At 54.3% G+C, this 71,116-nt stretch overlaps 2 long non-coding RNA genes across 2 annotated transcripts; one reads left to right on the top strand and one right to left on the bottom strand.

The window, feature by feature from the left end:
- The first annotated feature begins 46,166 nt into the window (after positions 1-46,166).
- LOC138837690 (uncharacterized) lies at positions 46,167-56,796 on the top strand. The gene is made up of 3 exons (XR_011375409.1): positions 46,167-46,352; positions 51,943-52,310; positions 56,576-56,796. It is a non-coding gene; the product is annotated as an uncharacterized lncRNA (long non-coding RNA).
- An 8,799-nt stretch (positions 56,797-65,595) lies between these two features.
- LOC138837689 (uncharacterized) lies at positions 65,596-69,534 on the bottom strand. The gene is made up of 3 exons (XR_011375408.1): positions 69,295-69,534; positions 68,660-68,914; positions 65,596-65,780 (listed from the first exon to the last, which is right to left on the bottom strand). It is a non-coding gene; the product is annotated as an uncharacterized lncRNA (long non-coding RNA).
- Positions 69,535-71,116: the final 1,582 nt, after the last annotated feature.

Here is a 71,116-nt window from a genome sequence, read left to right as displayed (position 1 = left end):
GAGGTCAACTTAGGCATCTTCCCCTGTCCCTTGAGTCTCCAGTGGGCCACGTGACTCATTCAGGCCGGTGGGATGTGGCAGGCATGTGTGACTTTGTGCTCATGGCCCAGTGAGACGTGATTAACAGTCCTTGCTGCCCAAGCAGCCGTACCCCAGATTGGCTCCCCTCCCATTTGACCAACTCCACACCTCGTCACACTCAAATTCCAGTTGTGATGGAGGACGTTCAATCTGAATCCACCTGCAATGATCTAGAGAAGAGCTAGATCACCTCGAGATCAGATCAACAAGAAGGGGTCTTGGACCTCACTCACTAGGCCAGCATATCTCTAATTTTCTTCTGGTGTTGGCTGATGCTCCGGGACCCAGAGGGAGGGTGATGGAGAAGAGGCCCTGCCCCTGCCTGGGAGAACACCAGCCCCGAGGGAGAGAGCGCCCTGGCCGGTGTTAAGCCACGGAGACGGAGCGATCACTCATTGCTGCGGCCTGATCTGGCCGCTCCTGAATCCCACTCCACCCGAGGGGAGAAGGAAGGCTCCCACCCCCACTCCACAGTGGGCACGGAGAGGTCGACAACTCCACCAGCATCCACGTCTCACACCAGCAAGCGTGTGGAGCGGGGTGCACACGCATCTCGGTCAGACTCCGAAGTCTATCACCAAGGGTCATTTGTTTGCACCGAGGCAGAGATATGGACCTACCAGGAGGACTTCAAATAACACGGAGGATGCACAGACAGCACAGGCTGCCCCAAGACTTGCCTAGGAAATGGCCATCTTCTCCTGAGAGCTGGAGACGGGGCACTGAAGACACCCTGGTACCCAAGACAGACTGGTAACTCTGCTGCGGCAGAATGGCTGCGTGTGGCATCCGGAACTGAGGCTCCGGAACCTGACTGCGGCTTGTCAGAGACCTCATCCCACAAGCTGGGGTCAGGGCCAGGGAGAGGAGGAAGAGGCCAAGCTCCTTCTCAAATACGGCACCCTAGCCGCCTCTTTCTCCCCTGAGTCCCGGGTGAAGGGGTTTCCTTGGCTAAAAGAGCCAGCTCTACCCAGCTCAGGGCAGACCGGAAGTTCCAGGGGGCTGAAGAGGACTGGCATGGTTCTCGATTGTTGGCAAATGGCAGATAGAGAACATTCTACACACTCCTGCTGCCTGACCCGCACTGAACGCTGGGTCTCCCGCCTCTCTCTTCCCAGTAGGCCCTAGCCCAGCTGTGGCTGAAGCAAAGACACAGCAAGCAGTTAAATTTCAAATAAGCAAGGAATAATATATTGGCAGAACCCAGAAAAACCCATGTGTAATACTTGAACTAAAAACTCAGGTTTGCTGGGCATGGTGGCTCACGCCTATAATCCCAGCTACTCAGGAGGCTGAGATCTGAGGATCACCATTCAAAGCCAGCCCAGGCAGGAAAGTCGGTGAGATTCGTATCTCCAATGAACCACCAAGAAGCCAGAAGTGGAGCTGTGGCTCGAGTGGTAGAACACTAACCTTGAGTGAAAAAGTTCAGGGACAGTGCCAGTCCTTGAGTTTAAGCTCCAGTACTGATGCATGCACACAAACACAACACACACACAACACACACACACACACACACACAACACACACACACACACACACACACACACACACACACACACACACACTCGTGTTTTGTTCATTGAAAATTCTTTCTGGTAAATAGAAGGCATCCCCTATTGCTTAAAAACTTAATCTTTTTCACGTCCTGTCCCCTTCTAAGCGTGATCTAGAGTCCCACCTGATAAAAGCATCTAGCATCAGGTTCCAGTGGCTTCTGGAAAACCTAGGCTCTGACTCAGCTGTCATAGTGCTAGGGGTAGAGATTGGGGAGCGCCACGCATCAAAAGCTCATCAGGAGTCATCCGTCTCCCACATAATGCAACACACACCAGGGACAAAAACCAAAGCCAGGCGCGCAGAAGAGCGCCAAGCGGAAACATCTCTTCCTGCAGAGCAAGAACGAAAACCCTGCCTGAAAAACTGGCAAAGAACTGGGGTCAGTCTTCCTCTAGACAACAAACACGGACGAGGAGCTGTTCAACATCAGAGGAGTGCACAGACCTCGGAACCTGAGCATAGTTTTAAAAAAAGAGAGAGATAAAAGCAGGAAATGACAACTATCAGCCAGGAGGTGGTGGGCGTGGAGCCCCGGTCCCAGGCCGCAAGGTTGAGCCACACAGCACCATTCTACCTTATACATAAAAGATGGAGTCTCTTCCAAGTTAATGGCGGAGGTACTGTGTCACTCAGAAATCCACCTGCAGGTATTTATCCCAGAGAACTTGAAAGCGGGACCTAGAAGAGACCTCCACTGAAGTGCTACTCGCCACAGCCAAGAGGTGGATGACGAGGGTTTTTTTAACGTGGTAGAGCCACAGAATGAAATATCGATCCGTCCACGTGAGGGGGGAAGGAAGTCCCGCCCTGGGTAGCCACACCAGTGGGCCTAGAGGACACAAGGCGACGAGAAACGAGCCAGCCCGGGAAGGCCAAACGCACCGTGAGCTCACTAATGAGCCCTTTAAAAGTCAAACTCGGGAGGGCGGAGGCTGTGGCTCAGCGGTGGAGGCCTGGCCTGGCACACACAGGCATCGGGTTCTGACCCAGCCTGTCAGAGTGTAAGCGTTCCGTGTCCCAGACAGAAACCGAGGGGCTGGAGGCCTGGATCCGTTGGTAGAGCACCCAGCGGGTGAAAGTGTCAGGTACTGAGTTCAAGTCCCAGTCTAGGACCAAAAAAGACAGAAATCGACAACAGTGCCCCAGAATGTGCCAAAGGAGTGAAAATAACTTCATCCATCGCTGTGACTCGGAGCCATGTGCCTTGGACTGCGCCCCACGGCGGAGCAGAGGTGACCTCCGTCCATCTGGGGGGCTTCGCGGGGCCTCCCGGTCCCCTAGCCGCCTGGAGCACCTCAGCTCAGGACATCTGACCCACAACCCTCGTACCTTCCCCAGCATTTCCCCAAATCCCTCACTAATCTCCTTGTGGGTGATGTAGCTGGGGTCTCTTATCCATCCCCCGCTCCGGTGAAAGCCCAGCGGACAGGTCTCTCTTCTCCACATCTCTGTAAGCATTTCCAACCTGTCCATCAGATCCTCATCCAAATACACTGGAACTAAGTAGGGTTTTTTGTTGTTGTTGTTCAGTTTTCCTTTAAATCCATCTTGATATACATATATATATATATATATATATATATATATATATATATATATATATATATATCCTTGTTGCTACCAGCCCACGGCTCTATAATGGCAGCGTAAGCCTACCAACTGCTAATGGCTTTTGATTTTTGATTTTTTGTTCTTTACCCAAATCACATCTTGCTTGGCTAGTTTATTTCCTTGATTCATAGGTCCTTAATGAAAGCAAAATTCAACCCTCCCTTGGTCTTGTATGAATTAGGGACCGTGTAAACAGTACTTAACAGTTCTAATTGAAGGTCAGTAAATCCCCAAGAAATTAAATGAATCCTGCAGGGAGCCATGTAAATCTCCCCCCGCCCTTTTTAGTGTAGACCAGCCAAGCCCCCGGCCTGCCGCGTTCGGGGCCTAATAAACATGGTATGCCTCTAATCAAATCCATTTTGCACCGAAAGGGGTAAGGAGTGTAAATCACCGTGTCCTTGGCACTAAACCCCGGGCCCAGAGAGGCCGGAGCTGGCCAAACACCAGCAGAAGTGAACTTGGAAGACTTCGTTAGCTGTCTGGAAGAACTTCCCAGGTCTGAGCTCCCAGCCAGACCCTCAGTGGGGGAATCCAGATGAGGGCCTAAAATCCCAAAGGGAAGGTCATCTGCTGGTCCTTTGCTTCTTTTTGGAAACACTGGCTTGATCAAAAAGAAATGACAGATGCATAGGTGTCAATGCCTCTATCTGCCCTTGAAGTTCCAGGAATATTTTACATTAATACCTGGATACCCACCATCTTGAAGGGGGATAATAGAAAGAGAAAACGAAAGGAAAGGAAAGGAAAGGAAGAAAGAGAGAGAAAAAGAAAGAAAGAGAGAAGGAAGGAAGGAAGGAAGGAAGGAAGGAAGGAAGGAAGGAAGGAAGGAAGGAAAGAAAGAAGGAAGCAAGCAAGTCAAGTACCTGGCTGGGGAAAAGGAAAAAACAAAACCAAAAACAAACAAATCATGATGTGAAAAGAAAAATTCACCTCCTGTCAAGGACAGTACCTGAGCCTCCATCTTTCCTGTTGAGCTCTAAGTCAAGGACTTGGCCATCCTCCATCACAGCTGTCCATATACAGGGCCAAGCATTCTGAGCTAGGCACCAGTGGCTCACGCCTGTCATCCTAGCTATTCAGGAGGCTGAGATCCGAGGATCACAGTTCAAAGCCAGACCGGGCAGGAAAGTCCGTGAGACCCTCATCTCCAATGAACCACCAGAAAACCAGAAGTGGTGCTGTGGCTCAAGTGGTAGAGCGCTCGCCTTGAGCTGAAGAGCTGAGGGACAGCACCCAGGCCCAGAGTTCAAGCCCCATGACCAACAAAAAAAAAAAAAAGACATTCTGAGATCTTGGGGTGAGAGGAATTTGTCGAGATTTCTTTTTGGCCCCTCTCCTAGATCTGTTGAAATCCATTCAGCCTCTCGCCTTAGCCATCAGTAGACCTGATCTTCTTCATTTCTCACCTGGGGAAACTGAGTCCCAGGAAAAGAAAACCCATGTCTCTGAGTCACCCTGCTCTGGCTCAGTGAATGGGTGAGGACCTGTCTGGAATCTAGGGTTTGCTTTCACAACAGAGAAGATTCCAATCTCCATCTTCCCGCCTTGCTTCTTAAGAGAAGCAGCACAAGGCACCAACCCAGTCCATCTCCAGAGAGACGCACCCCAAAGGGGGAGGATACCCGATGGGCCGAGGCACCGCTCTTCAAAAGCAGAGGGTGGTAGCCAGCAAGAAAGTTCTGGAACCAAAATAAGGAACTCAGAGGTGTCCACCAAGCAGGGGCCTTCATTCCCAACTTGGCCCCGTGGCTCCGTCCTGGATGTCTAAGGTGTTGCTAGACAGAGCTGGTTTTCGGGGGCCACAAGCGGTCCTGTGTCTCCCTTGAACAAGCTCTCTGGAGAGACCCCGGGGCTCACAGGCCCTGCCGGCTTCCAGGCCCACACTTCCCTTCCCCCTCCCTCCCTCCCTCCTTCCTCCTGCACTTCTAGGGTGTTATGTCTGTAGATCTTTCCAGGGTGCAGGAGTGGAATGTTCTAGATTACAGAAAGTGAACATGTTCTCCGGTCAACTGAAGGACACCAGGGTTCGTTATAAAGTGAATGGAAACCTTAAGGTTTCCCGACAGAAATCTCCGCCAGGGGAAGGGGTTCGCCCAGGAACGGGTGCGTGAACCGGAAGGTCCCATCTGACAGGCAGGCGGGGAGGGCTCCATTCGGGGTTTTGCCGTGGGAATACCCAGTGCTTCTTTCTGGGTCTCCACGGCCCAACATGGCGGTGGCACAGGAGCAGAGCCAGCCATCCTGAGGATGAAGCCATGCAGGGGCGATCCACTTCCACCCACACGGACGCCATGTTATCCCGAGTGGACCCACCCACCGCAAAAGCCCCTTGCAGGATGTGAAGATCAGCGGGGGACGCGGGCCCCACCCTCCACCCCCTCCTCTCTGGCCACCTGCCGTGCCCCTCCCCTCCCCTCCCACCCCCCAGGTCTCTCAAACTCAGCTCGCGATGAGCAACAGGCCACACCGTCCGACCAGCCTACCACGGGATCTCCATGGGGTCCGGGGATTCGTGTACATCAGAGACAGCCAGGGGCACCCCGGGCTCACTCCTGAGTGAGAACCCACCGATGTGGCCTGGCTGCATCGCACACCAGACAAGGGGTCCATACTCTTCCACTCGCCTCGGGAGGCTCAGCCCCGGCCGTGGGTCTAGATTCGGACCAGCGGAAAGTCAGAACAAGAAAAAAACCAAAATCCACCGCTGTTCAAGTAAAAGAAGGAGTACTAGGGAAAGGAAAGGAGAGGAGACGGGCCGGGAGATCAGAGAGCAAGGCGTGTGCGCAGCTGGGGCTCCCTTGGGGACGGATTTGTGGCCCGGCGGTGGAGGGGTGTCTGTGGGAGACACAGGAAGGGGGCGTGGGGGGCGGAGGGAGACATTGGGCAGCAAGGCAGTTGTGATGCGGAGCTGGTGAGCTAGCACAGCCCAGCAGAGCGGTTCATCATCAGGGTTGGGGGTGGAGTCCCTGGACACCCACGTCACAAGATGCACCGCCTCCCTGCCCCGGGCAGGACCCACGGACGGACGCAGCTGCAAGCCAGGAAGAAGATGGCCCGTCCTCACGCCCGCCCTTCGGAACTGTGAAGACGGCATGTATTCACACCACAAACACTCGGGGTGCACCCGCTCTGTGCTGGAGAACACGCTTCTTCTCCCGCCTGGCCCTGCTTCTGTCCCCTCTTACACACGCACACGCACGTGCACACACACACACATCCTTCCTGGCCCTGCTTCTGTCCCCTCTTACACATACAGATGCACAGATACGCACACATGCACACGCACACACATATACACACATGCACATGCAAACACACATACATGCACACACATCTGTCCCTTCCTACACACAGACATGCAGACATTCACACATATACACATACACCCACACGTATGCCCATGTATACACATATACATACATGCGTGCACATGCACACATGTATACTCCCATGCATATACATGCACATGTGTACACACACATGTATACGCACACACCCCGTGGTGTGCCCGGAGCCAGAGCTTCTGGGACAGGCTGGCACCTTAATTGCTTCTCCCTGCCTGTGACATGGATTGGAGGTGACATGCCCTGGGCCCGGTGCGGCTTCCCCCTGTCACAGGCCATCACCGAAGCTGTCACCAGGAGAAAGCTGGAAGCCACTGGCGGGGCAGGGCCCGGGCTGGCGGGTCCGATTGGGCAAAGTGGGTTCCAGAGGCGCCCTGGCCGGCTCCTCTCTGCCCGGGGACCTGACGTTGGGTGGGGGGTGCCCGGCGGGGCTCTGCCAACGCAGGCCTCTCACCCAGACGCAGGGAAGGGGCTGGGTTCTGGGCGGCGAGCCAGGCCTGGGGGGAGAAAACGGGGTGTTGGGAACCAGGGCTGCTGGGGAGCCGAGCGGAGACGCTGAGTGTGGCCTGGCTCCCAGCGGCAAAGAGACTTTGATTTAGCTGTCCTGAAGATCTGCCTCAGTTTCCTCAGCTGGGAAGCGGGGAGGGGGCTATCCTCCCCAGAGGGCGAAGGGGAAGAGTGAATGTGAGATCGCATTGCCAGTCTACCCAGCCACCCTTGTGCCCTGCCTGGATAGCCTCCCTGGGCTCCCAACTGGGCATGGGCGTCTGCTCCCACCCCGTCCCACCCTGGGGGGACCTGGCAGCCAAGAACACCCTTCCAGAACTTTCATATCTATGTCGTTGTTCATGGAGACAAGACAAGGCTTCGGCCTTCCAGCTTTGTCTTCTCCCCTGGCCACAGTCCCTTCGCACGTTTAACGTCAGCTGGATTTTATTATTAATAATAAAAAGTGGCCTATGATTTATGGGGCACCGTGGAGCCCGGGCTGACTTGTGGGCTTAAGCTCTGCTACCGGAAACCTGAAATTCAGAAGAGAGGAAGGAAGGAAGAAAGCGCGGCATCGGCCGTGCGGGTCCTCGGGGTTTTCTCCCGTCCCTGGGTCCCATCCGGGGATCCCATCCCTGTCCACCGGGCCAGCAGGTCTCCCCACCATAGCCCCTGCCCTCCTCTTCCGGCCCTCCCATGCTTGCCGAGAACAGTTCTCACTCTGGAACCCCGGCTGTTCCCGGGCAGGGTAGGATCAGACGACCAACAAGATTAGAGCTCACTTTTGGCCTGTAGGATTGCTTTGTTTGGCTCCTACCAGGCTTGTAAGAAATCTGAATCAATCTCAGACATTCAAAAATCAGATTTCACATTAAAACATGCACACACACACACACGCACACACACACATCTCCATTTCTCTCTTCCCTTGAAAAATCAAGACACTGTGGCCACATAAGGCCAAGAGTTCCTGTCTGGCAACAATTTGCATGAGCTGAGTGATGGCAGTGCCCTTTAGAGGGGCCGCCCCTCCCTCTCCTGCCTGCCCTCCCTCCCCAGTTGATCCATCTCTCCATAGAGTGTTTCCCCAGCCCGCCCTACACTGATTTGCATAAACCTAGCGGCCTATCACCACCTCTCCACTCCACGTGGGAGACTCCAAGGAAAGCTGGGTTCGTGGAGAACACTCACACGGGAGTGACAGACCCAGGCCTCGAACCCAGGTTTCCTGGTCTGCCATCCAGGCCTCTTTCTTCTCAAGGGTACCTGCCACGAGGCACGAAAGTCTGCTGAATGTATCTCCCAGCCAACCACGACGAACCCATCGGCTTCTAATGGTTCTGCCCCAAATCAAGGTGTCTACAGGGTGCTGACCCCTTGGGAGGCCTAGAGAGCGACCTTCCTGCCTCTGCCCGCTCCTGAGGCTTCTGGGATTTCTTGGGCTATGGCAGCACCGCTCGGGTCTCTATGATCCTAGGGCCTTCCCCTCTGCATCTCAGGGTGGCCTTGCTTCTGTCTGCCCTGCTGCCCCCTGCCTGTGGACACTCTTGTCCAGGGCCCACCCCTGTGTCAGAGTCCAGTGACCTGTGGACATTCTCCGTTCATAAATATAAAGGCTTTTCCCACATTCTCATCAATAATAATCCTACCTGTCAATGGCTTTAGCTCCCTTATCTATCTATCTACCTATCTATTTTAGTTCTCCAATTTAAAGGTACAGACTGGCCGAAAAGACTGTAAAACAAGGTCCAACTATTTGCTATCTATCAAAAAAAAAAAAATTCACATTACAAGCAAAGATACCGAGGCTGAAAACTATATTCCAGGAAAACAGAATCCAAGAGCAAGCGGGATTAGTTATACTCACTATCTGACAAAGCAGAGTTCACTGCAAAATTAGTCAGCAGGGATATAGTCATAAAGACATAGCAATGGTAAGTATCTAGGTGATAAAGGTTGAGCCAGCTTCATAACCACAAACACCACTGGACAGAAAAAGACATCGGTCGCCATGCAGAAATAGTAGATGACTTCAATATCCCACCCTCACCAAGACAAGGAAAATGTCAGAAAATTTCAGAATGAAACAGTACCACAGACCAAATGGGCTTCACCCTCCACCCAGCAGCTGAGAATACACATTCTTCCCAGCAGCTCATGGGACTTTCTTCAAAACCAATCACAATTCCTTGGTTCCTACCAGGCCACCAGAGAACATAACTAGAAATCAGTAGCAACAGGAACTACAGAAGCTACACACACACACATACACACACACACACACACACACACACACACACACACACACACACACACACGTGTGAGGATCTGGCTCTCAATGAAGAACTTGGGGGAAGGAGAGCCAGAGGGGATTTAAAAATCCCTAGAACCAAATGGAAATGAAAACACAACTAACTGGAGAGTTTACGGCAATGAGTGTCTATGCGATCAGAAATTGATAAACCAGTGCTGCGCTTCCTGGCAGTGTATGGAGAGAAATAACAAAGACTAGGGCGAAAATGAATGAAATTGCGACGAAAAGACTGATATAAAAGAAGGGGAGAGGGAATGTTACGGGAGACATTTTCGGTTATCCAAACTGGCAGGGAGGAGGTATTGCTGATCAAGGGGGTTTACGCCAGGGATGTAGCTCAGCGTCCCGATCATGAGCTGGGCATGGGGTACACGCTCAGTCCTCAGGAGGCTGAGGGAGGAAAACAGTCTGAGGTCAACCTGGTAAAGTCAGAGCCTGTCTATAAACATGACCACTAACAACAAAACCCCCACGATACCTGGCCCAGCACAGCCTCCGACAACAAACAACTGTTGCCACAAAATTTCTGGCCACAAAACAGCAAGGCACCAAAGCAGAGAAACTCTGTGAGAGCGCCGGGATCCAGAAAGTTCCTTGAAGGAGATCTGTACTCTCCCTCCGAGCTGCATCCCCAGCCCTGATGAACCGCCTCTGTAGTCCCTCCCAGGGGAGATCCCCCCGCCCCTGGGCTGACCCCCTCAGCTGCCTCACGGTTCAGCTTGCTGCACACACATGTACGCTGGCCTTTCCACGTGAACAAGCCACTTCCAAGTCCTGGCGTTCTCTGGTGCTGGACATGTTTATAAGAGACTTCCTTTGCAAAGAAAGGTCCTGCAGGGAACGCAGAACCAGATTTCTTTTCTTGCTCTGGCTCGCTTCCATTGGGCTTCTGAGAGAGTCGCTAACACCTCAGTCATGGGGAGGAACAGCAAAGAGGAAAGAGGAGATGGGAAATAAGGTCAAACCATTGGAAGACTGCACTGAGTAGAAGCCCCGGCTGTGGACGGAGGGAGAGGGGGTGAAAAGTGAGAAAGGGAGGGAGGGAAAAGGACAGATGAGTGGGAAGGTGGCTGGACAGGTGTGTGGATAAGGTGATGGGTTGGTGTGTAGAGGAACAAATGAATGATGGTAAGAATGGATAGATGAATGCATGGGAGGGTGGTTGGGGAGGGAGAAGGAGAGATGGAAGGATGGATAGATGGGTAAATGGATGGATGGAAGAATGGATGGATTCGCTGGGTGGGTGGATGGATGGATGGATGGATCGGTGGGTGGGTGGGTGGATGGATGGGTGGATGGATGCATGGATGGTTGGATGGGTGGGTGGGTGGATGGATGAATGGATGGATGGATGGATGGATGGATGGGTAGGTGGGTAGATGGATGGGTGGGTGGATGGAGGGGTGGATGGGTGAATGGATGGGTGGGTGGGTGAGTGGATGGGGAGATGGATGGGTGGATGGATGCATGCATGGGTGTGTGTGTGTGGGTGGGTGGGTGGATGGGTGGATGGGTGGGTGGGTGGGTGGGTGGGTGGGTGGGTGGGTGGGTGGGTGGGTGGATGGGTGGATGGATCCATGGATGGATAGATGGATGGATGATTGGAAGAACAGATGGATGGGAGAGTGGCTAAGGAGGGAGAGGGAGAGATGGAGGGAAGAGATAAATAGATGAATGAGTGGGTGGATGGATGGATGAAGGGATACATGAACAGAATGGGAAGTAAGAAGGTGGTTAGATGATGTGCGGACAGGCACTGGGTGGGTATATTGATTCATCTCCATCAACACTGCATCTTTGCGTACAACTGCAAATCAGCGATGGCCAAGCTGGCCCGCATGCTCTCTCTGACCCCCTCACGGCCTCTAAGCACGGCCTCTTGATCATCTCATGGCTGTCCACCAACACCTCCTGTGGACCTTCTGAGAGTCCTGCTTTGCCAGCGCCATCCTCCATACTAGCTCGTGCTGTGGTGTTTAAATCCCAGCATGATCCCAATAGCAGTCAAGCTTGCAGACTGGTGTATGCTGGTGAGACCAGGAAAGCAGGCCCCGTCCTGTGTGGACAGAACTCACCGCTGCTCCTTGCTCCCCCCTGCCCACCCCTGGGCCTTCACTGGGCCTCGGGAGTGTTGGAATGTGTAGCCACAAGATTGGATGCCAGACCTCCTAGGCCAACTGGCTTAGCTGCTCTGGGGCTGCTTCTCCACCTGAAAACCACAGGTCAGGCGTGGATGGGAAGGCAAATACTTTGTAGAGTTTCCCCAGGAGCCAACAATGTAACATGCTTCATGTCATAAGTACCAGCCACTCTCAGCTACCGTGATTGTGATCCAGGATGTTAGTATAGTAACTCTCAGTCTGTAGATGTGGGAGATGATCACATGCCCTGTGCCGCATCATTCCAAATGGTTTACATCCTATACGTCTAAGCTAGTGGAATCCTTGTAAAAATCTGTGTGCCCTGGACACAGATTTTCAGATGAGGAAGCCGAGGGTCAGCCAGGGCTGAGGCCCCTGTGTAATGACTACAGCTGGGCCTCGGATGTCAGGGTATTGTTTTCCTATGCCCACTGATGGCTACTCTTCAGTACACCCACCACCATCACCGGGAACTCATCCTGTCCACGTCTCATCTACCCACACAGGACAGACACAACACTACACCAAAGATATGCTCTGCATCCAGACACCATCCATCCATCCACCATCCACCCATCCACCATCCACCCATCCACCATCCACCATCCACCCATCCACCATCCACCCATCCACCATCCATCCATCCACCATCCACCCATCCACCATCCACCATCCACCCGTCCACCATCCACCCATCCACCATCCACCATCCACCATCCATCCATCCACCATCCACCCATCCACCATCCACCCATCCACCATCCACCCATCCACCATCCACCCATCCACCATCCATCCATCCACCCATCCACCATCCACCCATCCACCATCCACCCATCCACCATCCACCATCCACCATCCACCATCCACCCATCCACCATCTACCCATCCACCATCCATCCATGTACAACCTATTCATCTACCATCCATCCATTAGCCATCCATCAATCTATCTGCCATCCATCCATCCACCATCCATCAATCCATCTACCATTCATCCTCCCGCTATCCATCAGTCCACCCACCATCCATCCATCATCCATCCACCTATCCATCTGTCACACACTCCTGCCTCCTCAGGTGCTGTGTCCAGCCAACCATCTCCTCCTGAACAGCACCACCGGCATAGCATCAGCACCAGCACCTGCCTGACTCCGCATCCAGCACCTCCGCTAGTGGCTGGAGGCCCCGCCCTGGCTTCCAGTCGATCCACTCAGAGAGAGGAGAGAAAAAGGAAGAGACTGCCAGCCCTGATCCAAGTCCTCACTCGTCCATCTACCAGCTACACAACCTGAGGGTAGAAGATTTCTCTGCACCCCGATTCCTTCTGTCTCCAGATTCGCATCAGAGTTGCAAAACAAGAACCTCGAAGTTAGCAGGCAGCCGAGAACTGGGTGTTTCTGCCATTATAATTATTGACCTTAGTGGTATTACAATGCCATCATATTTCCATCTCAACCTTTATTGCCAGCAAAGGAGCCATGTGTAATTCAAAGCCCCGAGAAGAGACAGGTTTGGAGGAGGGCCCGTCTAGAGCCCATTCTACTGACGGGCAAGGGTGATCTTGGAGAAACGTCTTGATTTTACAAATTTCGTAGTAATAAGGACCATGAGCACCACTTTCTCCGAGGTACCCCCTTGGGGCCTCAGAGGGGTCTCTTGCAAATGTGGGGTACGCCACATGGTGCTAAGAAGGGTCAGGCAATGAGGGGGGCATGTATGTTATCAGGCGTGGATGCACAGGTCACAGTGAAACCCCTTTGGTCACACACCTATGCATAGGGGGGAAAATGATTGCTTTCTAAAGGATGCATGTACTTTGTCACACCTCTGCTTCTGACCCAGATAGATTTGGGAGTGAGACAGGGGTACTGCAGCATAGAGAGAGAAGAGAGCCCTGCTTCTATCCTTCTCCTTTAGTAATGCTTTCTTAAACTCCCACGGTGGGGGTGGGGGGGGTCTCACCTGTCGGCTTTTCTCTGATGTCTGTCTGCCAGGAAAGCCGCCCTGCCGCCACCACCTCCTCCTCCTCCTCCTCCTCCTCCCCCTCCCCATCCTCCTCCTCCCCCTCCTCCCCTCCCACCCCAGCCATTCCCAGAGACTTGGCTGGCTCCGAAGACTCCAGACAAGAGAAGCTAAACACGTTAGCCGACAGACTAGTGAGACACAAAAGGCGGCGGGAATCAAATAAAAGGAACGCGTGGTGGCCACAGGTCAGTCCTGTATAAATATTTATGCTGGAGGAGAAGTTGGTGGCTGAGAGATAATGGGCGTCTCTAGAACATGCCGCCAGAAAGAGAAGCATCGGAGGCGGGGAGGTTGTAAATCTTCATGCCAAGCCAGGCCCCTGCTGACCTTTGGCCCTCCCCCCAGGGCCCCCTCCCCTCCCCGCCTCTCCCCCCCTCCACACACACACCCATCCCCTCCGCCAGCTTGGCTCCACACCAGCCCCTCCCGTCACTGCAGCCCTGGATCCCCAGCCAGGCTGGTCCGATACAGGCCAGTCCCTGTTACCCTGACGATGGAATGATGCTGTCCCTTGCTTTGTTACTTTTTTCTTTTGGTTCAGTTTGAGCTTTGAGACAGGATAGCTGGCTCTGTAGCCTTGGCAGGTCTTTGTCTAACGATTCCACTGCCTCAGCCTCCAGGATGCTGGGATCCCAGGCGTGTGCTGCTACACCAAGCTTGATCTCATCTTTTCTTTTTTCTTGTCAGTCAGTTGTGGGGCTTGAACTCACAGCTCAGGGCTCTGTCCTGAGTTTTTGCGCCCCAGGCTAGCGCTCTACCAATTGAGCCACACCGCCACGCACTTCCGGTATTCTGGTGGTTCATTGGGGAGTGGAACAGGGACTTTTCTGCCCGGGCTGTCTTCGGACCGCGATCCTCAGATCTCAGCCTCCTGAGTAGCTAGGACAACAGGCGTGAGCTACAGCGCCCGGCTGGATGCTGTCTTTCAATGCGTTGGGGTCTTTGGGACTCTTTTGCAGCCCAGCCACCCCATGATGCAGCAGCCAGGGTGGGGGGTCTCTTCGGCTTCACGTCTGTGGGGACCCCTCCCTCCTGACAGAATCCCCACAGCAGCTCCTTCACATACAGGAGCCTTTGGGGTCCGGCCATTCCCTTTCCAGATTCCTCTCCCACTTCCCACTCTTTTCCTTCCCCGGAGCCAGGACCCTCTTTTCTGCCTCTTTCGGGCTCTCATCCTGGCTGCTGCTTCACCTACCCATCAAAGACTTCCTCCTCCAGGAAGCCCTGCCGGCTTTGGCTTGCCCTTCTCTCTAGGAGCTTGTGTCTTCCAGCTCCTTCCTTCACTGCATCTTGCTTTGGAATGCGCATGCTCTGTGAGAGCCATCGCCAGCACACCTTTCCCTTATGCATCCTCCTCCGTCCGGCTCACGCTGACCCAGGGAGCCAGCTAGCTGATGGGCCTGCTGCACCCTGCAGTCTATCTGATGTGCTGGAGATGACCAGCCTTGGCGTGGCCGGACAACAGAGCCAGAAGCAGCTGGTGTGTCCCAAAGGCCGGCCGCGCACCCACGCAGGAGCCTCGAGTCCTTCCCTAGAGAAGGCTGGAGAGATGAGGGAGACGCTCGCTCTACACCCTCAATTCATAGCACGGCTCCCAAGAAAACACACACGCCTGTCATCCCAGCTACTCAGGAGGCTGAGAGCGGAGGATCGAGGTTCAAAGCCAGCCCGGGCAGGAACATGTAAGAGACTCTGATCTCCAATCAACCACCAGACTGGAAGTGGCGCTGTGGCTCAAGTGGTAGAGCGCTCGCCTTGAGCTGAAGAGCTGAGGCTGAGTTCAAGCCCCACAACCGACCACAAAAAAAAAAAAAAAAGAAAAGAAAAGAAAATACACACCAACACACCATTCATATGATGGACTATTATTCAGCCTTCAAAAGGAAGAGAAGTCTGCAGGACCGGCATGGTAGTGCATACCTATCATCCTGTCTACTCAGGAAGTGAAGACGGGAGGCTCCTGGTCAGAGGCCAGCCCGGGCAAAAGCACAAGACCCTGTGTGAAAATGAACAGAAAGCAAAAGTACTGGGGGGGGGGGGAAGGGGGCGGGAGGCCCCGGGACCTCCAAAACACAAACAAAAACAGAAGAGAAGTCTCAGGCACACCACGCTGTAGATGGATCCCGAAGAGCGTGTGTGTGTGAAGGGAAAGAAGCCAGCCGCGAGAGGCCCGATCTGGTAGGACTCTATTCTGGAGACAGAACAGAATGGTTTCTGGGGCCTGCAGGGGGATGGGTGGGACGGGGGGTGGGGGGAGGAGGAGAAGCTGTAGGAGAGTTAATGCAGACAGAGGTGCATTATGGGAGACAAAGTCCCAGAGACGGGGCAGGGGGCTCGAATGCTCGGGAAAGCTTCCCATGATCAACAGTCTGCTGTGCCTGTCCACCTGGTTTGTTGTTGTTGTTTAATCCAAGCACAGTAGGAAAGAAGTCAGCAGGAGACAAGGAGGCGGAGGGGGCAGCTGGGAAATGGAGTCCAGGAGCAGGAAAGCCGCTGTGGACGCCATTTCAACATTTCAGCAAGACAACCTGGGCTTACCAAGCCCCCCCCCCAGTTTCTCTCCTCTGAGAGGAGGCTCCTAGCAAATTCCTGCAGGGGTGCAGAAGGGAGGCGGTGGAACTCTCCCCCCCCCCCGGTCCAGCCCAGGGGGCCTCACAGGCCACAGTGTCCTCTCCCCTTCTGTCCCTAAAGGTCTCTGCTCAGCCAGGACTCTAAACCAGAAAGGATTCGAGGGTAATTTGGTGGTTTCAGCTGCACTTTGCCCTCAAACACACACACACACACACACACACACACACACACACACACACACCAAGCCTTTAAAAAAAAAATAAAAGGACAAAAACCACAGCAAAGTTTTGCAAAATGAAATGTAACCACCATTTGTCCTTAATGCAGATTTATTTTCCGTTGTAATGAAGCACCAGCATCCTAGAGTGCATTATTCATGGGTTACCATTTCGGCTCTTTGAGACCAAAAACAAAAAAAATGATTCAAGCCTCCGGGCTTCGCCATGGGCATGTCGGAGACTGGCCGAGCACTGAGTGTGGGAACTGGCCATGAGATCACTGACTCCAGCCCTTACCCAGCCAGCTGCGCGCCTGGCGGTGTGGGGAACGGGACGGGGTCCCACACCTGTGGAGTCAGGCATTGGCCATTCCACCAGGATGGATTGTAGATCTGAGTTCACGATCGATTCCATGGGGGATGGGAGCTACACACACACACAGTCCCCACCCCCCCAGGGCTCTCTCACATGCCCACTCAGAACACAATTGTTTAACTAATGTCCTCTTGGACCCCAGGTCACACCACAAACGTACACAGCAATTGCTCAGGAAGCTCAGGAGTAGGAGGAGGAGGAAGAGGAGGAAGAGAAGGAGGAGGAGGAGGAGGCTGAAAAGAGGGATTCTGTTCCACAGAGAAGGCGTGAGGACAGAGGGGCTAGAAATAGACCCCGAGCAGCTCAGCGAGCAAAGTCACTTCTCAATCCCTGTGACTCCTCCCACCCATTCTTCCACGCTTCCTCTCCCTCCCTCGTAAGCTGCCATCAGGTTGGCCTACATCTACATCTGGCCTACTCACATTGGAGTTTGTTTACTTCATGGTACTAAGAGACCATCTAATCAACTTAGTCCTACCCTTCGCTCATGGGAAAAACTCCTGATTGGCTGCCCGGTGATCAGATGCCCACCTCTCATCCAATCAGAATAACTAGGATGAGTGGAGTGAGTCGTGCGGCCCACAGCATGGCTGCTGACTGCTCAATACTGGGGCCTGTCTAGACGCAGACATGGGAGGGGTTCAGCCTAGCTCCAGTCTGCTCTCATTGCACACAACCTGTTACACAAACCCAGAGAAGGGCAGCGACGTGGAGAGTCGCTTTGGAGGGCATCATGGAATCAGACATAATCTCCGCCCTTTAGACCAATCATCCATCCTAGTTTGTCCATCTGGTAAATGGAGAAAACAAAGCCCATCCTGACTGCATCTCTGGTACATTCCGTGGATAAAGTAATCATGGATCAGCCATAGTTTAGTTTACATGTTGATATGAAAATCTATCAACATATACCTTATCTCTATTGATTGCCCGCTATCACCAAGCTACTTAGGTGAAGGATTTCAGCCAATGTCAGCTAATTTGTCCCCACTTCAAAGTTCAAAATGACAGCCTGAGACCACCAGGAATAAAGCCTATACAAGATGGCCCAGGGAGGCCGAGGATTAGAGTTGTTTTTTTTTTTTTAATTCTGGGATCAGGAAGACAATTTTTCTAAAAGGCCCCCGTGTTCCAAGCGCCTGTCATCCCGGCTACTCAGAAGGCTGAGATCTGAGGATCACAGTTCAAAACCAGCCCTGGGCAGGAAAGTCTGTGAGACCCTTATCTCCAATGAACCACCGAAAAGCCAGAAATGGAGCCATGCATGTCTCGAGCGGTAGAGTGCTGGCCTTGAGGAAACGCAGCTGTGGGATAGCACGCAGGGCCTGAGCCCAAGCCCCGGGACTGGAACCAACAGATAAATACGGTGTGCTCCCGGCAGGCCAACTTTACAGCTGCTCACAACTGCTTTTGAGAGCTGGGTCGCTTCTCATTTGATGACACCCGCAGCTAATGAGTGGGTCCTTTAAGACGCCGGGTCCAGGCAGCTTGCGTGGGTGTCCAGAGGGTGGAGTTTATTCCCTCCTGACTCCCTCCCTCCCCCCCATTACAGGGACAGGTTTCCGTGCACTCTGGGAGAGTTGATTTCCCATGCCCCCCCCACCCCTGCCCCAGCCCCGCCCTCCTCTCTTGCCCTTCCTGGGACCATCAATACTTAATGCTCCATGCTCAGGCTTCCTAGCTGTGAAGGATCCAATTGTGTGGTTGATCCATCCTGTGAGGTTAATGCCTAATTAGCTCGTTGAACAGTTCTTTCATGGATAATTCATGTTAGGTCACCAACAAAAGCCAGGGCAAGCCGAGGGGCCAGGTCCATCGCTATAAATCAGAGGCCTGAAGCCTTCATACAAACCAGAGAATGTACGCATATAACCATGTCAGACAGAGAGCCGGGTCTGTGCTGCGCTTGTGCATGCTCTCAGACTCTGAGTACAGGGACCACGTGCAGACAGAGCTTGAGAGAGAGCTGCTATTAGCGAGAACAGATGGCCCGGAGCCTCGCGGGGTCTACCTCCGGGTCAGCATACATCTATGCCCTGCGTGTCTGAACTCGTGACCACCAAAATGGAGAAGGTCTCTCCCTCCAGCCAGCCATGCACCACTTGCCTAGCCATTGACCGTTTACCGCATGCCAGGCCACTACGTCTGTGAGCTCTTGTGTATCATGTAACTGTGGCTGTGTAACAAGTTGTCCCAATCTCAGCAGCATCCTGTAAGGCTAGGCCTTGGTCTGGGCTGCACCCAGCAGGATTCCCAAAGGCGGTGCAGTCTGGCCTTCATTACCTGTTTGCCTGTGGACTGACCGGCAAAACAAATGGCCGGTCACGTGAACAATTGGGTGACCACCACGTGGTAGATCAGAGCATACAAGGCCATTCAAGGCCTAAGAATGGTGCGTGATGGCAAAGGTCCTGAGGCAGGAAGGAACGGGAAAAAGATCCATGTGGCCGGGGCGAGGTAGGTGACAGGAAGAGGGTTGCCTGATGAAGTCTATGGGGCAACGCGACCTTCAAGACAGGTACGAGCATTTGTTAGGAAATAAGCCCGGCCTGCTGTGTCTTGTCCCCCAAGAAAACCGCACGGGTTGCTGATGTGCGGCAGGTCCGGGATTCGAACTGTGACCCTCTGAACTGCAAGTCTCCACTCTCCACTGTCTTTTGCATCCTGCCATCTGAGCCAAACATGAAGCCGGGCATGTTTCATGGAGGTGAACAAGACCCAAGCAGCAGATCCCAGACTCCAAGTGTCTCAGGGAGGGTGGTGGAAACGCTCGGCACTCGGCATGCTTCCCTGGTGTCCCTCTGGCTGCTGGGGTGAGGGCAGAGGCTGGAGGGAGGAGGCCGGGGAGAGGAGGCCAGGGGAGGGGGGGGAGACCAGGCGCAGAGGCTGGGGGAAGCAAGCTAGGGAGAGAAGAATGGGGCCCCGGAGGAAGAGGCTAGGAGAAGGAGGCTGAAGGGAGGAGGCTGAGAGAGGAAGAAGCTGGGGGAGGCTGGGGGGCGGAGGCTGAGGGGCGGAGGCCGGGGGGGGGACAGACATCTGCGGGGGTGCTGAGGCTGTCCCTCAGTGAGAGGCCGTGCTGCCTCAGATCTGGGAGTTGCTTGTGAGAGATGGAGCGGAGGCGAGCGAACACGGTTAATCAGCCGGGGTTCGATTGAAATGGCAGACAGAACACCAGGAGAGGCCGTGGCAGGAGCCGGGGAGCCTGCTGGCTTTATCAGGTGGGGAGGGCTTCCCAGAGGAAGAGGCATCTACCCGGCCACTGGCAGTTCTATGACACATGGCCGCGCTCATGAGCACGTCCCCGCCCCATGTGCGATGGGCTGCCCTGTGGGCAGGTGACCCAGACATTTGCCCCCCGAGCGGCCCCCGCGGGCTCCCCTGATCCCCACCATCTCCTCACCTAGCAAATGGCCAGGGGTGAGCCCAGTGGACACGGGCTGTGTGGCCTCACTGGTCCCGAGTGAAGTGGCCCCCGTGGGGAGGGAGGGAGGACCCCGGAGACGCTTCTTTGTCCCCAGTCCCCTCGGCCTCCCCAGTCTGAGCAGGTGTCGGGGCGTCGGCAGGGAGCCCCCCCACCTTCGGAAGGAAGATCAAGATTAAGCACGTAAGCTGGCCTTTTAAAAGCTTAGCCCGGGACCCTTCCCGCCGCATCCCAAACGGACCACACTTGAGAAATTAAACAAACAGCGTTTGTGGAGGGCCCCGTGGGCTCCCAGCTGTATTTATTTATAGGTTGGGCTGTTATTTATGGGCGCTTGTGTGCTCCGAGTAAAACCTTTGCTGGAGAGGCAGGGGCAGGGGAGGGGTGGGAGGGGGCAGGGGAGGGGTGGAAGGGAGCAGGGGAGGGGTGGGAGAGGGCCAAGTAGGCCTTGATCGCCAAGTGTCACTCCTGCCCGGGCTTCGGACAACATGCGGTGTCCGTCCTCGAGACTCTGGGCCACTGGGTGCCTGATGCTCCCCAGAGAGAGCCAGGGCCCCCCCCACCCCAGACCTCCAAAGACCAGGACTTGGGGAAGAGCAGCAGTGTCACCCGCCATGAGTGTCTGTCTGACAACACGGCCCACTGGTGGCCTGAGACAATCACCTCCAAGCCGAGGAGCTCAAGACGGAGCTCAGCAGGCGCCGGTGAATAGACAAACAGGGGAGGAAGGGATGAGCAGCTGCCCAGTGGCCTCCTTGCGGGGTCTTGGCTAAAAATAATAATAATGATCAGAATACTTATGTCTAAGGCCTCAGAGTATCTGTAACCTTGGCTCGACTCTCGTAAGAATGCCTCACAACGAGATGTAGAGCAGAGGGAGAAGGAAAAAGTCAAAGGAACGAAACAAAAACTCCAGACTCCCTCCCTCCCCCCCAAAAAAACTCTTCACAGCCGGGCATGGTGGTACACGCCTGTAATCCCAGCTACCTGTGCTGTGGAGGTTTACGGGAAGAAGGCACACTGGGCAAAAGTGTGAGACCCTATCTGGAAGAACAACAAAAAAAATTAAAGCAGAGGGCCCAGACCGGCTGTGGCTCCAGCACTAGAACCTTTGCTAGCGACGGTACCTTCCAGAACCATCCAGAAGAATCAATAAGGGGGACACACACCCCCGCTCGGAGCTGCGGGGCACTGGGAATCTGCTTCACACAGAACATCAGCGGCCAGGAGCGCACTCCCCGAATCCCACCGGCCAGAATACACACCCACCGAATGCTGGGGCCACCTGCGGGGCTCGGTCACCCAGACCCAGAGTTCAAGCCCCAGGACACACGCACATACCCCCCCACACACACACAGTGAGGCGGTCAGCAGGGGTGAAGGCAGGGAGCAGGATGGGGCAGGTGGTTCCCATCAGGCTTGGTGGTCTGTGAAGTCCGGGCCTGTGGCTCTGCAGTGCCCCCCTCTCCCTCCACCCCTCCCCGAGGCTGCAGAGCCCCAGACGCAGCCTGAGATCGCTCCCCACCTCCCTCCAGCCAGTGACACGGCTGCATCTCCAAGGCCTCTCATTAGCCACGTACGTGACAGCGCGGCGACACCCCTGGAAAAGTGGACGCAGACGGCTGGGTAACCAGTGACCTTTTAAAAATATGCTCCAGCCACACGAGAGCGTGTTCACACAACGGGAAGGAACGGACTCCCAACCGCAGCACGGAAGGCCCCGGGCAAAGGCAGAAAGAGCCAGGCCCTGAGGTCAGCGGCCCTGCTGCCCGGTGAGGGCACGCCGACTCAGAGGCCGAGGATCCAAGATGGATCCTAAGTCTCTTGCCCGTGCTCAGAAACGCACCCAACAAACATTTGGCTGCGGACCTACTAGGTGCCAGGCACCAACCTGCAGGCTGGGGAGACGGATGGAGCCTACATCCGTGCTCAGGAGTATCTGGGTGGCCCCCTTGGCCACACAGAGGCCTAGTAGTCACTCAACACACGTTGGTTGTGGACCTACTACGCGCTTGACCAAGAACCCACACGGGAAGGCCTGGTTTCGGGGCGGCCTCTGGCTCTGCCTTCCCGTAGAACGTTCTGTGATCTCCTGTGAGTGACTGTGCCCAGCCCCTGGCCCGCCCCGCCGGTGGGAAGATGCAGGCCAACCTTTCCCACCGTGGTGGGGTGTGTGGAGCCGGGACGCAGGGAAGGTAAGAGGAGGCGAGGCCCCGGGCCGCGCAGCACCTGCTTCCCACAGAACGAGGACACACCGCTGTCATCCCAGCTTCTCGGGAGGCTGAGATCTGAGGATGGAGGTTCAAAGCCAGCCCCCAGCAGACAACTACAAGTGAATCTTATCTCCAATCCTCCAGCGGCGCGTCAAGGAGTAGAGCTGTGGCTCCGAGGGTAGAACGCGCCAGCCTTGAGAGGGAAAGCTAGCCAAGAGCACCGGGCCCCTAGTTCAAGCCCCAGGAAAGGCCCACACCCCGAAGACTGTATGCATCCCATAATGACAGTGACGCGGCAGGTGTGCCAGGTATGAGCAGGGGCCACGCTGAGACACACACCCCTTAATCCCATTTTGCAGATTTTTAAACACCAGGCTCTTCTGCCCAGAGTCTCCCCGATGGACTGCAGTGTGGTCAGATGTTCACAGCCCCCTGGCCCTGCATGCTTTGCAGGGAGCCAACAAGAAGTGGAGTTTAAAGCTGGGCATGGTAGCGCACGCCTGTAATCCCCGGCACTTGGGAGGCTGAGGCAGAAGGACCCGGAGCTTGAAGCCAACCTAGACCAAAGTGCAATCCCTGCAGTCTCTCGAGGTTGGGTGCCCAGCCTTGCCCAGGCCCTTTGGCCTGCGTGGGGCCAGGTCATCAACTAGACATGAAAATGTCACAGTCAGCCGAGACCTCGCCTCCTAAATTCGAGATGGATGAATGCGATTCGACAGAGGGAGGGGAGTTCCCCTGAAGCAGGGAGGCTCGGGAGGCCCCTCTGGGATGGGGGCTGAAGTAACCAAAAATAACTCTCTTGGGAGAGAGTCCCAGATAGAGAGAACAGTAGGGGCAAAAGGCCCTGAGGTGGGAACGGATGCAATTCTTTGAAAAAGACCAAGACAGTCATGTCAACTCCGGAGTGAGCAGCCTGGGGAGGTGAGATGGGAGATGAAGGAGGGATGGAGACCCAGCCCGAGTCCGGAAGGGCCCGGGGCAGCTCACTTAGATAAAATTGCATTTGGCCAATAGGACGCTGTCCCCTGAGGTCAGGACAGACGGAAGGAAGGCCGGTGAGGATCCTACGGCCTGGGAGCCCATCCTGGATAAATTAGGCCCCACTCGCTCCGGACTTCAAAGCGGGAGGTGATGGAAAATTTGCAAAGGATGCTCGCCCCACCCACCCCAGGCCGCACGCCCCTCAACCTGCCAGGCCCACGTTCCTTACCCAGCCCCCAAAGGGCTGCCTTCAGCCCCAGCCGGCGCCTGAAATCAGACAGAAGCCCTGGAAAAATGACCACGGTGCCACCGCGGCTCTTCCCCAAGGCGGCTGCCACTTCCTGCGTGACCGAGGGACACCTCTCCATCCCTCTCTGCCTCACACGCCCCATTTTCCACTCGGGGGACCGACTCGCCCAGGGTGCCCTTGCTCTCATGTTTCTGGGATCCTAAAGCTCTCCTGAGAATTTCCTGACAGTACTGCACATCAAGTACTGAGTAACAGTACTGAGCAATAGTACTGAGCAACAGTACCAGGTAACAGTACTGAGTAATAGTACTAGGTGACAGTACTAGGTAATTGCACTGGGTAGCAGTGCTGACTAATAATAGTACTAACAGTACCAGACGCATTCAGGCAGCCTCATGAATCAGTACCGTCTCTGTAGAAGCCAACCAGGCACTCTGCATGTGTGTGCGTGTGTGTGTGTATGTGTGTGTGTGTGTGTGCAGGTGAGTGTGCAGAGAGCCCATGCTGGGTGAGGCTCCTGCATGTTTGCATTACACAGGTTCTGGAGGCCGGCTTTGCCGCATTGCAGGGGGGTGTTTGGTCCTGGGGTGCATGGTCCTGTGTTGGGGGGCTTGGAGGCTCCCAGACATGGAGGAAATGAGGTGACAGAGGAGGGAGCTGGGGTCGGGCCCTGTGGGGAGCCAGGGTTGGGCCTTGTGGGGCCCCACTGGTGGCTGAGGCTGGGATCCTCTCTTGGAAGTAGACCCCATCTGAGACCTCTCCTCCCGCTCTCCGGATCTCCACCCACCCACCCATCATTCGGGCTCCTGGTTGGCTGCCCAGGTTTTGCACACCTGCCTCTGTCTGCCTGTGAGCTGCTGAATCAACATCTCCGGGCATCCGTTTTCTCGTCTGTAAAATGGGGGTAGTGGAACCCGCTGCTGGGCCCACAGACACTGCCCCCCCCCGCCCCCCGTGAACAGGGAGCCCTGACTGGGTAACCACCATTGTGCATGTCTCTCATTCAACCCCAACCACCGAGAGACTCCCGTGAGCAAAGCACTCCACCTTTCCTGCACAGGGAGAGGCCCAGGTTCGACATCTGAAGCAGACTAACAAGCAAGTCCTTCCCTCTGAAGTTGAGCTGGGGGGGGGGGGGGTGCAAGTGGGGGGAGGGGGGAGGACTTTCTCTCGGGTACACCAGCCAAGCCGCGCGCCCGGAGCTGCCTGGACCACCGTAATAAACCCACGGCTGAAGAGATGGACTGGAGCCCGGCAGAGGCCCTGCTGCTGCTGCGGGCTGTGATGACCCGTGTGGGCTTCCCGCCGCCCTCCGCCCTCGAGCCTCACGCTGGGCGGCAGAGCAGCGGCAGGAGCAAAGGAAGAGGCAAAGCAGCTCCGTCCTGGGCCTCCTGGCCTCCGGCCTCCATCCAGGCCAGCCTTGGAGGTCCTCACCCAAATGCCCCCACCCCCCGCCTGCCCTGCGGAGGTGGGGGGCGCCTGGTCAGCGGGCCAAGGGGAAGGGGGCTAGATGGCTGTGCGTGATTTTCCTCTCTTATGAATCCAAAGCCACGAGGAGAAGGCCACCCAAGGAAGCCCAGTCCCAAATGCATTCAGATGGGGGGTGGTGGGGGGGATCTGTAGTGTTGCTCTTTTTCTATGCTTTTGCTTTTTGTTTGGGGGGGGGGGGAGAGCGAGTGTGAGTCTTCTGCCTTGTGTTTCTCTTCTATAAACAGCAAATGTCTCTGGAGCCAGCAGGGTGTCAGCGTCACGTCCAGGCCTCTCGCGGGCAGCTGGGCTTGGCCACCACCCGCTCGCTTGACGTGGTGCAGACACAGATGTGCTGCCCACAGTTCCCTCCGGGGGGGGGGGGTTCAGGGCACTGTCCACACACACGCACGCACACACACGCACGCACACACACCCCGTGAGGGCCTTCTCCTCCTCCAGGGCCTCCACCAGCCCGGCTCCATCACGTGTCAACCGCTTAGTGCCGTGTTCCCTCCACACCCGGCTGCTGCCCCCGACACTCAGTAGCTGTGAGGGGTACCCGGCCCCCCTCCACCTCGGCCGGCACTGTCTTCGCACCCGTAGCTCTGAGGATTCGTGCCATTATGTCTTTTTACCGATCAGATGCCAATGGCCCGCACCATCACCGCGCACGGCACTTCCGATCGGCATTCCCGACGAATGGCGAAACTGAGGCTCAGAGAAGATAAGGAGCCCCATCTGCCAGCCCAGGAAGCTCTAATCGATGCCTGAGTGCCCCCCAGTATGGTGTAAGAGCCTTACTGGGGGTTGCTCTTCCTTCCTTCCTTCCTTCCTTCCTTCCTTCCTTCCTTCCTTCCTTCCTTCCTTCCCTCTTCTCACAGTCTCTGAACAACCTGTCTAGTGTGGTTTCCTTGATGAGAGAGAGAGAGAGAGAAGCCAAAGCAGCACAGCCTCGGGTCGGGTTTGTGATAAGAAAGAATAGTTCTGCACCAGCCATGACCCAGGACTGCGTTCGACCTCAGTCTGTGGAAATCTGATGAAGATGGAGGAGGGGGAGAGGGAGGGAATCCGGGCCTCAAAGGCTGGGGTGTGTATGTGGCAAGAAAGTGGAGATTGAGCTTTAAAGTCTGAGTTCTCCTTGCCTCCCCCAGGGGAAGGCCACTCAGGTACGCTGTCAGGATGCTGCTGTTTAGAGGCCCCGTGTTTAGAGGTCCCGTGTACAACACAACAGAACTCAGGGAAGACTAACAAGAGGCCACTAAGGTTTCATTGCTTGGGGGCAGATGGCAGAAGAGAAGCGTCTGGGGTTGTCCACGCATGTGAATGTCAGTATCTGGCTCCCTGGCTTGTCCTTCCCCTCTGCTCTCTCTGCGTTGGCGCGTGTATTGTGCTCACTCTCTCCTCTGCCCAGGGGCCGCAGTGACTCCCATCTACCAGCCTCTCTCGTCCCCTGCCAGCTCAAGGACCCCTGGATGGCGGGGTGCAAACCCTTTTCAGAGGAGCGAGCCTCAGGCGCTTAGAGCGCCAGCCTCGTGCAAAAAGGCCACGCAGGAGTGTGAGAACCTGGGGTTGGACGCGGCACCCGCGCGCATGCACACGCAGACCTCCACACGCAAGAATGGGGGCACGGGGAGTGGCTCTGTGGACGCCCCGAAGAGCAGCTTCCCCGCCGCCGCTTCATCCAGCTGCGCGTTCTGCGTTTACGAGCGGACAGCCTTTGCCAACAGCACTTTTAAAAAGATCGCTTAATTGGCAGAACAAAGAGTCAGGGACTTAACAACGCCGCCCCCCCCCCCACCCTACCCCCCCCCACGAAATGTGTTTTAGAATCGTTTCCCTTATGGCGTGGCGGAGTTAAGGGAGCCACGGGAGCGAGCGTCTCTCTGGCACGCAGAGTTGATTCCTCTCCTTTTGTTCTGGATCCAAGGGGTGGAGGGGGGGGGTCCTCTCTTCCTAGAAGGAAAATGGGAGGAGAAACTGCTGTTCTGTGCTTCGTTAACAAGCAACCCATTCTTCCTGGCTTGAAAGGGCTGGTGGCCGACGCGTGATGGCGGGAGAAGCGGGTACCCCAGGTGTTTGCATCTCAGCGCCAGGCGGGCCCGCGCCGCAGCATGGTGCTCTGTGGGCAGGAACGGAGATGCTGAGTCTTCTGTGAAGGGGAATCAGGAATGGGGTTGGTGGGGCGGGCGGGGAGAGAAAAGGGTCAAGGGTAGTTTTGAGCTACAGGCTGAACTTGGAGGAATCCCTTACGCTATGTAACATTAAGGGGTAGTAATTTGGGAAGGGGAAGACAAGAAGAAGAGTTTCCCCCTCTGGAATCCTGATGTGCAGGGAGCTTCCGGACAGGCCGACCGACCTCGAGCTCAGGAACAAGGACTATGAGGCCAGAGGACAAACAACCCGACGGACTGTCCCGCACCTGACCGGGCTGCCCACCCCCCTCTCTCCCTCAAGCCCTGTCCACATCCAGAACCTTGTCCCGCCTCAAGTCTCTCGTCCCTGAACTCTCACAAACAATCCTACGCAAGGAGAAGGACGGTCAGTGTCTCTGTGGGATTCACGGCTGTCAGCACAGCTTTGAGTTCAAGCCCCCCTTCCTGCATGCGATCCTGCGGGCTGCAAACGACAGAGCTAGTTCAAAAAGTTCCTGAAGCAACACATGGAATGTACTGGATAACGCAATACAAGTACGATGCCAAGGAAAAGAAAGAAGGGGGGTTGGGAGTTGGGATAAGCCTCAGATGACAATGCTGCTCCCAGAAAGCCTGGGCGCATTGACAGCCCATCAGAGGGCCCAGTGTGACCAAAATGGCCCGCCTCTTTCCCCCTACCATGCTCAGTGACTGGCTGGGCTGACAGTCACTCAAGGAAGTGGTGTGGGAATGTGGTGTCTCACTCTCCACCTCTAACATCAGTGTTGGAATCCTCACCTCTGATTGGATGGCATTCGGAGGTGATGGGGTTGTAAGTGGGAGGAGCCATCCCGACTGGGGATTATCAAGGAGACACAGCAGCGTTCAGACACTGAATGGGAGCTCTGGCCTCCTTCCATCAACATGGGAGCTGGGGCATCCAGTTATCCGTCCATCTGTCTGTCCGTCTGTCTCCATCTCTGTTATGACGGACGAGGCTGTGTTGACACTCAGCCCAGCGCCTGGAATTGAGCACCCCCTCACCCCACACCTGACCCCGCTCCCGCACCACAGACCTCGTTGGCTTCCTGCCTACGCAGCCCCGCCAGCCACGCCAGCAAGCCTGGGAAACGCCTCGGCTTCCGGAGCCGGAGATCCCACGGTGCCCCGGGACGGGAACATGGTGTTCCCAGCCCAGCAGGCTGTTTGGGGAGATGAAACATCATCCCCTCACTCACACAGGACAGGGGGCTGGGGGCGGGGGGGGGCTCTCCACCTTCTCCGGTGCCAACAGTTAATTGCGCCCCAGGAGCAGGCTCCATTAAAGAGAGGGAGTTTCAACATCCCAGAACACACAGCACCTCCACAATCCCCTGATTTATGGCAGCTCCTGCTGCCTTCTGGCTCCAGTGCCAATCCTTTCGGGGTCCGCCCAAGTGTCTGCTCCCGTCCAGGGCAGGGCCCCAGGGCCCGAGGGGAGGACGCAGCCCGGGACGCTCAGCGCCCGCCTCTTCACCTGGCCCATTTCTTCAGGCCATGAGGATGAGCCAGCTGCTACAGAGCCCTCCCCGTGGGGCTTGGTCCCTCTGCCTTCTAGAAGCTCCTGTGCCACCTAGACGATGTCGCAGAGGTCTCTTGTTTCTAGCATGGTCTCCGGGATTCCAGAACACTGCGATCCCTGGTTTTATGAGCGGACAGAAATCGAGGGAAAGACAACAGAGTGAGTGCTCCCCAGAGGAAGCAGGTGGGGCACCCCCGTGTAACTGTCGTGAGGCTCCCGTTCCCAGGGGGAGCCCGCAGGGTGGCTGGGGGGAGGGGGCTGGCATGCTCAGTCCAACTTCTTCTGCACGGCTTTGGGAAGAGCTGAGGTTCAGACAGCGCATCCCCCCCACTCCAAAGCACATTAGAATAATTCCTTAAAATATGGGGATCAATACGTGTTAGGCAATGTACCCCAACGAGCCACTCAGGAATGCTGCCAGACAGACAGACAGACAGTGCTATGTTCCCAGTGTCTAAAGGGGAAACCAAAGCCCTGGAAACAGAAGCCAAACAAGCAATCAACTCTCTCTGGCCAAAGACAGAACCAAAGTGGCCGAGCAGGTCACACAGAAGAGATACGCTTGACACGACATCTCTCCTCCCGACAGCCCACCCGCAGAGCCGTCCAAACAGCCATTAGGAGGATGGGCCCCTGAACTGTGGCACATCAGGTAATGAAATATTAGATCAAAAAACAAAAATAAACGACGCTACCAGCCACGCCGGGGACGGAAGCGCGCAGACATTGTGCTGAGTAAAGGAGAAGTCAGACACAAAAGACACATTGTGCCTGCTCCCATCCAGGTGAGTCTCAAGGACAAGCGAAGGGAGTCGATAGACAGTAAAAGGCTTCTGGCTGGAAGCAAGGATGGGGAGGCAGAGCCCAGGGCATTGGGGAACGTGTGTCTCGGTCTGGATGGTGATTCCACACAGGCTCATACACACGCACACACATGTAAATTCACTCCTGTACACATACATATGCACATGTACCCACAGACCTACACACACACAAGAACTTCACATCAGGACAATTTTATGCACTTTACTCTTTGTCTTCTGACTAAATCGATTTGGAAAGAAGGAAGGGAGGGAAGAAGCAGGGAGGCGAGGGGAGGGGAAGGGAGAGGAGAATGGGAAAGGGAAGGGAAGGGAAGGGAAGGGAAGGGAAGGGAAGGGAAGGGAAGGGAAGGGAAGGGAAGGGAAGGAAAGGGAAGGGAAGGGAAGGGCAGGAGAAGGGAGGGAAGAGAAGGGGGAAGGGAAGGGAAAGGTCTAGCAAGGACTCTCCTTGCTAGCCAGCAGCAGGAATGGAATGATCCCCCGCTCTGCCTGATTCCCAGCGTGCCTGAAGCCTGGCGACTCTGCTTGTGGCTGGGTTTCTGGGCATGGTTGAGCACAGATCTGTTGATGGATGGGTGTCTGTTTATGGAAACACGGCCGCATGACATCACCAGCATGCAAGATTTAGATCCTGGTGAATTCTCCATGACCTTTCCTGCCACCCCTTTCAAAATGGCTCGTGGTTCTCGCCGAGGAAAATTTAGCTACCGCGGGATCGAATGTGCTCCCGGTGCAGGCTGGAGCTCGGTGGCGGGTCTGGCCTCTGTTGCTGGGCCATCGCCGGGGGACTCTGGGCCAGAAGAGCAGAGACGGGTATTGATCCTTGTTCATTATTTAAATGCATATGGCGGCAGGCAGCTGTACTCAATAAAACCCTGACAGAGACGCCTCAGGCCTGAGTGATGGCCCCCACTACACCCATGGGCTCCTTGTGGAGCCCGAGACTCAGTTTCCCCAAGTGAAAATTTGGGGAATGTTAAAAGGCTCATCCAGTCAAACCAGAGGTCTGGAGGGGCGGACATCCTAGCTACTCGCAAGGGGTACTTTGACACCTCGGCACTGGTGAAGGGAGCAGACCGAAACCTCTCTCCTTAGAAGACGACGTTTCTAGGATATGAAGAGGTTTTTTGGGACGTGCGGCTGCTCATAGAAATGATACGGGGGCTGGGAATCCCAACCTGAGAGGGACAAGGGTCATTGTCAAACTGCTTCACCTACCTGCCGGCCCTCTGAAGTAGGCCAGGCTCCTTCCTCTCTCTGCAATGCCTCTCCGAGCCTCCGTCTCCTCTTCTGAACTTGGAGATGGTATTCACCCAGACCTCGTGGAGCCCTTGTAAGCCCGGAATGAGTTTGAGTGCTGAACACAGTGAATCTTCCAACAAGTACGCCACCACTTATCGGTGGTGATCCTGACTGAGTAGACACTGTGCCTAGCATGGCGAGTGCTCTGGTCACTGCCTACTGCTAGGGTAAAATATTCTTTCCAAACCAACTCAAGGAGACTTTTTGTCTCTAATCACCAAAAAAAAGGAGTATGGCTCACCTAACTCATAGAGTGCTGGCCTTGAGCAAAAAGAAAAAAAGATGCTCAGCACCAGGCCTTAAGTTCAAGCCCCAGGACCAGCACACACACACACACACACACACACACACACACACACACACACACACACACACACACACACACACACACACACACACACACACACACACACACACACACACACACACACACACACACACACACACACACACACACCACCTTCAGGTAGGATTTTTTTGGGGGGGAGGGAGCAGTCCTGGAACTTGAATTCAGGAGCTGGGGCACTGTCCCTGAGCTTCTTTGGGCTCAAGGCTAGCGCTCTACCACTTGAGCCACAGCACCACTTCCAGCCTCTTCTGGGTATGTGGTGCTGAGGAATCGAACCCAGGGCTTGATGTATGCTAACCACCAAGCCACACTCCCCGCCCGGGACGGATTTATTTTTGCGTGGATGTTTTAGTCCACACGTGATCTCCTAGTTGCGCTGATTCTGGCCTGTCTCTGGCTTGGGGGGACAGGCTGCTGAGGATGTGTGGAAGAACTGAGCTGTCGCACCTCATGGTGGCCAGGAAGAAATGGAAGAGCCTGGGACCAGACCCACCCTTCCCGGTCCCGCCCCAGTGAGCCACTTCCGTCCCCTGGTCCATTCTGCTTTAGACACAGCCCCTGCGCACAACCACTTCCCCTCAGAGCAAGACATTGCAGACCAGGATTCCAACACACGAGTGTCTGGGTGGCCACGCTCCATAGCTAAGCCTCAACAAGGCCAGAATGATCTACTCCCAGCCATCCTCCAGAATCAGAGAGTCCCACGTCTGTGGAGATCCACCGAGATTCATGCTGGAGGGCGCCTCAGGCCGTGGGGGACCCTGAGCTCCTCCGAGAGTTGAGGCAGGGATGTCAGACGGACGGGAGAGCCCTAAGAGCAGGAGCAGAGGCGGTCGAGACGGAGGATACATATAGATGGTCAGGTAAAGTGTCAGCAACACCCTCACTGGCTTGGGCGTGAGGAAAGGTGCGTTGTGTCTCCATGACAGCTAGAAAGGCGATAGACGCAGCCTCCACCGGTTCTCCTGTCACCCTGAGACTCCCGCCTCCCTTGGGCCTCCTCTGCATTCATACATTCTCATTCTCTGTGTGTGTATGTGTCACACACACACACATACACACAAACACATTTTAAGAGGCCTATACACACGCTCATAACTCTTCCAGGACATCAAATGGCTCTTGATGAGCTCCATGTTGGTGACCTAAGTATCTCACAAATTAAAACAGAAACATAAGGATTAAATTGTCCTCAAGGCACCGGGGCTTTGAGGAAAATCGAGGGGGGGGCGGGTGGGGAGAGCCATGTCTGGATGGTCATGTTGTGGTTCTTGTTCTGTTTTTTTTGTTTGTTTTTTGTTTCCTTTCCCTTATGGTTCTAAAACTTTGCAAATGCAGTCACGGAGAGCCTGCCAAACCCAAGTGACAGCAGCCCCCTTCCCCCCCCCCAGGTACCCTCAAATGCCCTGCCCCGGGGCCACCGTCCTCTGTGAGCAAGAAGGAAGGGGAGCGGGGGATCATGTTCTGGTTCTGGTGTGTTCATGAGTGGGAGGCTCGCCTCCAAGATGAACTGGCTTCTTCACAAAGAAGTCCGACACAGCGCCTTTGTTCTAAGCTGAGGCCACGTATTGCCATGGTGAACAGGCAGCGCCCCATCCCGGATACAGACCGTGCCATCTTGTTCTTTGCTGGTGCTGTGGCATTGAGCCAGGGTGGTGGAAAGCTGTGTCTCTAGCCTGCCTGGTGAGGTTCCATCTTCCCCTTTGGTGGGAATGCATGTCTCCCTCCAGCCATGTGAGCAGAGACACACACCCCTGGCCACCACAACACAGCAGAACTTCCCACCCACCTGAGCACATCCTGTCAGTAATTGGCTCACGGATGGTTTGTGTAACAACTGACAGCCAATCAGAGGGGCCTGGCTCACACAATGCAGCAGAACTTCCCACCCACCTGAGCATCCTGTTAGTGATTGGCTCACGGATGGTTTGTGTAACAACTGACAGCCAATCAGAGGGGAGCAACTTCATTCCAGGTCTTCTGTTGGAACTATTTTTTTTTTGGGGGGGGGAGGGTCGGGGGAGGGGAGTTTGTTCCCGTTGACCAGGCCTCGTGCTGGGAGGTAAGCATCTGAGGGTGGATTCCATCTGCATTTGTCCTGGAGATCACTGACAATAAGTGTGTTTTGCACTTAGGGGTAGGTACTCCACCATCCACCATGCCTTCACCAGGAGGAGATGCTGCAAGTGTCCATTCCTGCTATTACCAGCGTCTGTCCTACAGCTAGTCAAACTGATCCATCCTCATTCCACTTTTATTTTTGTCTGTCATGGGGCTTGAACTCAGGGCCTGGACACTATCCCTGAGCTCTAGCTCAAGGCTAGCACTCTACCACTTTGAGTCACAGTACCTCTAACAGTTTTCTGGTGGTTAATTGGAGATAAGAGTCTCGTGGGGACTTTTGTGCCAGGGCTGGTTTTGAACCATGATCCTCAGATCTCAGCCTCCTAAGTAGCTAGGATGACAGGCGTGAGCCACCGGCGCCCGGCTTCCTCATTCCATTTTGATCACTAAACATTTTTTATACCGATGTTGCTGTGACCTACATGGCCATATTTATACCTCCAAATCAAAGTGAGTGAGATGAAACCCTGGTAGTATAAAACCCACTGAAGAGATACGAGCAAGAGACCAGCGGGAGGTGACTTTCCTCACCCATAAGTGACCAGAACCCAGCTTTGAAAGGAGGATTTTGACTCCAAAGCTCTTTGCACCCCGATGTGTCCTACAGATGACGCGCAGATCCGCCCACACACCGTATCTATCGTACTAACAGTTATGAGACGTGAGGACGAGGGATTTGTAGTCACAGATCTCACGGCCTCTCCACTACTGCACAGAAGCAACATGACTGCGGCGGGACAGAGATCTATCTCCTTGTGGAGAAGAGGCGAGCATGGGGCTTGAACTCCGATCCACCTGATCTAAAATACTGTGTGCCTCAGACCTTCAAGCATCTGGTACAGGCAGAGGACAGCTGGAGCTGCACACAAGCAATCCGAGCCGCTAGGAGACTGACAGAGATGTTTACAAGTTTGAGACCAGCCTGAGCTGAGACCCACCACAAAAAAGAACTAGATTGAGGCTATTAAAGAATCACACAAGACTGAGGCCAGCCTGGGCCAAGTTAGCAAGATCCAACACACACACACACACACACACACACACACACACACACACACACACACACACACACACGCACGCACTAGGACTGGGGATGGTGTAGCTCAAGAGATAATGAGCTTAGTAAGCCAGGCCCAAAGAAACCTAGGTCCCATGGTTTCCCTTATTTGAAATATCTAGTATATGTATGAGTCAAGCAGAAAAGGTGAGATAAGGTGAAGTTAGGAAAATGAACCCTAAGATATGTATTTAAACGTTTTTTTCTTTCATGCATTTGTTTCTAACGCATTTATAAGATGATTTCTTTGTTGCTTTGTATGTCCCTCCCCCACAGTATAACCCCTGCTTTCACTGTATTTGATGTTGGTATAATTTGTGGAGGGGTTGGGGAAAAACAAGTCGTTTAAATAAGGATACAAGTAGACCCGTTGCAACAATGAGAAGTACAAGTTGTCATGTCGAAAACGAACTTTACAACATTGGGGGGGGGGGAGGATTGGGTGGAGGGGCGAGAGGAGGCTGAGAAGGGATGTGAAGGGTAAACAAAGGAGGAGGCTACAATGCTTGATAAGAAATGTATTCACTATCTTGCCCATGTAATTGTAACCCCTCTGTATAGTATTTTCACAATAAAAAATAAAAATTTTTTTAAAAATTAAAAAAAAGAGATAATGAGCTTGTCTAGAATGTCTAAGGCCCTAGGTTCAATCCTCAGTACAGAAAAGAGATGGGGGTAGGGTGAAGGGAGAAAGAGAGAGAATGGGGAAGAGGAGGTAGAGAGGGAGGGAGGGGGGAAGAGAAGAAGAGGAAGCAGTTCTTATATGTACGCTCAGTGGTTAGTGAGCTAGCATCTCTGAGCCTGCCATCGTGTGCACAGCCCTGGTGGACATCTTGAGTGTGGTGTTGCACAGAGGGGAACCCATCAGCCCAGACCCAGGTCACCGACCTGTGCCACAGTGCCATCATCCCAGATACCACCAGCCACACATCTCCAAATACTCACTGTTGGGGAGGAGGCTGGCGGTGGGGGGGGGGGCGCATCTCACCCTAGAAACAACCTGGCCGGGGTCCTGCATCTGTGCGTCACATACCATCCCGAAGCTTTGGAACCATAACTGAAGCGAAACACAATGTCCCGTGAGCCTGCTTCATTTTGATTTTTCCAGAACATCTAAAAGTCTCCATCCCCAAGTCCGATCCACAGCCCTTAGATGACCCAGGGAGGAGACAGACACAACCAACAGGGAGGCAAATGCGCTCGTCCGTCCATGCCCCGTGCTAAATACACATCTGAGAAGTTAGATGGTCTCCAGAAACATTCACTCGGCCTCCGCGTCTGTAGCCGCTGCATAATGAGTTGATTTCCTCCGGCCTGTAACCGACTTGGGGTTTCCTCCCGGCCTACACATGACCCGGCTTCCATGTGTTATTACAGCTCACACCCTCCCCTTCAACCTGCCACCTTCTCTCACGCAGTGAGAACCCATTCCCAGGAACGGAAAGGAAGAAACAAGAGTCCTCCCTCAAGGACCTGAGAGGTTTGCTTCTTCTCTTACAGACTTCCACAATGTCATGGAAGCCTGGGTCTCTAAAATATCTGAAATTTGGAGAACGAACACTGCACATCCTTTAGCTCCTTGTGCCCCATTACTGAATTCGTCAGGACAGGGTAAGTTTCGCAGCCATAACAAGCAATCAAACATCAAAGCGCTCTATTTCTATTGGTCCTGGGGTTGTGGAGGAGGGGGGCTGCCTTATGTTTCCGATCTGATTTGGCCCTAATAGGACAGCTGACACACACCAACTCCCTGATCCCCATGACGAAAGAAAGAGCATGGCTATCTGTGTCTCACAGAAGCAAGCCGGCAATGATACTCTCACCTCGTCCCCGAGGTAAGTCACACAACCACAGCCACACAGGGACATGCAGAACAAGGTCAGGAAGTGTGGGCCCGCATCCTCCTCACCCGCAGGAAGTCCGTCTGTCTGGAGTGCGTGCCGGCTGTGGCTTTTCAGTGGCCCAACATCATCTGACTCCTATACCATTCTGTGAGTAGCTACCCCTCACTGAACTTTTTCTTTCTATTGAGGAAGGGGGATGATATGGACTCAGGGCCAAACTAATAGGCTTTGTCCCAAGCACTGCACGGGATCTACCAATGTAGAGCTAAAAGATAGCTAGCCAGGCACCAGTGGCTCACACCTGTAATCCTAGCTACTCAGGTGGCTGAGATCTGAGGATCGCGGTTCAAAGCCAGCCCCAGCAAGAGAGTCTGTGAGACTCAAAACCAATTAACCACCAATAAGCTGGAAGTGCAGCTGCGGCTCAGAGTGGTAGAGCGCTAGCCTTGAGTGGAAAAGCTCGGGGACAGTACCCAGGCCCTGAGTTCAAGCCCCAGGGCTGGCAAAAAACAAAATATACGAATGGACAAGATAGATAGATAGATAGATAGATAGATAGATAGATAGATAGATAGATAGATAGATAGATAGATAGATAGATAGACAGACAGATACATACATACATACATACATATATACATACAAACCTAATCAATAGCAAGATCATGTGCTCTACAAACGGAAAGCTAAATGGTCCCATCTCCCCATTCACTGCCATCAAACCCTATTTAAATGCAACATTAAAAATAAAGATCTACGGAAGTGGCGGTTGGTCGCCGAGGACCGAGGACCTGGTATTTTGTGACAACTGCCTTTGGGGGGAGGTAAGGGCACCCCAGTGGCTGTTTCTGGTGAGGAGGGAGGTCGAGGCAGGTGTGAGGAGTAACTCGGGAGTTGTCTTCATGCTGTTTCTTCCGCCCACCCTCTCCAGCCCGAGTCTCTGCCATCCACCACGACCCCGGCCCTCTCGTGTCCAGGAGTCTCCCTGGCTTGGATGGAGCCTCTTCTACCTGGTGTGCTTCAGTCTTCCCAAATCTGCCCTCTCACCTTCCACTCTTGCTGCACGCGGTCTACTGTCCACATCCTGAGCCCCGTGTGTGTCCCCCAATCACGTCACACACCACCTGAGCCCCGTCCCACCATGCCTGAAGCTGGGTACCCTGGTGTGTGGCACTTGCAGGAGCCGACGTTTTTCCCATCGCTGACGCCAGCTCCAGCGTGCGCTGTGACTCTTACCACGCGGGTGCGTGGCTGACACTTTGTGAAGACCCCTTCTTTGTGACCGTGCCCGGGTACCTCCTCCCGGGCCGGGTGCGTGCCTCGTGAACCCATCCGACAGCGTTCAGAGCTCAGCGGTGTCTCCGAGGGGAGGCCTCGGGTGCTTCTCCTGAAAACCCCTCGGAAGCCGCACATGGCGGCGGGCTGACAGCGCTGGCTCGGCCTGGCCCTCCCCGCTGAGCGGCGGGTTTTAAGCACAGGGCAGGGGGTTCTGCCATGCTTTCCCGTGTGCTTTTGCTGACTTCCCAACCCACAGAAGAAGCCATCGGCTCCTGGGTGCCTTTGATTTTCAAATCCAGCCTGGTATAGGAAAAAAAACAAATGTGCGTGTAGAAAATCCTGTAACTGCCGATTCTGATTTTCATTTGAACTTTTCCTCTCTGACTACACTTCAAAGTTCCTTGCTGACCGTCAGCCAACCAGGCCCGGGCGTTGGCGTGCCGCTGTGATACACGGCATGGGTGTGTGTGTGTGTGTGTGTGTGTGTGTGTGTGTGTGTGTGTGTGTGTGTGTGTGTGTGTGTGTGTGTGTGTGTGTGTGTGTGTGTGTGTGTGTGTGTGTGTGTGTGTGTGTGTGTGTGTGTGTGTGTGTGTGTGTGTGTGTGTGTGTGTGTGTGTGTGTGTGCGCGCGCGCGCCTTTGTACTATGGTCCTGTGCAGTGTATGTGTGCAAATGAGTGTAAGTACACAGAAGTGTTTGTGAGCAAGTACACACACCAACAACTCATCCTGACGTCACTGACAGATGCTTATCAGTACACTGTGCCCAATCACACTCGTTTACACACACACACACACACACACACACACAATACATGTCCAGGACCAGAGACTTGGGCATTTGCCAGCTTCCCACGGGGCCTGGAGACCCTTCCTCTCTCAGAGCCTCAGTTTCCCTCATCTGTAAGGTAGGGTACTCCTGCCTGGGCACGGGTTGCTTTCACTGGGAGTTGCCCAGATGGGGTCCGGTTTTCCTGTCCCCCCTGACAGGGCCAGCAGGGCCGGGCCCACGTGGAGGTGCCCCTGTCCTCCAGGCTCACCGTGATGGCCCTTAGACAAACGGCTGGACGGAACGCAGAGCTGGACAGGGAGAAGCAGAGTGTGCGTTAGAGACCCTGGGAGGCGCAGAGGGAAGGAAGGGCGCAGGGCGGGCGCAGCCGTGGCTGGCGGCTGGGGTGAGCGGCCGGGCACGCGGCCGGGCGCCAGCGCACACCAGGACTTCCAAGCTCTCGGCAAACTGGTCCCTCCTGGATTCAATTCGGAGAGCAAAGCGTGGTCAGCAGACATCAAGGGCTGACCAAGAGCAAATATTTGTTCCAGAAAATACGTTTATCCCTCTAAACTCACTTGGGATGTTTCCTGCTGCCTAAAGGAGCTCTCTCCAATGGGGGGCTGCAAAGAATCAGCTGAGAGAGCTTTCCAGAAGAGGCCACTGGACCAGGCGGGGCGGGGGGGAGGGGGGACCCCAGAGCCCAACAGGAGTGAGATACCCACCACAGACCCACCCAGACAGGGGAAACTGAGGCCTCGTTGTGTGAGAGGAAAGAGGCAGTGTGTGCCTGCTGTGCAGGGGTGGGGGGGGAGGGGGGTCTGCAGGGCAGGGTGGAGGGGGACTGCCCCACAGAACAGACCCCAGCCCTAGGTGACACTTGTGATTTCCCCCAGCAGCCATCACGTAAAGGTGAACAAAAGAAAACACGGGTGGCGTTGATTTCCCATAGTTTGCTTTAAACACCGCCCCCCCCCACCGTGCTTCAGCCACTGATGGAGATAAAAATGATGGATGTGTCTTCCATCCATTTGTCATCCGGAGGGCTTGAAATCCAGTAGGCACACCCGGCCAGTGCATAGTGTGTCTGCCGTTTTGACCTTCAGCCCAGGGTGGGGTGGAGGCCGGGAATCTCCTGACCCATGGCACAGGTACCTATGCTACTTTTCTGGGAGCAACAGGAGTCTATGTTTCAGAGAAGAGGGGTTTGGGGGGCATGGGTGAGGCGTGGTTTTGGTCTTTGGGACGTATGTGTGTGTATGTGTGTGTGCACGTGCTTGCGTGCGTGTGTGTGTGTGTGCATGTGTGTGTGTGCACGCGCGCACCAGTCCTGGGGCTTCAACCCTGGGCCTGGGCACTGTCCTTGAGCTTTTCCCTCAAGGCTCTACCAACTTGAGCCACAGCTCTGTGGCTGTTTGGGAAGGGGGCAGAGGGGGTTGTGTTTTATTTTTGTATTTTGTAGTTTGAGACAAGAGTCTCACAGATGCTCCAGCCCGGCTGGCTTCAAACCATGACCCCTAAGTTTGCAGCCCCCTCAGTAGCAATCTTTGGGGTCCAGTGCTGAGGATGAAGTCTGTCCTTCTGTCTCTCTGTGAGTGACTCCCTTCTCCTTCCCTTCACTCCCCCTCCCATCTTACCAGGTGTGTGATAATGGCTTCCTAGCAGTTAACTTCCAGGACACACCCATCATTTATACCAAGCAGACAGATCCTGCTGGGCCTAACTCCCCCCATCCCCCACCCCGGCTCCACCGCACTCACTGTCCACAGCGTTCATCTAGTGTCATTTCTCTTTTTGAAAACATTTTACTATAAAGGTGATGTAAAAAGGGGTTACAGTCGCATAAGTCAGCTGAAGACTTACCATCCTTTTGGACGTGACCCTCCCTCCCTCCCAGTTCTTCGCTCTACAGGTCAATTTTAATGACCAGAAGCAGCAGTGTGTTCCCCCCAACTCCATAACCCATGCGCTGTGCGGCTTTTAGAGGAGCGGCATCTCCAGGGGGCTTGTCCATGAGCATCTCGGTGACTCTAGGCCACGGCTCAGAGCACAGGACAGCAGCTCAACCTCTCCAAAACTGTGGTGCAAGTGGGTGGGTGGATGGGTGGATGGATGGATGGATGGATGGATGGATGGATGGATGGATGGATGGATGGATGGGTGGGTGGGTGGGTGGGGTAGGTAAATGAATAATGTGATAGGATGCATGCATAGATGGTAGAGGAAAGTAGAGAAATGGGTGGGTGGATGGATGGATAATGAATGGATGGTAAATGGACAGATGATGGATGGACGGATGGGTGGATGGACAGATGATATATGGATGGTGGATGGATGGATGGATGATGGACAGATGGATGAGTGATAGATGAGTGATGGAAGGATGGATGATGGACACGTGGATGGGTGATAGATGAATGATGGATGGATGATGGATGGATGGATGATGGACAGATGACAGATGAATAATGGATGATGGATGGGTGAATGATGGCTGATGGATTGATGGAAGATGGACAGATGGATGAGTGATAGATGAATGATGGATGGATGATGGACAGATGATAGATGGATGATGGATGGGTGAATGATGGCTGATGGATGGATGGATGGATGGTAGATGAATGAAGAATGGTGAATGATGGTGAATGGTGGGTAGATGGATGGTGGATGGATGGATGGATGGTAGATGAATGAAGAATGGTGAATGATGGCTGGATGGTGAATGGATGGGTGGAGATTAAGGAGTTACTCAAAGTCACACAGCTCATCAACAGGTGCAGGAGGACCAGGACCAAGCCTGCCAGGCTTCAGAGACCCCGTTTAGTGCTTCTTTGTTCATATTGGGGTGAGAAGAATCGCTTACTAACAAAGAACACCTCATACATAAATACATCATGTCCATGAGAACACTAAGTTCTCAGAGGGCAGAGGGCAGGATGGAGCCCACCACAGCCCTGGTATGGGAGTTCCACAAGTATCTGGAATGAATGAATGAATGAATGAATGAATGGCCAATACACTCCCTCAGCTAGCTCCCCAGTGCTTCTGGGCAGCGCGGGGCGGGGGGGGGGGTCTCTGCGAAGCTCACGGAACCCCATCACACGCCGGAGGTCTGCAGCATTTCTCGCAACTCCACCAGGGTGGATCCCAGAGGCTCAGACATGTTTTCCAGTTGGGAACCTTCGTTTCATTCACAGATGAGCCTGTCCACACCCGGGGGGGCGGGGTCTGCTTGCGGACATTTGCTGAACCGCCCCCCCCCTCCTGGACATCAAAGCATGTGCTCCCAGACTCTCCGTCCTGATGGCGTCCACTGGGGGACACAGCACAGGACAGGCGGATGGACGACAAACTGGCCGTCACACGCAAGGGGTGTTGGCTTGGCCAGCATATGTTGCAGGGCAAGCAGGGACGGTTGCGGTAACCCGGGTCTTGAGTGAAGGCTGCTCCTAAACTGCCAGGGTCGGCTTCTCCCGGGCACCGGCGCCTCCTACCCCCGAGGGGAAGCCCAGAGCCATCCAGAGGCTTCATTCCTTCCTGATTTCACCAGCTCTGGGATGGGATGGTTTTCACAGAGACCCTTCCCTCCCTTCCCCAGCCCTCCCTCTTCCCCCCACCCTCTCTCCCCCAATGGATTACATCTGGCAGTCTGCTCTGCAGGGAGAGGGGCGTCAATGTTTTGGCGAGAGAGGAGGGCACAGAAAACCCTCCAAATCCACGGAGCTGGGTGTGGAGCAGGTAGACTCTAGCGTCTTGTTCTACACCCTTCAACAGCTCCAGTGGCCCCTTCCCTCATGCATGCCTTCCCGTGGCTCCCGCTGGCCCTGCTCCAAGCCCAGTTATGCCCACAGCTCCCCCCCACACACACACACAGTGCCTCCAGCCCCTTGCTGCTCTTCTTGCTCACCAGCCCCCTTCTGTGTGCTGCTTTTCCCATTTCTCCGGTGGATTTTATTCAAAAACCGCCTCCTCCAGGCAGTCTTCCCTGCTCTCCCCACAGCAAAGAGCGGGTGCTGCATCAGCTTCTTCCACGCACTCCAGGCGTCCCCCACCCCCACCACACCCCGAGGCCCTCAGGAGCCGGCTCTCCAAGCCTGGCACAGTGCAGAGGCTCAATGCACGTCATGGACACAGAGTTCAGATGTAAGAGTGGCAGCCGGCGGCGGTGGCGGGACGTGGAGATGGCTGTTGGGTGGCTGAGCGCTGACAGACTGGGAAAGCCGACATCGAACAACCACCCCAACCCCGGAGTGCAGAACGCCAAAGGCTCCCGGACTATTGTCCTGACAAGGAAACTACCGTGTACCTGCAGCGCCATTCCAGACAAACAGGTCTGGTCATGGCTCCAGCCCTAAGCACACCTGCTCGGCCCAGACAGCTGTGGCCACAGGGGCGCACAGGGGGAAAGCAGGAGCTCTTGGTCTCCAGAGGTGGTGGTGGAAGAGCCAGGGCTCAGGATGGGGGAGAAACAAGGAGGGCGGACACGGAGGATGGCCGTAATACCCAGGACCGTGCTGCTAGGTGCCAGGAGGGTGGGCCAGGCTTGGGGTCCTAGGCACTCAGGAAGCTGAGATCCAGAGGACTGCAAGCTGAAATCAGACTCTCCTCCTCATCTCCAAAATAGCCGGCAAAAAGCTAGACTGGAAGCACGGCTCAAGCGGTAGAGCGCCAGCCAAGCAAACCCAGCATGTTTTCTGCCGTCTGCGACTGGCCGTGCAGAACTCGCTGGCTTACAAGGACACGTTGCTTCTCTCTTCGCCAACTCCCTTCCTGCAGACCCCGTGAGGGATCCCCACGAAGCCCCACCCGGGAATCCAATCCCCCTCTAACCAAGGAGCTGCCATCCGCAGGAACGCATTCTCCTGGAAGTGAATCCCGTCCACGAATGAGTGAGGCTCAGCCTCAGAGGGTTCCCACTCTGTTGTGCCTCAAACAGCACGGTGAACCAACACACAAAGATGTGTGGTTTCTGTCGTGTGTAAATCGAGAGGCATGTAGAACACACACGCAGGCACGCACGCGCACATGCACGCACAGAAGGGACAAGGCCCTGGCTTGTGTTGGCTCTGGGCTGTTCCGTGAAGAACTTTCCTTAATACATTCTTCACAGCCGCTTATTTCCTGGTTGTTCGCCTCTTCGGCTCGGATTGGCCGCTTTCCAGGTGGCTGAGGTTTGACTGAGCTTGGAAGCTCTGTTATGAAGACCTTGAAGCCTCCCGGAAAATGAAAACTTCCTCTTCTCTCCTCTTTTCTCCCCCCACCCCCAGCTGCCCCCCCCCCCCGCGTCCCACACCGGCTGCAGTGGTAGCCAAATTCCCTCCTACCAGATTCCCCTTCAGGTGTCCCGTGGCCAACATTCTACAACCGTCCAGTGACCCCCAGCCCCCCAAAATGACAGACCTGGGGTACTCAGAGGAAAGCCCCTCTGTATTTGCACACTACAGAGAACGCTCAGCAGAGAGCCCCACCCCCACCCCCTCACCAGGGCCTCTCCTATACCCACCTTCATCGCCCCTTCCTCCGACAATGTCATACACACACACACACCCCAATACCCAGACACCCCCGCTGCCCCTCCCCCCGCCCCGGCCTTCCATCTTCCCATGGGGAGGTCTTCACCCAGCTGAAATTTCAGGGTTCAAAAACAAAATCTCTATTTCCACCAAGCCTGGAGGCATCATCACAGCACCAACCAGGGAATATAGGCTTTGTTTTTTGTTTTTTTTTTTCCTTTTGGTTTCTGCATTGGAAAAATACACTAGGACATCACAGTCCTGTTTTCTTGTATCGTGGAGTGGTGGCGGGCATTGGTAGCATGCTTCAACCATCAAGGTTCTCAAACTCTGGCCAGCCTCAAACCCACCAGCTACAGCTCCACCATTCGATTACTGTTCTTCCTTCCTTTAGGCCCCTTCCTAAGTCTCTCTGAGTCCCCAGGTCAGCCCACACCCTGATCAGAAAGACCAAGAATAGAGCGGAAAACAAGAAGAAAAATCCAGCCCCAGGTATAACGGTGGGTGGAGCGCCACCTGCTGGCCAGTGTCATGACAGCTGCCTCTTTAGTAGCCCAGGCCGGCTTGCCCTGCCGGCTTTGAACTGAGGATTTTTTATTTCTATTTTATTTTATTTTTACTGGATTAAGGCTCCATTATTCTACTACGGGAAGATAATTCTTTTCAAAAAAAATAAAGCCTCTCTTTTTCATTTTTCGAGATGTGTTAAAGGCAAGATCAGAAACCTGAAAGTGAGCTTGAAATCACTCCGTGGTGGTTGTTTTTGTTCTTGCCTACGTGATTGCTCTTCTCATATCCATAGGTAAACAACAGCAGACTCTTCGGAACTTTGGCTTCACCCACTTTTAATCCAGACCCCTAAATCATCCGCCGGTATCCGTTTACTAAAAGATTTATGTTCCTCGGCAAGTTTATGAGAGTGGAATACAGCAGAGATCAAAAAAAAAATCATAAATTAGGAGAAGAAAAAGAAAACTGAAACGCACGATCCCATTTCCCAAGGAAGAGGCATTCAATTCAGGCAGGTATATTTTAACATTAAATTGATGGGTGTTTCACATAAAAAGAAGCATTTCTATTTAATCACACGAACACAGGTCTCCCCCCACAACTTATTACCTTTTTTTGTAGCCTATTAAAACACACACACACACACACACACACACACAGAGGAGACACTGCAGGCTCTCTTTAAATAATTGTGGTTCTACTAAGAAGTAAAACAGAGCATCCTGTCCCTAAGTGTGCCTTTCTTTAAAGTTTATTTTGTCTATAAATCCTCTAGAGTCCCTTGCCAGATTTGATAGAATTTTCTTTTTCTTTTTAAGAATGGATGGGCTGTTTATGTCTGTCATATTCTCCCAAAAGGTGTGTCAATAATATATGGGAATCAAATGTGCTCTTCCCATTCGTACCATGTGGAAGTTTGGCTAAGGGAGGTGAGGTACGGGGCTGGCGCCCTCCGGCCTCCGGCGCGGGGCCCGCTGGAGGCCTGAGGTCTCGGTCACTGTCCAGAGAGTTCCTTTAGTTTCTGCTTTGACGTGGCTCCCAGGGGTCTTCTCCAAGCTCCTGGTCCTTCTGGAAGGGTAGGCTTTGGTTAATATTTCCTCGTGTTTTTCTGTGCCTTCATTGATTCCCTTCCTTTCTAGTATTTTTAGTTCCCGAGATAAAGCCTCGTTCATCATAAAGTCAAAAAGCCCTGGAAATAGCTCGTCAGTGAAGCATCCAGCCTGGCTGTTCATTATCTTATTGAATGAATCTCCCCCCACACCACCCACCCCCACACACAAACACACACACACACCGTACCTTCACTAACCTGGTGGTCCGGCTCTGATTCAAGGCAGACACAAAACCAGAGCTGGGGTGGAGCGTTTGGAGATGTGTAATATGTAGGAACTTGCATTTAAAATATTTACACTCAGCCATAAAGTAGCCTTTCCCTTAAAAAGCACAAAGTTGCTAGAGGTGAAGTCTTCCCTGGTCTGGGCAGGCCCGCGGGTCTATCCGGCACACCACAGTCAATTTTGGGGGGGGCCTAATTCAATGTATCTCTGACGCTCTGTATCTCTGCGGACCACCTCTGCCCCCCCCCATCTCTGATTCTAAGAACTGATCAAAATCAGTTTTAATAGATTCTAGTCAAATCAAAAACTTTTTTTTAAATTTCTTTACAGGATTCTTGCATTGCTTCCTCTAGAATGCATGTGCACAATGAGCATGCGCCAACTTCAAGATAATGTTCTGCCCTGTTTGAAAAGGAATTCTTTTTTTGTTTGGATTTAGCAAAGTTAGGAGTGTGTGTGTGTGTGTGTGTGTGTGTGTGTGTGTGTGTAGAAAGACAGAGGGGGAGAGAGAGGAAGGACAAATAGTTTTGCTTTGAAGTTCCCATGTAATTACTGTTAAGATCTATGAAATATACTGGGAGCCTGCTCTTCTTTGCTCAAGTCTGAGAAACGAAAACACAGCCGCATGCAGGAAGATTCTGTAAAAGACTGGATCAGACTAAGGACCAGAAAAAGGCAACCAAGGTAGACTGAAAGATGATGATGCTCTTTCTGTGTTTATTTGCAGGTGGAGGCGCGTCTTAAAAGAGGGAGACAGGAAAGAAGAGAGGGAAGAAGGAGGCAAGAGAAGGGGTTGGAAGGGAGAGAGGGAAAAGGGGGAAAGGGGAGAAAAGGAGGGAGAGAGGGAAAAGGAAGGAAGGTGGGAAGGAGGGAGAGAAGGTGAGAAAAGAAGGGAGGGAGGGAAGGAGGGAGGGAGGGAAGGAGGGAGGGAAAAGGAGGGAACAAGACAGTAGTGCTTTTCCAAAGACACAGCAGGAGAGCTGGATTTATTTTTACTTTTTTCCTCCCTGCAACCTTGGGTGCAGAGATTAGACACTGCATATGGAATAGAGAGAGAAAAGGGGAAAATAGTCGGCTTCCTTTTTCCATTTCCTTTGTTGGAATACTGGTCAGGAGCCTCTAAAGAGAAAATGGTTCCAAAGATGTTAAGGGCTGATCCGACCTGCAGCCATGGTTCCTGGGGACACAGCGCCCCCTGGAGTCCCACGGGGACTTCTGCCGCTGCTGGCCTTGTTTTTCTTACAATGAAGGGTGGAGGGTGGGGGGAGATAGGACTTTTTTTTTTTTCTTTAAACCATCTCAGAACCTTTTGAAGGGCAAAGGAGGATTTCAAGAAATAACTTCCGACTTATTTCCACTAGTGAAGAGGAGTGGAGAGGGAGAAAGCTTTCTCCTCTTCCCTCCCCTCTTCCCCTTCCTCCTCTTCCCCCCCCCCACCTCCTTTAATCCTGCTGTCGTTGAGGGCTGACCTTGGGAATTTCTCAAAGACTTTAATCTCCTGTACTCCAAATTGCTAAAAGGAGCTAAAAAAAAAAAAAAAAAAAAAAAGAATTAGAAGAAGGAGTGGGGGGGGGGGTGTTCAAATTGTTTATTTTTGAATGGTTTCGACCAACTAGTTCATTAGGAGTGCTCTATCCATTCAAACCTTTTGTTGTTGTTGTTGTTGTTGTTGTTTAATTTTTAATTCCTTTGCCCCCTCTTTAAACAAAATACATCCAATCATTAAAGTTCAGCTGGAGGGAAAAATGCCTTTAGCCTCCGGGCCCCGGGTACATCGGACCCACTGCAGGCTAATTCTCCACAGCGAGCTTAGGAAAAGGCCACTTGGTATTTTCTAGGGTTCTTCTCCACCTCCCTCTCCCCACCCCCACCTCAAAAAAAAAACTGTTCTAGGGGGAAAAAAAGAAAAGGTAAATTACAGCCGTGTTGAAAGCCAAGGGGGTTAGAAAACAGGGAGAAGAATTGCTTCCATAAATATTTTGGAGATCTGAAGGAAATCCAGGCACGGAGCATGCTAGGCTATCAAACCGGGAGAGGTACAAACTCATTGAAATCATTAAGTATTTCATTTTTCAGATGAAGGCCTCTCTGCTGGCATTACCAGGCAGAGCTCTGATGTGATTTGAAGTGTCATTTCGGAGGGGTGTTGGTGATTAAGTCTTTTTCATTTCTCTCATTAACGGGCTGATTTTTCTGATGTGGGTTATAACTTCACTCAGATCTGAAATGTCACCCCCCCTTCTCCCCTACCCCCTGCAAGAAGGTCTTATACTTTATGATTTTTTTTTTTATTTTGAAAGACTAACAAACTCAAAAGTTTGGGTTGTTGTTGGGTTTGTGTGTGTGTGTGTGTGTGTGTGTGTGTGTGTGTGTGTGTTGGTGTGTGTGTGTCTTTGGTAACTGCTTTTGATCGTTATGGAACTGGGAAACAGAGAGATCATTTCTCTGCCCTTCTCAAAGGTCTATTTTTTTTAATCACCAGATATGTGAAGGTATAATTACTCATATTTAAAACGTTCTGTAATTATAGGAAGAAAGAATCGAAAAGTGGCTTTAAAAAAAATAAAGACCATTGAAAGTAATTGACTCTCAAGAAATGTCTGTCTTTTATAAAGTTCATAATTTCCCAGTAAATTCTTTTTAAGTTAATAACATCTCAAACATAAAGAGCCATAAGGTCCCTGTCATCTGCCACCATAAATACACACAGTGGAAAACAAAGCAAAACTAAACAAAACCACTAAATTCTTTTTTAAAGGCATTAAAAAAAAAAAAAAAAGACCTCAGAGACAGAAATATTTCCCAGGAAATGTCAAACACGAATGTGTACATAGTATCTACATGCAAGAATAAATCAAAATCCGTTTTCTTTTCCTATCTGACAAAAAAACACAATCGAATGAGTTTAGAACATTGTTTGGGACAATTTTGTTTTTAGCTCTCAAAAAAAAAAAAGAGAGAAAAGAAAAACCCAGTGGTAAATGACACCCAATTGGGAAAGATAACGTGTGTTTTCTTATCGCTGGATGGGAAACGTAATTTTTGCTCTCGGTAAAGGAAATCAGATCTATATTTGGGGTGTGGGAGGGAGATCTAATGTCTCATAGTGATAGGATCCAACAACAAAAAAAAAAAGAGCAGGAAATTTTCAGAATCCAAATGGGGCTTGGCTCAAAATTCACACGATTGTGTTCTCCATCCACGGTAGCCGGAGGAACCCAGGATATCCGGCCTTGTCGACGCCGTCTTGAACAGCAAAGGGTTCCTCACCCATGAGCCGGCCTTCGACGGGGCTCCATGTCCCCCACTTCTTTTGTTGGCCGCTCTATAATTTATATCTTCGTAAAGTATCACCTCAAATGTTACAATTGGACACCCAATTCTCCTCGATGGAGAAGAGGATTATCCGAGATGGAGTAACATCCTAGAATCTGGGTTTTTCAAACTAAGAGCAACCAAAGGGCGTCCATGGAGCAAAGACAGAATGGAAAGTCAAAGGTCACATGCCAGTTGGAGAACTGGGGTGGGGGTGAGGGGGGCCAGGAATAGGTCGGTGGGGGGGGGGTGACAGGAGAGTCTTCACTTGGGGCTGGGCCTAGAAACACATACATGAACTGTCGGGGAGTCAGGACTTCCTGAACGCTTTGGGACAAGATTCCACGGCCGACTGTGGGAAGGCATCAGTCCGTCCGTCCATCCGTCTGTCCGCAGCGGCTCATGGCGGCCTGTGGTTTTCGGGTGTCCCCTTCATTTATACCTGGGTTGTTTATTATGACAGATACTGAGCATATGGGTTTTAACAACCAACCGGGCTTCATACAGGTGTCTACTGGTTGGGTTTTTTGGGGGGGACGGCGGGGGAGGGATGGGGGGGAACTAAAAGCTTACATTTAACTGTGTTTGAAGATGAAGTATTTGGGACTGGGCAGGGCCGGCAAGGAAAGGAATAAAGTTTCCCTCAGATAAATAAATAGTTGGGTGATTCCGGTAGATTTCGAAGCTGTCTCTCCATACATAGCCACATGCTTAAAGGAACCACCGGGAAAAACAAACAACAACCCCCCCCCTTTTTTTTTAAATGAATCTAATTTGGATTTCATTGAATTTTCCGCCTGCCCTGATGCGAAGAAGATATTGTGGCGAATTTAATTCCCTGATCTCTCTCTTTCTGAAAGAAAAGAAACTATTTCTTGAAGAGATTTAGGAAAGGCGGGAGGAGGGGAAAACCTTTAGAAAAAGGCTTAGGGTGAGGGGTAAGTGGGGGGAAAAGGAGACTTTATTTTCTAAAGCTCCAATTCCAAACACGAAGGAACTGAAACTACTTTACCTCCATCTCTTTGTGACTGGGTGCCTCTTGACTATTAAATGATTCTTTTCACTCGTCAATAAATCTTAACCCAAAGCATGTTGGGGCGGGGGGGGGGCGGGCAGCACCCTTCCCTACCCCCAAATGAAAAGCCAACTTTCCAGGCTGTTTGTTTTGCTTTTTCTCTAAGAGGATTTGCAGAGAGTGAGGAAGAGTTAAGCCATTCTCCCTGGCTCTGTTCCTGTGAGAGAGAGCCCGGTGCTCATACACAAGGCCCAAGCTTGCCTTTAAGCAGGTCCCCAAAATGAAAGAGAAAGTTCCAGAAGCAGGGCCACAAACCCCACTTTCTAGAAGGTTTACTTTATTTTTTTTTTTCTTTTTTTGGCTTTTCTTCATTTCCTCTGGGAGGAAAGCACAAGCCAGGGAGGTTTCAGTGAGGGAAAAATCGGTGTATCTGCTGCATCTTAGGCCCTCCCAGTTCTTCCGGAAAAAGCTACAGCCAGGAGACCTTCTGTCCTGGAGGCGGCGGGACTGTTTGCCGACGACCTAGTGCTGCAGAGCAAATCATTCCAGACAGACAGAGATTCCAAAAGGACAGTATCCCCCCTTGCTCTCCTCCTGACCCCCCGATGGTCAGAATATAAGACAAGGACACAAAAGTGCCTAATCGTGATCACTAATGAGACCAAAGAACCCGAAGCAGACTTAAGACATTCCACGCGGAAACCTCAACCGCGTGGAAGCGAGGGCCCTGCCAGGGTTTTCTTTCCATCCTTAAAACGGGGCGCATCTTTTGGTTTTGTGCCTTCTTTGTGGAAAATCGGGCAGAAGAAGAAATGGAAATGCCAACCGGCTTCTTAATCATTACTTCACTCTGCAGCTGGCCCGGCTTCTGTGAGGCCGGGGGGAGGGGATGGGGGGGGGAGGAATTATTTCCAAGGCTCTTTGCTCCACACAATGAAATGCACCCAATTGAAAAATGGATGAACTTAAATCTCTGTTCTGGGCTCAAATTGGATTGGCTTCTCAATTTGACTGAGTACTTAGAAATTAGTCAATAAGGCAACTAATTAATAATTTGACTGGGGGAGGAAAGAAGTCAATTTCTCCTCCACAGACAGACACAAGAGCATGGGGCCCAAGGAAGCTGGGCGCTACACCTCCAGGTGGAGCTACATGGGCTTCTAGAAGCAATCTGCTTGGTTTTAGGCCTCGTCTGCCCACAGAAAGCAGACTGGAGGGACGTATGCAGAGACAAAGCTGTGAGGAGTCCCGGTGCATATTTTACACCGCGGTGTTGAGTAACCATACCTCGTGTTCTGCCACGGGTAGCTCAACCCTATAATCCTAGCCGGTCAGGAATGCAGAGATCTGAGGGCCGAGGTTGGAAGGCAGCCTGGGCCAACAAATCCAGAGAGACTCTTCTCTTCAATTCACCAGCAAAAAGCCAGAAGCCCAGGCCTGGCTTAAGAGGTAGAGAGTCGAGCCTTGAGCAAAAAAAAGTCAAAGCCCTGAGTTCAAGCCCCAGTACTGGTACATGCACGTATCGATGTGCATGTGCACGCACACGCACACACACGCACACACACACACACACACACACAACCTAGTCTTACTATAGCCAACAGGAAGCAAGTGTTGATGGATTAGATCTGGCCGTCAGCACTCAGAAGACGTGTTTTTGTTGTTTCATTCTGTTCTCACGCAGAGAGGTGGCCCTGGAAGCAGGCTTGGGGACCACAGTCACTTTGCCAAGCCAGGCCCACTCAGTCGTCCAGAGAGGAGCCAGATTTAAAACTCCAGATCTGTGCAGCCTGAGCCCCCATGCTCAGGAGACCACGAGCTAGGGGTGTACTAGAAATTTCCTTCCTGTCCCTGCCTGGAGAGAAATGTACCCAAGCCTGTCTCCAATTTGACACATGGCCAGCAACTAGGCCCCCTCCTTTTCTCTTTCTCTCTCTCTCTCAGTTTCCCCTAGGTGAATCCAGGAAAGACCTCCGCCAGTGACCCTATAAAAGAGCCTTCTTGTTGAACCCTCCTGACTCTACAAAGCACATATTTAAGACAAAATAAATATTGATCATCTGATGGTACTCAGAAGACATCCAAGATCCAAGAGGCCAGGCTTTGTGTTCACACGGAACAGACCTCAGGAGATCCGTCGTTAAGAATAAAAGCAATCGGGTTCCGTGACGGCTCATCTGCCCGAGCCTCCCTTCCCTCTCCTGGAAAACAAAAATAACAATCCCAAAAGCTCCGGCGTCTGCACGTCCCCGGATGTCTGTCAAGGCCTGACAAGACCATCTTTGCACGTGAGCAGGTGCAGAGCGAAGCCAGTGAGTAGTACCCTGAAGACGGGCTGGGCTCAGTGGTGGGGATGGTTGGGGGGGGTGGTGGCGGTGGTGATGGTGATGATGATGGTACCGATCGGGGCGGGGGGGGGGTATCAGCTTTGGCAGCGCCGGGCATGAAAACGATAGCGCTAACTTGCTGTGTTTACCAGTAAGAACACGGAGGGGCCCCAGAGCCCTGTGCTTGTAAGAAGTCTAGCCAAGACTAGAAATCCATCTTGCAGTGCTGGCTCACTGCCTTCTCCACTAAAAATAGGTGGGGGAAGGGGGGGGCTTGGCTGGAGTCAGCTGGGAGCAGCAGGTTGGCTCAGCCGTCCCTGCACCCCCGGCTCCTTTTACACTGCCCGCCCCAGGCCTCGGCACCGCCTGGGACTGCTGATGGGGCTCTGGTGCCCGTCTGAGAGGTCTGGGGGGGACAGTGAGTCACAGCCAGCAGCTCCCAGAAACTTCACCTCCTGTGCTCAGCCCTGGAGACCCCACAGTGGCCGCCGTCTGTCTACGTGCCCGTGCACGCGGGGCGCTGTGATGAAGGACAGTGGGGGAGAGGGGTGCGTGCGTGCTGCTGCAGCCGTGGGACTGTCAGGAAAACGGGGGGGGGGGTGCCGACCGGAGGGGCCGCGCTGGAACAGCTGCCACGGGAGCTCAGAGCCAGCCACACACAGCACAGACAGACGGCACCGAGTGCTCGCCGCTGACAGGCCTGGCGGACAGAGGCTTCCCCGCGCAGGTCACAGCCAGGCCGCGGCAGCAGCGGGGACGCGGCCACGTCCTAAAGCCCGGGGGTGGCACTTCATTCATTCACTCCCTCACTGTCTGCTCCTTCACTCGTTGCTTCATTTATTCACTCACTCGCGACGCACTCGGTCGTTCATCCAGCTGCTCTCTTTGTGGCTCACCCTCCCCGCCCCCCCCAAGTCATTCGCCCGCCAATCCCCACTAGCTTTGCTTGTTAGTCAACCCATATTGACTCATTGTGTATTCCACACCGTCCCGGACACGGGGCGCCGTGTGAATGAACCACACAAGGCTTTGGGGCGCATCACAAAGGAGCCCGGAGCCGCGTGCGCGGCTGCACGGTTGGCTGCTGGGGAGCATCAAGCACTGTCACAGAGGAAATGCCACCTGCCTTCACAGCCTGGGGGGCGGGGAGGGCCGGACGGAGCACGGAAGGAAGAGCTGAGCGGGGGAAGGGTCATCAGGATGGAAGGAAGGGAACCCGCAGAGGTCTGGAGGGGACCGAAGCCCACAGTGCATTGTAGAACCACAGAAAGGAGGGGGGCAGGCTCCCGGGACATGTGGGGTGCTGCTATCCCCCTCCCACAGCAGCGCCTTACATCCTCATCCTCATCCTCGCATCCTCTTGTTAATATTACGGAGACCGCTGCGGCAATGAAGGAGACCAAGGCAAAGCCCTGGGTGCGATTCAGTACCTAACCCCACGGATTCACAGCTGGGGAGACTGAGGCGCGGCAGGTGGCTTGGCCCGTGGGAGTCCCATGAGACACAGCTGAGAAACTACTGTGGTGGGTCCCTGCCAGGATGCCAAGGGACAGACGAAAATATCCCGGGGAAAACGCTGAACTGCCAGCCCCCCGACCAGGGCAGACGCGCAGGCCGCTCTGCTTCTCGCTCTGACCCGTCCCCAGCACCCGGGACGGGGCCAGCCACCGGTGAACCTGAGAAACAGACAATGCGCAGCCAGATTGCGTTCAAACGCCACAAACGGGGCAGCCCTTAGTCCAGGCACGGTGTCTTTCTTTCAGTGTTGAAAGAGGAGGGAGGAAGGAAGAGAAGAGGACAACCAGCTAGGTAGGAGAGGGAAAAAGGAGGGGAGAAGGGAAGAGGGAGGAGGGAGGGGAGGAGGGGAGGAGGGGAGGAGGGGAGGAGGGGAGGGAGGAGGTGAAAGGGGAAAGGCCAGGCCATCAACCAAGCTTTTCAGAGCTCCATTCCCATACCAAAAGACAGCAAAAAACGGTATCCTAAATATCCCAGAACAAGTGGTTTTCTCTGTCTAGCCCTTAAGACTCCTCTGCCCCGCGTAAGGAGCCAGTGGGAGGGGCCCACGCGCGGGCCGTGGGTGGTGGAGCTGTGGGTGCACTTCCAGCCAAAAGCATTTTTGCAGCCTGGTGATTTCTGAAAGCTCGGGGCAAGGCACGGGCTCCCGCAAAGACTCATCCGTCCCACCCCTCCGCTGGCTTCCACGGCCCTGATGCAAGCCACGCTCAGTGCTGGGCCTCCTCGGTTTCCCCAAGCTGTAGGGCAATGGGGTTAGATCATCTCAGATTTAACCTCAGCAGGAATCCCGCCGGAGTCCCTGCGTCCTTCCTGGCCCACACTACCCTGACCGTATTGGTGATGAGGAGGACAACGCCAGCACTGTTTTTTATGGAAACTCCCCCTCTCCCCCCCCAGCCAGAGCTCTTTGCAATTCATTCCAGATACGGCAGATCTAGTCTCCTTTACAGGAGGAAACAAAAGTTCAGAGAGGTTTTGTACCTTGCCTGAGGTAGCACAGCCAATGGGGGGGGGGGGTGGAGCCCAAACTGGATTGAGACATGTCTGAGCAGAAAAGTTAGCCTCTCCCCACCACCCCATCCTCCACACACACACACACACACACACACACACACACACACACACACACACACACACACACACACACACACACACACACACACACACACACACACACACACACACACACACACACACACACACACACACACCTCCACAGCCCAGCAGCTCCAGCCGACGTATATTCACTGAACACACAGAGGCCAGTACAGAGGGAAGAAGAGGGGTGTTTGTGGATGATGTCACTTGTCATTTAGGCCACCTGCCCAGCCTCCTTGTCTGCTTCTGCTCCCCAACTCCGGCCACTGGATGGTACCACCAGGGGTACTCACACCTCAGTGCCAGCAGTAGGGCACAACCAGGTCACATGACTCTGGTCTGCCCAATCCACGTACCACACCATCTCCTGAGAGCAGTGATTGGCTCACAGAGGGCTGGGTGGCCCCCACCAGGGCAGCCAGGTAGCTGGTCACAAGCACCCCTGGGTGCCGCCGTGGTAGCAGAGAGTTCACCACCAGGAGACCCGGTACCTCTTAAGTCACAACCACCTCACACTGCCCAGCCTTCCACCACGCTAGGGCCTGCCCTAAAGCCCTTCCTGGGCAGGCAGGGCGAGCCCTTGAACTCTCCAGCCTGGGCGTGGCGAGCCCTACGTGCCTTCTTTTTATACATGACCCAGGCTGCACAGCTCTCTTCTAGAAACAGAATGGAGGGAGACCACATCTGAGGGATCCACCCACAAAAGGTGGACCGGTGGACCCCAAGAAGGATCAGCAAGCCATACCCCTACCACCTCCAGGGTGGGAGAGAGAAGGTCAGGGTTTCCATTGAAATGGGAGAGGCTTTGAGTGTTAGAGTCCCTCAGCCAGCCAGGGAGGCTGAATTACATTTGACCCCTAGGGCATTGTTTACTGCCTAGGTAGGTTAAGTTAAAGACCTGTTGTTTTAGGGAACTATTTGTTGACCTTCCTTGGGCTGAAAGCAAACCCGTCATTAATCCTTTGTGTAGGGCGGAGGTTGTACTCTGAAGGCCCTGGTTGTGACTTTGCATAACCTTGGTGAGCCCTGGAGGCTGGAAGTTGGGAAGTTTAATGACCAGGTTCCCTCCTGGGGACCCTGTGAGCTCACCCTGCATTTTCAGGTTCCCGGCATATTTCCCCATCACCCTGGGCTAACTGCTACCTTTCCACGTGGGTGACGAGGGAAGAGTGGTCACAATCCCCACCCCCAGCCCCACCGAGGGCTCACCCTCCCCACAGAAGACACTGGTTGGCCCTGAACTGGGAGAACTCATGCTGGGAGGTTCTGTCAGGTCTGCCCCAGGGCAGGCCCTGGCCTCCCAGCTGCCTGCATAAGTCCCCGCCCATACCTGTGTTACCTAGGTAACCAGCACACCTGGAAGCAGTCGCCTCCCCCCTCCTCTGAGGTCACATCCTGGGCGGACCCGGGTCATGCCCGTGGGGGGGGCGGGGAGGGTCCCAGGCTTTGAGGTCACGTCCGCATCCATTGTGGCCACACCTTCTCTCTCCCCCCCTCCTCTCCCCCCCCCCAGCCCCTTCCCTACTTAAACCCAGGCAGGACATCAGCCTGCCCTTTTGCCTGTGTGCCTCTACCTTGCTGGTAGGGCAGCAATTCCTGAATACCTCCTGGTTAAACCTATTTAATTTACCTTACAGTGACCCAGCCTCCCAAGCTTTCCGTCACCACACGTGACCCCAGCTGCAAGGAATGCTGGGAAATGTCTTGCGGCCCGCATTGAGGAACGGAAGCGGGATGGATGGTCAGGTGGTGGAGTTCTGCCATGACCCACCCTTCGATTAAGCAAATCCACTTTGAACCCCCTGTGAAGCAAAAGGCACTTTGGGGCCTGAGCCTTAAAGAGATGGGGACCCTAGAGTCTTAAAGAGATGACTCAGACAGCCACCGTAGCCGGGAGCTTACCCTGACTAAGAAAGGTAACTAGGCAAGGATGATCACAGACAAACAAAAACCACCCAGACGCCTCGCGAGTGCGCCGGCAAGGGAGGCCCAAGGAGTCCAACGTCTCGTCCACAGGGTCCAACGTGGAAAGTGAGTTCCCACCGCTGGTTGTTGGGAACTCTGGGATTCAAGCACGGGCTAGAGATGGAGCCTGGAACTGGACCAAGGCTGGACCTCTAGAAATGGCGACAGGAGCCGTGTCAGGCAGGGCGTGAAAGAGGGGAGTCAACAGCCCGGCCTCCCTCCCTTCCCTCCCTCCCTCCCTCCCTCCCTCCCTCTCTCTCTCTCTCTCTCTCTCCTGTCTCTGGCTGGTGCCACCCATTTGGCCCACCCCAACCTAGTGTGACTGGGGCAGAGCAAGGGCGGGGCCAGATGATCCTAAGTACAAAGGGGCCCGGATGGGCTCCTGAGAGGACCACAGGACTTTGGACCTTGGCCTTAGCGCACAAACATCACAGCCAGAGACAGAGGAGCACACCCTGGGCGGCCTCGCTGAAAGACATCGACTCTGAAAGGTGATGGAGAGGGCAGGGAAGGGACTCGGGGTGGAGGAGCAGGCGGGCAGGCCACACTGGCTGCTGCAAAGTGGCCCGTGGGCCTTTCACGTGTTCCTCTAGACTTGTTGATTCAACCTCCCCCTCCCCAAGGTCCGCCCAATGGCGGGCATTTCAGATGGCCACTTCCGTGCGTCTAGGATCCTGCTTCCTTTTCAGAAGAGTTGGCCACCGGATGGGAGAGGAGCCGCCCAACCAGGCCCAAAGAATGAAAGGAAGACAGTTACGGCGTCAGGCCAGCAAGTGTTTTTCTTCTTGCTACCCAGGATGTTGACAACGTAAACTTGAAAGCACACCGGAAAGAGAAAAGATGTGAAAATGAGAGTCAGGGCCTTCCTTCCCTCCTCCTCTTCTCCTTCCTTCCCAATGCCCCTGGGAAAGTCTGTTGGGAAGAACGTGGCCCTATGCGGACAAACCTGCGTCTCATGGCCTACTGGAAAACCAGTCACAGAGAGGAATGGAATGGAGTGCTCTGATTGGCTATGTGTTCACTGCTCCCAGCCAATCACTGGAAGGCCCCAAAGAGCTCAGAGCTCAGGGTCAAGAACATGCTTTTTTTTTGCCCATCATCAGCTCTTTGTGACCCTTCTCCCAGTGAACCACTAGTCAATCCCCTCTGGATCCTCACACTCCATCTTCGGGCTTGGAAAAGGTTGATGACCTTACCTTGCTCCAAAGATGGAACTTGAACTAGTCTAAGCAGGACTCAGCCATGAGTCAGTTGCCCGCTTTTGTAAATCCAACCACACCCAAGCTATCTCCTTTATATATGACCTGTGGCCTTTTTCCATGCTCTAGCAGCAGAATTCTGTATGTGCAAGAGAGATACTCAGTTCCTGGCCTGAAATCTCTACTATCTGGTCCTTCAAGGAAAAAATTGTGCCAATCGCTGGCCTAAATCAATCCAACAGTCCATCCTCTGGGTACTGTAATTGGTTCAGAGATAAAATTTAACCCAAGGTGAGCTTGGTGGTTCATGCCTTTAATCCCAGCTTATTGACTGGCGGAGATGAGACGGCTCAAAGTTCAAGGCCAACCCAGGCACACATCCTTAAGACGCCATCTCAACCAATAAAAACCGGGCATGGCGGCACACGGCTGTCATCCCAGCTGTGCAGGGAGTGTAAATTAGGAAGAGGATGGTCTAGGCCCATCCCAGGCATAAATATCAGCTCCTATTTGAAAAATAACACACAACAAAAGGGTTAGAACCCATCCAATACACCCAGTGGGCCCTGAACCTGCTGGTCCATTCATCTCCCAACCCTAAGGTTTCTGTCCACCATCCTCCAGTGGAGAAAGAAAGGATACTCCATTCTTGAAAGTCAGGCTCCTGGAAACCTCTTTTGACTTCAACCAGCCTCAACAGATCCCCTTCTCTCTCCCAGAAGAGGGCTTGGGGAGGGACTTCCCAGCAAAGGTTCTGTCTGGTCTCAAGTGCTCAACCCAGGTGACCAAGACATTGTCTGTTCTGATGACTCAGGGGGGACCCACACTTTAACCAGCACTCAAGTTCACAGGCAGAAAGCACCTGGGACTCGGCAGGTTCTGTCCCAGGCTGATGACCTGCCCTCGGCTGATCTCGGCATCCTGGCCTCCAGCTCATCAAGAGATAAGGGGCTCCACAGAGGAATCAGCCCAGAAAACCCCACCCGGCCATCTGGCCACCAGAACACAAAGAGAGAGGCTCATGCCATTTGTCCCCAGTGACCCTCAAGTAACTGGTTCTCAGAATTTCATCCTTTCGTTTTCCCTACAATGTATTTCAGAGAAGATACGTTTAGGGCATTCTTACAGTTCCCCCCCCCGCCCCCCCGCCGTGACCATCAAAGGGTCACATGGGCCTCTCTAAGACAGGGAAAGAAGGTGTAGGGGGACCCCTTCCATACCTGCAGGCTTGTCTTTTTTTTTTTTAATCCTTTATCTTGCTTATTAGCTACTTCAGTAGTTTGGAAAATTAAAAGCCATTGTGCCCAAATGACTTACTCCTGGACTAAACCCAAGTCTAATATACCTGGCTTGGGTCACATGGCCTACTTGAAAGCCAGCCACAGAGAGGAACGGAACAGAGTGCTTTGATTGGCTATATGCTCACTGCTTCCAGCCAATCAGTGATGCCTGAGGAATGTAGTGTTTTTGATTAGTTAGTTGATTGGTTAGAACCAATCACTGAAGTCAGAAGGTTGGAGGTTACTGATTGGTTAAGAGCTAGACACTGCTGTAGGAAAGGGAGATCCATCCTACCTGAACCACCAGGCCTAATGTGGGGTTTTCTCAAGAAAATAAGCACTGTGGATGTTGAGAAAATGGCGGTGGGGAGGGGGGGGAGGTGCCTGTTTTCCTCCATCTCTGTTAAAGAAACCAGCGGTCTGCAAGTCTCTCTATAGCGTTTGCTCTCTCAAGAGAGACGAGGTCATTTTATCACCCACGACCAATGCCAGTGGTTAGCTCATGAAAGCATCTGGCCAGCTGATTCACATCTGGCCCACCACACAGAAGCTTTGTCATCTAAGAGATTCATCTCGAGGCCAGCTGTGCCAACACCGATGACTTGGTGACCATCTATGATGCTGCATCCAAATCTGAGCTCAGTGGATGACCAGGGTCCCGTCATCAACTAGTGATATCTGCCCTGGCCCCGGGTGAGGATAAACGTCAACAGGCATGTTGGCCAGGACACCTTCCTGCTCTAACCTACTCCAGCCCAGGTCAAGACAATCAACACCTGGACACACGCTGGGAATCACACCGGGCTGGGGCCGGGGAGCACACAGAATAAATCCAATATATGCTCAGAGTGCCTGTTACGAGGTGCACTGCTCCTGGGAGACCAGGTATTAGCAAAAGCATCTCGATGTCGGACCCTCAACCCCAGATATTCCCAGACTGCTTTCCACTTCTCCTGGGCTTCTGTTCCCAGGACCACTTTTGGCCTTGTTGGTCAGCGATCTCCACGCCTGCCTGGGGTTCAGGCAATGCGTTGCAAGGTGTCTAGGACAGGGAAGCCCTCCGCATGGGAAGCCCATCCTTCCCCCATGTTCATCCGAACCTGTGAGAACGCTGACGCATGGCGTGCTATCCGCTGTGCTCAGAGCTCGGCTCTCAGTCTGCATCCCCAGTACCGCGTGCTCCTTCCTCTCTCTGTTCATGGGGGTCCCGGAGCAGAAGCCCCTGGAGGGGAGGGGAGCTCTGAGTGCCTCACTGATGGCGTGTGCCCACGTGAGCTCCACAGACGCCTGCAGGGTGTGCGCAGAGGGCGGTCTGCACTTCCTACCGCGGGGTCCCTGGGCCAGCAACTCCATGGGGGAGGGAGGGGCGCGGGGGGGGGGGGGTACACAGCAATCAAGGCACAGTCTCAACACTGTGGAAGATCAGAGAAGGGGGACTGAGGCAAAGGGGGTGTGGTGGGAGGGGACCCACAGCCATCTGGCTGCCCGAGGGGAAGTCCCTGAAAGATGCGAACAGGTAGGTCTGCTGGGCTTCCTTTCCTGGCACGCTGTACACGGGCCCTGACTGCTGCCTTCCCCCCTCACAGGGGCGAAAACGAGCCCCCCCCATCTTAGGCCTTGGGTTTCCCAAATAATGAGGTCACCGGGAAACGGTTAGCCCAGATAAGAACCAGGCTGCAGCAGGTGGAGGGGCCGTCCAGACATCAGCACGACGGTGGAGCTCCCCGGCGCTCCGGGCGCCATGCACACCTGCCGCCACGGAGCGGGGGTCTCCGCTCCGCGCTGATCTCCGACGCGCCCGTCCCCGCAGCCCCCCGGGCTAATCTAGAGTACTAATGAGGGGTGGCCGGCGGGGAAAGTCAAGGTCTGCTACGATCTGGGGCTTGGAAGGAAGCCAAGGCCTTGCTAGCCGTAGATTCTCTTTCCAGGTGAGCGGGCAGTGGTGGGAAGATTAAGACGTACAGGCTGCAAACAGCCTAACTTTTTCCAGGCCTCTGTAATGAACGCCCCCATAATAGGGCCATTTCTCTTCTGTGCGCGTGCCCGGGCACCCCGGCGTGCACACATACACACGCGCACGCGCACACACACACACACACACACACACACACACGGACAACTTAATACAACCCAGATGGGGGGCAGCGCTCTCCCGGGCCCCGTGTTTCATCGTAGCAGAAGCTCACAGGCAGCGCTTGCTTCTCCTTTCGCCAAATGAAACTCCATGCTTCACCAGCAAGCATTTCCAGCGGACCCAGGAGGAGCTGCCAGCCGGCCGGGCTGGCCTCAGAGAGGACAGCGGACGGGGCAGCAGGTGACCAGCCGGACCCGCCCAGGCCAGGCCTCACGGGAACCTGGCATGCTCTGTTCCAGGCTCTCCCCTGGAGGAGAAAGGTGAGCAGCCCCGGACCTCAGGGCCATGGGCAGGGGGACACTGTCCCCCTACACCGTCCAACCTCCCTCAGGAGAAAGGCTCAGCCTGTGCCTACACCACGCAGCTCACAGCTCCAAACACAAAGCGGACACACAGCCATTTCTCCATAGCCATCTGTCCAACACACCACAGCTGCAGGCAGGAACTTCAGCTCCCTTAGCTCAAGGGGCATCCAGATGCTCTTGGCTTTTGTTTTTGCTGCTGTTTATGCCAATACCAGGACTTGAACTCAGAACCATGCCTTGCTTAGCTTCATCCACTCTAGCCTCAAGGAGCTCTACCACTTGAGCCACACAGGTCCTGACTTTCAGCCTCTTCAAAGAGCAGGCCTGTCTACGTGCAGCAGCATCCGAAGCCCAGATGCCAGACAGTGAACAGTTGCAGAAAATATAATTTTCTAACCATAGGATAATAAAACAAGTTATTTTTTAAAACAGTTTTAAAAAAAAGAACTATACAAAGGTATTCTCCCAAATAACTGGAGACAAAAGAAGGAATCCAAACCAATCATTACAACCAAGAAAATAACAATAATAGGAATACTCAATCTTTAAAAATAAAAAAAACAAATCTCAGGGGAAGTGCCCAAAGCTGTAATCAGAAGTCAAAGTCATAGTATTAAATGCTACAATCATTATACTTTAAAGGATACTAATTAATGCTCTGTGCATCAACTTGGAAGCAAGGGGACACACAAAAGCACACCGTAGGAGAAAGGAGGCCTGATGGATTTGGCTGATAAAAAAAATCCAAAAACAAAAGAGACGGACAAAGCCCAGTGGATTCAACCACATCCAAAAAAATAATGATACGCCATCCACACAGAGTTAGGGGAAATGAACTGGCAAAATAACCGCTGGTGTGTGGGAAAGATTAAAAAGAGTGAATGGAGACCAGGAACCACCCACTAAAACCTACAGGGAAATAACTGCATGTACCAAGCTACCTTCTAAATGATGAAGCTTGGTGCTCCAGTTTTATATGAAGGTTGAGGAATAAAAGTAAACAAAAGCCCTAGGATCGCAGGAGGAGCAGAGGACCTCGGGACAGATCGATACGTGCTCAAATACAGAGGGGGTGAGAGAGCAAACCCAGAGGTCAACACAGAAACCATCGTGAGCATTCTTCTTCTCCTCCCAAGCCCACAACGCTGCATCTCTGTGCTGAGCAGACACTAAGAAGGCCCCGCCAGGGGAGAGCCGTGCAGCAAGCTGAGAACCAACAACCCTGCCCAGGCCGTTCGTCTTGGACGTCCAGCCAAGAACTGGGAGAAGGGGAATTTCTGTGGTTTAAGCTCCCAGCCCCAGGGCCTCTCCCCGGGAGTGTATGTTGATCATTTGTGAGATGAACAATCAAGTTATAAAAGGTACCCCAGCGAGGAGATTTGTGCAATTAAGTCATATATCCGGTGTGAAACGGGGCAGGTGTGGGTGTTGGAGAGAGGGCCACTCCCGTGTGAGAAATGCTTGGGCTGCAGCCAGGATGTCCCAGGTGAGTGAGTGGCGTGGGGTGAGGGGCGGCAGGCAGCAGGTGGCTGGGGAAGCCAGGGCGTGGCTCGCTCTTTCTCACTGACACAGCTTTGCCGGTGGCCACGTTGAACTCTGTCATGTGGAAAGATCTTAAATCGTATGTGCACACTTAGTAATGCCACTGACGGGTGTCAGGCGCCGAACCACCTTCACAATCCCACCCACCCCCACCCCACAGGGAGGAACTGCTACTCTCTCCATCTTCCAGGGGGAGAAACTGAGGCACAGAAGGTTGCCCGAGGCTCATGAAGCAGACAAATGGCCCAGCCAGGCCTCTTGACCCAGGGGTGCCCCCAGCTCCTGGTGGGAAGGCTGCTCAGAACCCCAGTTTTCTAGAACTCCTGGGAGCACGCTGGGTACCCCAGGGACACACACGCACACTGGGGCCGGGACGCAGGGCCTGTGCTTGGCGGCCCGGCCACTCACTCTGTCCTGTCTGGATGATGGGTCCTGTCATTGTCTTAACCGGCCTGGAGGCCCCAGGCAGGAGAGGGTGATGGCCCTCCCGGGAACACCCCGAGCCTCCAGAGAGCCCCACCGCACCCTGCCCGGTCAGCTGCCAGGGTGGAAACGCATGCATATTTTATAAGTTTGTTTAATGGAGTCTCCTCCTGCAAGCCAGAGCTGGAGGGAGTCCAGCCCGTCCGCCACCAGGTGGGGCAGGGGAAGGCCACACGTGCGCACATCAGCGTGGAACTGGGGAAACAACGGGGGTGCGACCTTCCCACGGAGGAGCTTGAGCGGAGGTCGGGTGGGTCGGGGTGTCCAAGAGGATCGCTAAGGAAGAAGGCAAGCTGGAGCCACAGCGTGGGGCCTGGGGTGCAGGGGGAGGGAGGGAGGGAAGGAGGGAGGTGTGTGTGTGTGTGTGTGTGTGTGTAACAGAGAGTCCTGTGTGTGTGTGTGTGTGTGTGTGTGTAACAGAGAGAGAGAGAGAGAGAGAGAGAGAGAGAGAGAGAGAGAGAGAGAGAGAGTCCTGGGGGTTGAACTCAGGGCCTGGGTGTCCCTGAATCTTTTTGTTGCTCAAGTCTAGTGCTCCACCACTTGAGCCACAGCTCTACTTCCAGCTTTTTTTAATTGGAGATAAGCATCTCCAAGACTCTTCCCCACCCAGGCTGGCTCCAAACTGCGATTCTCAGATCTCAGCCTCCCGGGTAGCGAGGACCACAGGCCTGAGCCACGTAGCCCGGCTCAGTGTGTGCTCTCAAGTCACCTGGGCATCAGTCTCCTGTCCTCCACGGTCGACTGGACTCAGGATGGAAGCCCCGGGTAGCTTGTCTTGCGGGCTCAGGGGCCAGGTCACTTCTGCTTGCGTTGTTCGGGCTTGCAGACATTGTGAACCCATACCAGAAATGTCGCTTACGAGGAGCCATTGTGACCCCACCCTGCGGAGCCGCCCGGGGCCCGTGTCCCCACACACAGGCTGGGGGTGAGCTTGGTGCCTAGCACCAACCACCAGAGCTCTGCGTCAGATCCCGGGCGCTCACGCGGTCTCCCGTCCCTGCCCGGCCAGACACAAGCGTTCTGTTCCAGCTCTGTCCCGAGCTCAAGGCCTCTTTCTGCCCAGGACCGGGAAGAGGACAAGGAAGGAAAATTATTGACTTGGAAGAAAACACACACTTTGCAGTCTCTTGAGGAAATGGGCCATTTATCCCCCGGCCCCCAGCTCCTTGAAAAGGTGACTGTCCATCAGTCCTGCCTCAGAGCCGATCTTTGATGAGCTCTTCTACCGGTGAACTAATTTAGCTGATTACAGAGGAGCGGCTGGAGCCTGGGCCTGGGCCAGCAGTGCATTAAACACCCCCCCCCCCCCCCCCGTGTCTCCGGCCTCGTCTTGCTGTGCCATGGGCTTTGGCTAAACTCAGCCTTGCTTATCAGGTGTGAAGAGGATCGGGGAGTCTACCTCTCCATGACCTTCGGGGGAGGATGACCTCAGGGACCTGGTTCCCCCCGCCCCAGCCTCGTCCAGAAGAGACACAGACCTCACCTGGCCAATCGCAGCTTCCCACCACGCACAAAGCTAAGAAAACGCCCCACCGGCCTCCATGAGGGCTGAACACCTACGTAAGAGAGGCGCGTGACGGCCACGCTCTGGGCTCCTCTCCCCCGACGCCTCTAACGGCCCCCGTCACTGCCATTGCCATTGGAATCAAGTCCTTCTCCACTAAAGACACCCAACTTAAACCGTTGCCTTGTTGGCCATTTGCACTTTAGCGTGAACGAGGCTTCCCGCTGTATTTAATAGGAACAGGACACAGGACAAATTCTGAAGCAGATGTCGTCCAGAAGAACGCGGGGCTGGAGGACCCTACAGGGGAGAGCGCAGGAGCGTCTGGGTCTCAGCACCGACGGGGCCCACGGGTTTTCAGGAAGGGCACACACAGGAAGTGGTGCTTCCACAGTGTATCAGTCAGCTCGCGGTCACTGTAACAAAGCACCTGGGAGAAGCCACAGGAAGAGAGGAAAGGTTTGCTTGGTTTGCTGGCTTAGAGGTCTTGTTCGACCACCTGCTGGGCCTGTGGCTAGGTAAGATAGCACAGCAGGGAGGGAGGGAGGGAGGGAGGGAGGGAGGGAGAGGGGGAGAGGGGGAGAGAGAGAGAGAGAGAGAGAGAGAGAGAGAGAGAGAGAGAGAGAGAGAGAGAGAGAGAGAGAGAGAGAGAGGGAGAGGGAGGGAGAGCAGAGAGGAGCCAGGGACTCTATTTCCCCTGCAAGGTATGCCCCCAATCACCTAACTGCCTCCCGCTAGGGCCCCTCGGGAGAGTCCTACCCCCTCCACAGCACCCCAAGGCAGGTCAGGCATCCGGACACAAACAACAGTACTCAGTTCACCAAGGACTCCAAGTGGGAAAGCTTCCAGGAGCCCCTGTGTGTGCGCACGCACACGCATGCACGCACACACTTAAACAAATACAAGCCGGGCGCTGGTGGCTCACATCTGTCATCCTAGCTACTCAGGAGGCTGAGATCAGAGGATGGGGGTTCAAAGCCAGCCCAGGCAGGAAAGTCTGTGAGACTCTTACCTCCAATAAACCACCAAAACCTGGAAGTGGTGCAGTCGCTCAAGTGGTAGAGCGCTCGCCTTGAGCTGAAGAGCTGAGGGACAGCGCTCAGGCCCAGAGTTCAAGCCCCACAACCGACAAAAACTAAACACACACAAGACAATGCGTCCATTGGTGTATCTGTCACTTCTACTAAGGAAGTGCCTTGGCCCTTCTGGTGACTTTTCCTCACCGAACTTGGCCACGACATGCTTAAACTTAGAACTCATGTGTCCCGAGACGTCTTCTGAGCGACAGGAATCTCCATGTTGGCTCTCCTCAGATTGGTACTCCCTTTAGAATTCTCAAGGAGGCCACCAGGAGCCCCAAATTCCCACTCTCCCAGAAAAAAAAAAGGAAAAGGGAAAGAAAATGGATCTAGATGGCTCTACTAAGGTCTCAGGACAGGTTCTCCGCAGACCCCTTTGTGTATCACGACGGATGCTCATTGGACCCTTTCTGTCTCAGAGCGGATTCTCATTGGACCCTTTGTTATCTCTCCTCCATCCTCCAATCAATTGCTGGGGGGGGCGGAATATGCAGATTAGCCAGACCAGTCTCAGGCCCGCCTTGACCTGGGGGGGGGGGGACTCTTCCAGAGTAAGATCTTGCGTGTTCTGCACATGAAGCCAGCCACCCCGTCCCCCCCACCCCTGCATGAGGCAGTGTTCTGAGTCCCCCATGGAAAGTTCCAGGCTCCAGCAGGAATGATGTGGAGACAGAAGGAATCGACAGGCAGGTTAATCTCCCTCTGGAGTTACTGTAGCCACTTCCCCATAGCTGGAGACCAGCTGACCGTTTTCTAGCTTAACCAAGCAGACAAACTGCCAGAGAGGAAAGCCAGGGGGTGTGTTTCATACTTTAAGGGGTACCCCTCAGTAAACTGCATGCTTGCTTCCCTGGGGACCCTTCCCCTCCCTCCCTCCCCACCCCCAGAACAACAAAGAGTAGCAGGCTGAAGTTCTTGGCAGTGAGTCACATGCTTTGTGACCTGGGGCTAGACACTTAACCTCTCTGACCTCACTTTCTTCATTCAAAAACCAAGGTTAAAGAATCTCTGTCGAGGTAAGCATTCTGGGAATTAGATCAATCAGACACTTAACAGTAAGCATCTGTTCCAGGCCAGGCCAGGGAGAGATACGAAAGGAAACAAACCCAGCAAAGATTCCTGCCGTAGAGGGCAGGGACCAAAGACAATTGAAGGAAATCGGGAAATGACTCTGAGTGCCCAAACCTGAGGCTGCGGGAGGAGGGCGAAAGGAATTAGCGAAGAGTGAGAGGGGAGAAGGATTTTAATGAAGATGGTCAGGGCCAGTCCCACTGAGGGAAGAAGTGAAGAGATGGGGAGGGGACAGCTGGTGCAAAGGTCCTGAGGTAGAAATGTGGCTCAGGGTGGTGAGAAAACCCCTGCAATGGAGAAAACTGAGTAAGAAAGGCAGAAGAGCAGGAAGCAGGGACGCTGTGGCTGCTGTAAGGACCCAGCCTTCAGAGGACCAGAGCACCCAGCACCCAGCACTCCAGGGGAGGGGGGCAGGGAGGCCCTGCGTGCCTTCCAGAGCTCCTCAGGGCAGGATCCTCTTCACACAAGCAATTTGCACTTTGAACCCATGCTGAGAAAATTGCTGTGTAAACACAGCGCTTCCTGCCGCCTCCCCCTTTATCACGCGCCCGACACCATTACCACCAGAAGGTCACCAGGGGGCCCCATTAGCGCGGCTCACACTTGTCCTGGCTTCCTCCTGATAGCAGGCCGCAGCCTGGCCCTGGAATCCTGCTCCCCAAAGCCAGAGCCACTCTGGGGGGGAGGCTAGGCCTCGGGGTGGAGGGGGGGGGGTCCTTGAACCCGTGCCCAGAGCCTGGCCCCGGACGGAAGACCAGCCGCCCGTGGGGCCCGCTGTCCAGCCCAGCACGGTGGGGATGGGGGGGGGGAAGGGGACACACCTCCTCCTCACGCCGGTCCCGGGACTACAGCAAGGTGCTCCAGGGCACATTCCTGCTGAGAACTCTCAATGGCTGAATCCCCACGGTCACCCTACCCCCGGGGGACCCCCGGTACCACGTGGGGTACCAGCATGCTCCTCCAATCCTCGCAATCCTGAGCAAGGATGGGAGGTTGCGGGGAGGGGGGCTCTCCAATCATTTCCCCCTTCCCAGAGATGCCCACGGACACGGGTGGGCCCCCAGAGAGCCGTGCCTCCTCCCCAAGCTCCCCAGGGGCCCGGCCCCCCTCCAGCATCGGGTGACCCCCCAAGTCCGCTCCATCGCCGACCTTCACCCACCGTGGCCGCCGAAAAGCCCGCTCTCACGCCGGCGGTGTGGGGCTCAGGTTTATCGTGACATCCACAGACGCAGGCCGGGCTTCTCAGTGAATTCTTGAGACCAGAACAATCGAGGTAAAGAGGTCGGCGTGATGCGGAGCATGAAATGGGAAAGGCTCATGGCCAATTGATTCGGGGCGTCCTGGGGGGGGGGCTGGCGGTGTGGATGTCGTTTTCCAGACGGAGTGGGGGCCCCCTTATAAATCACCGCCGCTCCTGGAGATTAATCAGGAACGCGGGCTTGATTACCAACGCACGGCATCCGGTCCCGGCTCGCAGATTTATAGACGCAGAGGCCGTGCCGTGGGATTGCACGACGCCCACCTGCTCATTGTCACGGAGGGGGAGCGGCGCAAGGCCGCGGGCCGCCCGGCTGGAGCAAGCGCAAGCACGTGCATTCTCCCTGGGAACGGCCCAGCCCGTGCGCACGGCCTTCAGAGAATCCCGCAGGCCGCTTCCTGGATTCTGAGCGAGTCTGCAGATTGGACTTGGAAAGGACCCCAAGCCCCCCTCCTCCCCCCCTCCCCACAGCACAGCCCAGTCTGGGGGGGGGGCAAAATCAAAACAAACCAGAAGTTGTGGGGCTCACGCCTGACCTTGATTCTAGCTACTCCGGAGGCTGAGATCTGAGGATCGTGGTTCGAAGCCCTAATCAGACAGAGCTGATTAGCTGTGTGTGGGGGGGGAGTGAGGATCGCAGACCAGTTTCCGTGGCAGGGCCAACGCGTGGATCCTGTGCGACGTCACGATCTGAGTCGGGCACTGGGCCTGGCGGCTGGCGGCCGACACGGGGCAGTGTTGCCCCTGGACCTGCGCACACTCGGCTTGTGCCGTTTTTACCCAGCTTTCCAACTAAGGTTTTTGGTACAGTGGCCTGTGGCTGGCAGAACTCCTCGGCGCACCTCCCTGTCCCCGCTGATCGTGGCTGCCCGGCAGGGAGGAGGAACGGCCAGGAAGCCGGGGTGGGTGAGCGGAGGTCCCAGGCCTTGGCTCCAGGGGCCGCAGCCCCGAGCTCACCCAGCCCGGACACACGTCGGCTGCGCCACGCTTCCCTGCACCAGCACCGTGCAGGTGGCAGAGAGAGGGGTCAAGGGTCTCTGGTTTTCGCTAGAAAATTCTAGTTTCCACTCATGTTTCATCCTGGAGGGCAGACGTGAAATGAGGTGGAACCGCATGCAAAGAAGGTCTAAGTCTGGCACTGCCTCCTCCTCCTCCTCCCCTTCCTCCTCCTCCCCCATCCTCCTCCTCCTCCCCTTCCTCCTCCTCCTCCCCCCGTCCTCCTCCTCCTCCCCTTCCTCCTCCTCCTCCCCCATCCTCCTCCTCCTCCCCATCCTCCTCCTCCCCCCTTCCTCCTCCTCCCCCATCCTTCTCCTCCTCCCCCTTCCTCCTCCTCCTCCCCCCATCCTCCTCCTCCTCCCCTTCCTCCTCCTCCCCCCTTCCTCCTCCTTCTCACCCCCTTCTTCCTCTTCCTCCTCTTCCTTTTCCTCCCCCTCCTCCTCCCCCAGTTCTCCTTCTCCTCCTCCTCATCCTCCCCTTTCTCCTCTTCTTCCTCCTCTCCTATTCCTCCTCCTCCTCCCCCTTTCTCCTCTTCCTCCTCCTCCTCCTCCCCCTTTCTCCTCTTCCTCCTCCTCCTCCTCCCCCTTTCTCCTCTTCTTCCTCCTCCTCCTCCCCCTTTCTCCTCTTCCTTTCCTCCTCCTCTTCCACCCCCCTTTCTCCTCTTCCTTTCCTCCTCCTCCACCCCCCTTTCTCCTCTTCCTCTTCCCTTCTTCCTGCTCCTCCTCCTCCTCCCTCTTCCTCATCCTCCTCCTCTTCCCTCCCCTCCCCCCTCCTCCTCCCAACTCCATTTCACAGTTCCAAAGAAGCACAGTGTCCCTATGGCTAGACAAGATTCAAAGGTCGGGCTGCTCAGCCAGGAAGGCCCCCGGGAGGGCCCGACGCCAGGCCGGCTCTCCTGAGCTCAGCCCAGAAATCAAGAGTCAAACGGGGTCAGATTCTGCCCCCTCCTTCCCCGCCGGGGAACTGGAGACCAGCAGCCCGCACTGAGTCATGACTTGTGCGCTTCCATGGGGAAGAGAAGAAATGTGCTTCGTCATAAGTTCTTGGAATGTTCCAGAAAGATGAGCAATTACCAGCATGGGTCACAGACTGCCACAGGCCTCTGAAGCGTGCAGGCCGGGTCTGTTTTCCCTGGGGACTCAGGCCTGGCTCCTGCCTGATCCCTAGGACCTTTGTGGGGGGGGGGGGCGACTCAGAGACTTGGGTAGCCTCAGCGGTACAGGGAGGGACATCCAACCAGAAAATTAGGGGTGTCCTGCCTACAGAGCCCCCTGTGGAGAAAGGGCAGGACGGCTGGGGAGATTCCAGCACCTCCGAGTCTAGGCCCACACGTGCACACACGCGTGTGCACACACAGGATGG

This window comes from Dipodomys merriami, unplaced genomic scaffold (assembly GCF_024711535.1).
Source record: "Dipodomys merriami isolate MVZ:Mamm:240054 unplaced genomic scaffold, mDipMer1.0.p SCAF_274, whole genome shotgun sequence".
NCBI lineage: Eukaryota > Metazoa > Chordata > Mammalia > Rodentia > Heteromyidae > Dipodomys > Dipodomys merriami.
The sequence above is the reverse complement of the archived record's forward strand: the minus strand, read 5'-3'. Positions and strand labels throughout refer to the sequence as shown.